The sequence below is a fragment of the Sitophilus oryzae genome, unplaced genomic scaffold (genome assembly GCF_002938485.1).
Source record: "Sitophilus oryzae breed Bouriz unplaced genomic scaffold, Soryzae_2.0 scaffold_863_pilon_pilon, whole genome shotgun sequence".
In the NCBI taxonomy this organism is placed as follows: domain Eukaryota; kingdom Metazoa; phylum Arthropoda; class Insecta; order Coleoptera; family Curculionidae; genus Sitophilus; species Sitophilus oryzae.
In genome coordinates this window covers 2,055,257-2,116,167 of record NW_022147487.1, presented here as the reverse complement: position 1 = coordinate 2,116,167, position 60,911 = coordinate 2,055,257, and the positions used below count along the sequence as shown (strand labels likewise).

At 32.8% G+C, this 60,911-nt stretch overlaps 1 protein-coding gene across 3 annotated transcripts; it reads left to right on the top strand.

Moving 5' to 3' along the window:
* Positions 1–16,216: 16,216 nt before the first annotated feature.
* On the top strand, positions 16,217–30,690 carry LOC115890356. 3 transcript variants are annotated; one of them, XM_030910559.1, is made up of 3 exons: positions 25,918–26,256; positions 29,238–29,244; positions 29,703–30,690. In XM_030910559.1, the coding sequence occupies exon 3, from the start codon at positions 29,709–29,711 to the stop codon at positions 30,141–30,143; it is 435 nt and encodes a 144-aa protein (XP_030766419.1). In that variant the 5' UTR covers positions 25,918–26,256; positions 29,238–29,244; positions 29,703–29,708; the 3' UTR covers positions 30,144–30,690. The 3 variants fall into 3 exon arrangements, with proteins under 3 accessions (XP_030766418.1, XP_030766420.1, XP_030766419.1); XM_030910558.1 differs by lacking the exons at positions 25,918–26,256; positions 29,238–29,244 and adding an exon at positions 16,217–16,368 and having other exon boundaries at positions 29,705–30,690; XM_030910560.1 differs by lacking the exons at positions 25,918–26,256; positions 29,238–29,244 and adding an exon at positions 21,010–21,146 and having other exon boundaries at positions 29,705–30,690.
* Positions 30,691–60,911: the final 30,221 nt, after the last annotated feature.

The following is a 60,911-nucleotide window of genomic DNA, read 5'->3' as shown; positions in this document are numbered from 1 at the left end:
TGCAAACGTTGGCACGTTGCCTCTGTTGCATATAGTAAGGTTATTAGAAAGTATAAAATCCATTATTGACTCACCTCTTTCATTGATATCCTTGCTTCCCCATTGGACGTGATGGCCGTTGGCGTCACATCCTATCACCAGCTGTTGGCCCATTCTTCTGGCTTCTCGAACCAGATTTCGGACCGCTTCCGGCGGGGGATTCTCTTCGTCGTATGGCATGTATGCTGAGACCAGTAGAAGTTTGAACCCCTTTTGGTCCTCGCACGTGGCCACGCTCAGATCGTTTGTGCTGTAATGGGATAGCAATGTAAGCTTTAGTGCTCTTCTTGCTACTATACACGCTCTCTTTTTACCTGTAATCTGTGGGTGAAGTAGAATGTATTCTTTTGACCTCAGTCCCTGGATTTTGTCTCTTGCGATCCATGGTTCCTGGACTAAGGCCACGTCCACCTTCTTTTCACTCATGAACAGCATCAAATCCTCCGTCGCGGCCTCACAGTGGTTCAGATTAATCTGAACCACCCGCAGCCCTGGTTGACTTGGTGCCATTCTTGTCGTTAGGAAGCCTCGCCTTTAGAGCCCCGAGACCAAATTTGATGCTTCCTTCCGATTTCCTCAAGCGATCTAGTGATGCCTCGTCAATGGCGATCACTATATCCCTTCCTTTTCCGTTTGGACTGGCGACTGATGAGACTACCCTCCAGTCCTGTGTCCATAGGTTCTTATTTTGTCTCGCCAAGATCTTCATCGTTGTCTCATCCTTCTCCGGTACTGGAGGAGGGATCCATAATGAGATCGTTTTTCTTAGGGGCAGTTGCGATCTGGGAATGACCTCTAGTCGGGCTCCTGGCCAGATGTCGTTGCAGTTGCGGATTACTTGCGTTAGGAAGTCTCGCGACAACCTGTTGCTGCAACCCACAACTTTGACACCTTTCTGCCATCCAGCCCCGTCGAAGATCACTTCCTCGTCGCTGCCTCCCTCCTTTTCGGCGATAGCCATCAGGATCCTCGACTCAACCGCCATCCACCTTTCGGGCGTCATTTTGCCATCTAGATCAGCTCGATCAATGACAGCGACCTGACATTCGTCCGGCGAATCGAAGCTAGTCGAGGGTTTAGCCCTTTTTGCTACGTTTCCTTCTCCCTCGCCAGACCGACCCCTTTTAACCGGTATCTTTTCAGATTTTGGTTTTTTGGGGTCTGCTGACTTTGGAGATTCCACAATAGCGTCGGACCTCTGAAGCCTTCTCACCGATTTGGAGGACGGCTTCTCCCCTTCCTCAGGAATCACCTCCATTTTCTTTGACTGTTGGTCAGCCTCGAATTTGGAGATTTTTCTCTCGTTGAGCTTGATGAGGTTTCTTTCCCGTTCGGTCAAGTCTTCCTTCTTCTTCAAGCTCATCTTTTTCAAAAAAGTCTGAGCGTTCCGGTAGACTTTTTTGGCCTTTTGGAACGCCGTTAGACTTTTCCTCTTGATGCTTTTCCCTTGGCCTGCGTCGGCTTCCGGATTGAGCAGCCCCTCCTCGGAGTCGGAGTCTATGGAGAGATCATCATCGGTTGTCCCTCCGATCTCCATATTCTCCAGTCGAGAGGAGATACTCCCGGCGCCTTTGCTGCCTTGGGTAGCATTCTCCTGTGCACTTGTGGCTTGGGAAGATCCAGCAGCCAAGTGTACCACTGCTGGATCACTGTCGTCGTGTGAAAATGAGCCCCCCCCAGAATCCGAATGGGGCTCGGCCACCTCAGTGGAGGTGGGAGGATTTCCCAAAGTTGGGCTACCTCCTGGGGTAAAATGTTCCTTTTCACACCCTTCCATATCGCCGGTTTGGTTGAGATGTTGTTGCACTCAGCTGCTCGAGTTCGGATCGCATGCCGCGAGCTCGATGATGATGCAGTATGAGCTCTATTACCCAGCAGGCCATCTCTCCTACCCGCTGGGCACCATTGCTGCCGTTAGCCTACTGAGACGCGTCTATGTGCAATGACGCCATTCAGCGTTTCCCATTCCACGCGAACGAGGACGCCGGCAGTTGGAATTTGTGGAACAAAATTTAAGTTAAGAAACAACCTAAATTCGGACAAATATTTTAGTGATTTTCCCGTCAAAAAAATATATTAATATGAAAAAAGAGTTGAGAGTTGCTACAGCTTTCCCATTGAAATGAAATTAATTTTAGATAGCACTGATCAAAATTTGTACAAAGGTAAAAAGTGACTGCTACACTAATTTGTGACTGCTATCCCTACTTGTTATAGTTTTATATGTTTTTATTAATATATTAATATTATTTAATTCAATATTTTTTTTAATATTAAATAATATACCTAGCTATTTCTAATTCTTGTTATATTTATTATATTTGTATTTTATTTGAGTGATCTATTATTACGACATATAGGGATGCTAATTTTGAACTTAAATATTATATTTTATTTCGTTTCTGTACTTTTAATTTTTGTTGAAGATCTACCGAGAATTTTGTTCTCGTATGGAATTATAATCTAACAAACCCGGCAACCCTGTTCGTCTACTCCTTATAAAGTTTTTTTCGGCCTAATTCCTTTGTCACAGCCGCGGCTTTGTGAAGCGCCGCCGCCGACCGACTGTGTCGGGGCGACTGTTAGGAAAGATCGTACAGTATTTGCCATTTGATAAATTGCACTGCTATTTTAGAAATGATATCAAAAGTTTTGCATGTTACTTTTTCGTTTTAGAAAGAAGTTATATGCCTAGAAAAACATTCGTAAAATTGTTTCGTACTTTATTTAATATTTCATTAAGTAGGCAAGATAATGGGATTAAAAGATTTAGGAGTTTTGACAAGCCAACATAATTTCGATTTAATTGAATGGCAACACTGTCCGTCCTGTTTCTATTTTTCGATTCTGTTCTATTATTAGTAGGCGGTAGCCCCCACACAAGCGTCTTAAAGACCCGCCCGGCGCCCCCTCTCGCAGGGGCTCTCTCGTCGTATCACTTCTATGATCACTTCCCCTATACGATGGTAGGGAAAAGACACTTTATCCGTCTCTGTTGCACGTTGTCCAGTCTTCTGGACGTATCAATTTCATTTTTTATTTGGTTTGGAATCCCGGGATCCCGAAATCCCTGGATTGAATCCCCTAGCCCCCATATATTTACTGTATAAAAAAATAAAACCACAATAATTATTACATCATCTCAATAAATGTCTTACAAAAAATAATGAATCCATTTGAACCGTGAATAACAGACTGCATTTATGTTCAATCACATTTATGGTTTATGTCCCAATTAGTCGAACAGAATCATAATAATAAAAGAGTGGATTTAAAGTAGATGCAGTGGGACGTCAACACGAAATTAATAAAAATGATGTTTTAATACGGCGTTTTATTTGGGGTCAGCGTGTGATGACCGACCGACAGCGATTATGTCCAGTGTGTAATCGTTTTTGTTGTTTATCATTAGTAAGTCGTTGCATTTAGAGTGACTTTGGAAGCCGTTATATTTCTTTCGTAATTTTTTTCTGAAAATATCCACTGTTTTATTTTAATTGTAAAGATTGATTCTAACTATACCTTTGAATAAGAAGACTAAGGAAGGAGCATAATGCTATCCATGATAGCATTATGCATGGTGGGCGGAAAAGCCACCATAAAAGCTCTCTAGGGTGGGGATCCTTGACAGTTCTGTTTGACGATTCATTTGACACATTTGAATTTGATTTGAAATTTTGTGGATTTGTCAGTCTTTATGGAGCTTATTTTATGTTATTTATTATTTATTCTACTACTGATAGTTGTATAAAGGTAGTAAATCTAGATGGAAATTGTTGGCAGAACTTAAATTAACAGTGACACTATCGCGCTGTTTATTTATATTATAGAGGCGGCACAAGCCAGACTCTAGGATGACTGGGTTAGGCAATCTTGCGACTAGTATTCTACCTGTTAAGGCCGAACTGCGACTTCATTAGTCCAGTATACGACTACTCGAACTATCTATCTTAATCTCCAAAACAACAAAGTGAAAAGCCGCCATGCTGTTAACAAGAAAATGTTTCGTTCCTAAAATAGCAATTCCTGCTTTTAACACATTAACTTGAAATATTTATCGAAAAAAGACTCTAAAATAGTTGGTTGTGTAGCGTGCGGTAGATCTCGGCAAAAATTGAGTGAAATAATGGAACAACTTTTCGCTAGTAAGTGACTATATAACATACATACGTACGTGTAGTAAACCAATCATTTATGAAATTCACTTAAATTAACTAAATTATATATTTTTCTTGCATTTTAGCTTTTATTTATTACTTGTCAAAGATTAGATGTCAAACAATTTAGATACGTTAATTTGACTTATCTGCTTCAGTAGCGTATAGGATGTTTGTGTTAATAAATACTTATTATAACTTATCTATTTTTATTAGAATTATAAATTTTTATAACAATTTTTAATAACTACCAACATTTATTCACAACGTAAAATAAAACAACAAATTATTGAGTCTACCCCACGTCTACCCAACATCATAGTTTTACATTTTTTAAATAAAATTAGAACGACACTGATAAACCGGAATTTAAGTCGGCCATATTTGAGGCCCATCGCGGTGTACCTAAGATTTTTGATATGCTCCTTCCTTAGTCTTCTTATTCAAAGAACTATACCTTCCGTTTCTATTCTATACCTTCCGATTGTATTCATGCACGCTATACGTATGCTTCCGTTCCATATCAGTTCCATACTTTTTATTATACAATTTATATCATTACGAAAGTTTCATTTTAAAAATTTATATCTTTTGAAAAAGGCAACAGATTTAATTAAGAGGTGAAAGAATAAATAAATATCAGCAAAATAGTCACAGAGCTGGTACAAATTAAGAACTTGGCAATGCTGTTTCTGATTGGCAATGCGATGAAACCTCTAAGAAGAGCTAGGACCTAGTCTCATACCTATGTAATCTTGACATTACTGTCATTACAACTCGCATACTCAATCTCTAGATGCGGCATCGTTTGCTTTTTCATTACCTTCTATTCTTTGGTGGGCTTTATATGCTCTATCAAAGTGGAAGGGCTTTATTTTCTTTACCTAATTTGTTCAGCTTCTCTCCCAATCTCCTTTATTTTTTTAACCAATATTTTTTTAAAGTAAATCAACTTGTAAAACCTATTTTTACACCGTTTTAATTTTCAAAAATATATTTAACTGATATGTTATTCGAGTAGCGACTCGACCAGACAGCGCGTCTCGCCTACAGATTAGCGCTTTACGATTTTTTTCGTGTGGTTTCTTGACAAAAGCGTTTCTGTGTGCGTAGTAGAATAATTTTCCCGCCTTAAGTGCAGGTAGAAATCCCTGACTTAGGTAGAAAACGTCGGTTTTATTTTTTTCTCTTTAACTCTGGGTGGATCTAATTTTGGTCCTATTTACTTGAGAGTCCATTTTTTACGTTTCACATAAAACTTAGGTTATCTAAAGGTATATAAAGGTTGTAAATGGACTTTTAAGGAGTTGTTAATGTCAAGATTCTGATAGAAGTACAAAATATTTTTTTATATTTATGTCCTTAGTATTTCTAGCTAATCTGGTATTAGAAAGTATCTGAAAGATCTTAAAATATGCTGTCAAATTTCAGAAATATTAATATCATCATTTGCAGCTTATTCGACCATTTCCAATTACGGTGTAGCCTCGCTTACATATTTAGATATACTCTGTTTTTTCTCAGGTAAGATTTCGACAGACGATGACAGAAGAAAAGCAGATGACGTCCCATACCAATCTATTTATTTTACTAAAAAAAGTTTCTAATAATTTTAAAGTTATCTATGGATGGGTTTAAATATAAATCCGTCATGCGTCGTGTCTTGTTGTTTTTAACCAGTTTTATTGGTTTATTTAAAAAATGACAGAATCTCAATATTTCAATTTTATTGGTTTGATGGAACGATGAACGACAAACGGACACCGATGCGTATGAACTCATAGATTTTGTCATTTTTGACGCTTGTCAAAGAATCTTGCCAAATTATGGAGTTATAATTTTGTGTCAACTTTTTGTTAAATACCCTGCGTTTTGGAAGATGATGCATTTTGATTCGTATTATTACGTGTGTTTTGTGTCTTTTGAAGTCAAATGGAGGAAAAATCAAGAGTGAAAATTAACTGTAGACCCAGAGCACAGTTTATGGTTAATACTCGCTGCCCAGGCAGAAAGTCTTATACACCAATGAAGTTGCCATCGATAAAGTTTGTATACCATTTCGTCGTAGATAAGTGCATCGTATATGGTAGAAGGATCAAACTAACCTCATACTAAAAACTGGAGTAGCTGTAAAATATCGACATCACACGATAGGTAAATAATGGATTTTAGTACTACAGAAAAATAATGTCAAAAGGTACTGGTTTAAAAAAATTAAGATTAAAGTTAATTAATCAACCTTTAAGGTATAAAATTTGGTAGGTGTTATTATTAATAAAATAGTTTGTTTTATTTACCTATGTTGTTTTATTTATTCCTGTGGAATATTAAGGTGCGTATTCATTATCCGAGCGAACGAACGAACGAACGAATGAAAGTGCGGTATATTTAGACGGGGACCGAACGCATGCGGCCGTTCGTTCGTTCGTTCGCTCGACCATCCGTTTCGAGTCGGTACATCAAAGGCTTTCACTAGCGAACATTCGTTCGTTCGTTCGTTCGTTCGTGCGGATAATGAATACGCACCTTTACAAATTTGTATTTGTACATAAGTTATATTGATAAATATAATCATAAATGTGGGTAGTTTCATAAAGCTTGAAAGTAAATAATAGTTCTTTTTTATATTTTTTTGGTATGTAGTGTCTTGTTCTTGTTTGTTTTGTATTAACACATACCGTTTTTATTAAATAAAATAACTCGATTACATTTTTTTCAGTTTTGTACAGTTTTTTCACAATATTTTGAAGTAATCACTTGTCATCTTGTCAATCAAATTTTAAATATATCCTGCTATGCGTTCCAGTTGTACCAACTTATTTCTTTGTAAAATAAAATAAACTACTTTGAAATTAAAATGACAGACACATCTATCACTGTCAAGGATCTTCTCGTTGGACAGACTATACTCTCTTTGTAGCTGGGCCCATTAGGGCCGTCATTAAACTGTTGGCCGCCTGGGGCAAGCCCGAAAAAATGCGCCCCCCCCTACAGATAATCGTTTTTTTATTAGTGCGAAGTTTGATCCGAAGAATCAGGTGTGAAAAAAAAATCCTAATGAATCACATCATAGTGTTGAACATAAAATGGCTAGTTTAAATTTCTTAGTTCATAGATTACTTAGTTTCCCACTTTCCAACGAAAGATATGAAATAGAAAGAGATTACATTAGGAATGTAGCTGAGTGTAATGGATATTCTCCTTCACTAGTTGATAAATTAATTAGAAAACGTAGGTATAGGTTAATGATTTCTGAAAATTCGACTTTTCAAGTGGAGAAAGATACGTCTAAATATGTTTCGATACCGTTTGATAGAAAGTTATCCGTGGTCTAAAGGAATTTTAAGAATGTCAATTATAAACTTGTGTATAGTGCTAATAATAAATTACAACAAGTATTAGGTAATTCAAAGGATAAAACACCTCCACTGGAAAGGTCCGGGTATTTATGAAATTTCTTGTAAAGATTGTAATCAGAAATATGTTGGGCAAACTAGAAGATCAATAACTAGATTTAAAGAACATTTAGCTTAGATAAGATATGGTAAACCGGATAAATCTTGCGTTGCCAAACATATTGTCGATGAAGAACATTGTATAGATCTTAATAATTTAAAATTAATTAAACAAGTCTCAAATTACAGGCAATTAGATGCTTATGAAAGCATCAGAATTAATAAATGTAAAGATAGTATGAACAGAGACAACGGTCCAATTCCTTCAAGTTCTTTGTTCCTACTACTCTAGTGGCGGAAATCTAAATGTTAAGGTTGTCGCCCACTAGACCGCGGCGCGACGCGGCGGGGCGCCATGTGGAAATTTCTTTTGTCTGCTTGCCATGTATTTAAATGGACCAACGCACATTAGAGCGCGCAGCGCAGAAGCGCGCCGCGGGATTTCCGTCAAGAAGTCGGAAGACTTCTCTAGCAACTTTTCCGTCTCCCGCGTTTTGACGCGTTACAGTGTCGCGTACTCACAAAGGGAAATAATTTTGCATTCGAGGTCTTTTCAGTTGGCTTTTTGACTAGGAACTAGTGATACGTATCACTGGTAAATTGTATTTTAAGAAGAAATTAAGGCAAATCGATTTTCATAAAGGAATATGATAATTTTTATTTATAGTCTTCCCCTCACTAGAGACAGATGGACAGAAATGCCTTTCTATCATAGATTTAATATAATTGAGCAGGGGTGTAGAGCCAAAACCGGCAATCTCACTTTTTAACAAAAGTGACAATCTCAATTTTAAATTCTAATTACCTAAATATATATAAAAGATCAGGGTTTTTTTTCACCACATAACTAATATACATCAGAATAAATAAAAATTATCAAAAGTATTAGTAATTTGTCTCTTCTGAAAAAATATGAAGAGTAGAATACTCAGTGTTTTTGCTTCTAAAACCCTCAATTAAGGACTGCGTAAAAATGTTTCCTTTATATTTTGTAATACTGAAAAAAAAATGATCTTGTCTTTTATTAAATCTGGAAAAAGATGGTAAAATTTTCAAACTTCTTTCCTTTTTGTTAATCATATGAGTCCAAACTTTTTCCTCACCCCCTCTTTCTCTTCCTCTGTTAGAAGAGCACAAAAAATACGCTTTCGTCCGTACTTGAACTCATTGCTTTAAAAACTAAACTACAGTAAGTAAAAAACACTTCGACTATAACTAAATAGCGTTGCCGCGTTTCAAAAGCGCGCTATAGTGGGCGCAGTTCCTTCGCAGCCGGAAAAAATTCTCTTCCCAGCGCCGCGCTGCGCAGCGGTCTAGTGGGCGACAACCTTTACGCTCGGTGGGCTCTGACTCGGTTGGCTAGATTTTGCCACGCCCACTCGGTGCCCACTGAGCGAGTATATAAACGCTCAACTTGTAGATGGTACTTTAGTTTATAATCATCTGCTGATGATGCTAACATGGTTAGCGAAACGCGCGTCCAGTGTAAAAGTGTTTTGGTGTATTGTGGTGATTTAGTGTTTTTATTTTGCTTTAAAAGGAGCATCACATGGTACCTAACAAGAACAAAAAAAACCTTATAAGGTACATTAGCCAAACCCTTGTTTAAATCAAGGGCCAAACTAACACTTAAAACTAGGTAATATAAATTATTAACAAAACAAAATTCGTAATAAATACATAGACATAATCCTGAGAAACAAAATTCCTAACATGGACATAACATTACAGTTGAGGGTTGGAACCTTTGGTGTTACACAGCAAAATAAAAACACTAAATCATGTGTAGAGAGAAACAAGGTGTATTGTGGTGATTTAGTGTTTTTATTTTGACTAAACTTTTTTCTTTCTATTTTTTTTAAAATCGTCGATGCTTAGACTGTTCGCTTAATCGTTCATGTGTCATACTTGATCTCAGGTAATCCGATTGCCACTGAAACCGGCAGCGTTAATAAGATTCTTATGGAGATGTAAATATTTGGAAAGTTTCCAATCAGATCGTGAATTTTTAAATATTTTAGTGTTTGTTTTGGACAACTGAAGTATTAGAGCAATTAGAGCTAATATCTCGTCCCAAAGCTCTAGGCCATTAATATCATGTTTGTCTCCGTCCGTTAAACAGAGATGAAGATCCATACAATGCTTTGTTATTTCCTCTCGTTGATATTCCTGAGAACTGTGAAGTCATATAAAAACGAAAAATAGCCCGAGTGAGCTTTTAACAACCTTTCCTGGAGAGCCTCATGGATTGTGTCCAGGACAACAAAGAAAAAATCGATTTTAAACTTTTCCTGTGGATCTAAAATTGGCTCATCCACTGATTCATACAAAAACTGTCTAGTTTTTTTTTCTGGGACGAGCTCTAATCTCATTAGTAAAAACTGCTTCAATTTCCAACTCTTCTGCCAGCTCTGTAGCATCCACTAAATTTTTTGACAAAATAGTCGTCGATAGCTTTTAGAGCTTTTGTGGACTCAATGATGTCGAGTTTCTCATTCTGAAACAGTTTACTAGTTGCATTTATACTGTTGGAAATTTCGTACCGAAAATGGCCATTTTTCCAAAATGTAGTAATGACGTACCGAATTTGGTCAAGATGTACCGAAATGGCCGCCCTCAAATTTGGCCGCCTGGAGCAACTGCTCCTCTGCTCCACCCCTCAGGACGGCCCTGGGCCCATTGTTGTCTATTGTTGGCTATGCGGATCCAAGTTATCTCTGCTATTTTTCTAATATCATGGTCCCATCTCAGGTTCGGCCCTCTTCTAGGTCTTTTAATTCCTCGGGAGTACCATGCTGTGGTCCATCTCTTGTCCGTCCTTTTTGCCAAGTGTCCTACCCATCGCCACTTGAGGGATTTGATTCTGTGGATGACATCTATGACCTGGGTCTTTTGTCGTATCCACTCTATTCTTTTTCGGTCTTTCTTGGGTATTTCCAGCACATTTCGTTCCATTAAGCGTTGTGCGACCTGAAGTTTCCTTATAATGTCCAGGCATAGATCATGACTTGTATAATATGATTGGTATAATAAATATGATTAATTTTCTTCCATATCGTTATTGAAATAAACTATATATTTTAAAATCCTTAGACTATTTTTTCCAGTTATTTTTTGGTATCAAACACTTCAAAGAAATGACGGCATGATACACAACAAGCAAAAAATTGTTAAAAAGAAGTCTTTAAAGGATTCTAAAGGTTAAAACCAGAATACGTCGTTGAGATTAGTGACGTGATAAGTGGTCGACTAGACTTACAGTCTTTGACCTTAAAGGCGTCAGAATAAAATCAAATTAAACAAACAACTAAGTCAAACTTGAAAATTTTGAAGCTTTTCTCCCTTTTTCGGTAGCCGATTTTCGAACAGTGTCAGACAATGAACGCCACAAAACCTTTCTATAAGTAGGTGTTCAAATATTAGTCGGTTTTAAAGTGGTTCAAGAACAGAACTGCCCTTTTTGAATAGACTGTTAACTGATGCTAATTGTGGTTCTAAGAAACAGAAAGTTTGTTTTTCTATTTGTGTACAAAAAAAACTTATTCGATTTTTTAGAAACCAGCATAAATAATTTATAAAATTCAATATTTTTATTATACCGGGTGCGTCTCGAAAGTGGCTCACCTCTATAACTTTTTTATTTTTCCAGATAAAAAACAAGATTTGGTATGTTAGTATATGACATAAATTAGGAGTGAATGATGTATTCAATTGTTTTTGATCACTTCCTGTTTCACCAGGAATGACTACAACTTTTGATTTATAAATGACCCCTCGGTATTTTTTTACTTAATTAGAAAATGACACTCTGAATAGAATGGCATATAATATGTCAACATTTGACATTTTCGCATACGGTTTATTTGAAATTCTAGCATGCGGTACATAACGACAATTTAACTCAAAATATCAAGTGTGTGGTACCAAATTATTCGTAAAAAAATGCTTTTTCCAAATATGCTAATGAGCCCCCTTGTTCCATTTGAAAAAACTGAGATATGATTAAAAAATCGACCAGGACATATAATAACAGACCAGCACAAGACACGAAAAACATTAAACTATCATCAAATCTATTTTTTCAATGCTCCTTGATTAAAAATTAGTGTTTTTAACACAGCCGATATCCTATGTTATAGGGCTTGTTTCTCTCTACAATTTTCTGTCTCACAATGTACCGTTTGTGTCCAGGAACAGTTCATAGTTTGATAGTTGTCGATTTTCGAAAGAAATCAGTACTTGCATATTATTTCGTATATTTTTCATTTTATTGATTTTATGGAAAGCACTGTTCATTAAAATGTTGTATCCTATGTTATAGAGCTTGTTTCTCTCTACAGAAAGCAGCTGATCTGGTACGGACATGTAGAGCGAATCAAGATGGTTTGTGTCCAGGAAGAGTTCATAGTTTCATAGTTGTCGATTTTCGAAAGAAATCAGTACATGCATATTATTTCGTATATTTTTCATTTTATTGATTTTATGGAAAGCACTGTTCATTAAAATGTTGTATCCTATTTTATAGGGCTTGTTTCTCTCTATAATTTTCTGTCTCACAATGTACCGTTTATGTCCAGGAAGCGTTCATAGTTTCATAGTTGTCGATATTCGAAAGAAATCAGTACATGCATATTATTTCGTATATTTTTCATTTTATGGAAAGCACTGTTCATTAAAATGTTGTATCCTATGTTATAGGGCTTATTTCTCTCTATAATTTTCTGTCTCACAATGTACCGTTTGTGTCCACGAAGAGTTCATAGTTTCATAGTTGTCGATTTTCGAAAGAAATCACTACATGCATATTATTTCGTATATTTTTCATTTTATTGATTTTATGGAAAGCACTGTTCATTAAAATGTTGTATCCTATGTTATAGGGCTTATTTCTCTCTATAATTTTCTGTCTCACAATGTACCGTTTGTGTGTCCAGGAAGAGTTCATAGTTTCATAGTTGTCAATTTTCGAAAGAAATCAGTACTTACATATTATTTCGTATATTTTTCATTTTATTGATTTTATGGAAAGCACTGTTCATTAAAATGTTGTATCCTATTTTATAGGGCTTGTTTCTCTCTATAATTTTCTGTCTCACAATGTACCGTTTATGTCCAGGAAGCGTTCATAGTTTCATAGTTGTCGATTTTCGAAAGAAATCAGTACATGCATATTATTTCGTATATTTTTCATTTTATTGATTTTATGGAAAGCACTGTTCATTAAAATGTTGTATCCTATGTTATAGGGCTTGTTTCTCTCTATAATTTTCTGTCTCACAATGTACCGTTTGTGTGCAGGAAGAGTTCATAGTTTCATAGTTAGTTCATAGCAAAAATGTCAAAATATGATATGTCATTCTATTCAAAGTGTCATTTTCTATCGGATAAAGTAAAAAAATACCAAGGGTGTCGTTAAAAAATCAAAAGTTGTAGTCATTTCCGGTGAAACAGAAACTGACCAGAAACAATTGAACACGTCAGTCAGTACTGATTTATGTCGTGTACTAACATACAAAATCTCGTTTTTTTATCTGAAAAAATAAAAAAGTTATATGGGTGAGCCACTTTTGAGACGCACCCGGTATAAGTACTGAATTATATTTTGTAAACTCTCCAGTTTAATCGACACCTGGTCCCATTTACAAACCAATTTTGTGTTCCAATAATTTATTTTATTTGAAAAACAGCTATTGCTAAACAATTAAAATTAAAATTTTTATTTAATTCTGCATTTTTTATATTAAACCCTCTGGCACGGCACTGCCCAAATAGCTTTGATGTCAACTGGTAACAATATTGTTCCTGGTTTTATTGTGATCCTTGTATTCTTAAGTTATTGATTGTTACCAATATCAACACAAACAATAAGAATGTATACATTTTCCCATAGTACTGTTGTATTGATTATTTACTTATTACTCAGAAGTTTCAATCTTTTCTGAAGGGAGAGTAAAAAATGAAAAAAAAATATTTAGAGTAAAGAAAATATATCAACGCTATTAACTTCTCATTAATCATTAATCATAGGAACATTGAGAACTAAAAACAACTTCACAAAAAATGTCATTTGTGCATTAGTTCTGGCATTATTTTTTTCTCCGCCAACACCCAGCTGTTCCAATTCCATCTCTGTGGATTTTGTTAAAAGGGGAACCTGACTGATGCTTCCTGCCCTTCTAAGGTGAACTGACATGTGACTTAAGTTCCGACGCGGATGGGAATTTCCTGCTCTGACGGATGTTTAGCCTTTTTTTCTCGTTCATTTCTTTCCCATTTCACTCAGACATAGGCAATTTTTAGAATACCTTCTTTGTATAAGGCGTTAGCTCTGTGTTAGTGGCTATATTTTTCTAATTTTACTGCTTTAAGGAGTTAGTATTATAGGGTTGTTAAAAATGTAGAGAAATATATTATGCTTGAAATTTACACAGTGTGTTTTCTAGTGCCTTTTTGGAGATTTTTTTTGCACTTAATTCTTCAGATATTGTTGCTCAAAGCTGTGTTAAGCCACACTCAAAAATCGAAACACGTGTGCTTTGATTAAGGCTTGATTAAGGTTTGCAGAGCTTCAGCATTTGCCATAAAATAGCGAGCAATTTGTTACAAAACCATATAAATTATACCGGGTGTTGCATCGTCGAGCGGGACATAGGAAATCCCATGTAAATTTTAATAGGGTCAATTATTGGCTTCCCTAATTATTTTAGAGAATAATTCTATTTAGGTTTATTGAAGAGCACTAAAACCCACATTCAAAAGAATAACTTTAGATATTTTTGATTAGCCCGTTTTCGAGTTATCGCCGATTTCTTTTTAAATATTTCTCCTTTCTTATGGCCCTGTATTTATTTATGAGCACCAGTCAAGGTAAAAGATAACTGTCAAATGAAGTTGTCATTTCAGAAATTTATCTATTTAGTGCTTTATTATTATTATTAAAAACTCATACCTACATCTAAAATATTAGCCATGAATTACACTACCGAAGAAAAAGTATTGATGATTAAATGTAATCAAGGAAATAGGTAGTTATCAAACGGTGTCGGACATGCTTGCTGCTCTGTATCCGAATAGACCGATACCTGGAAAATCTACAATCGCAAGGAATATCCAGAGATTTGAGACCAAAGGTATCCTAAAAAATAATTGCAGATGTGAAGCAAGGCAGGAACAAAGAGAAGATGCAAGAAATGATACCGACTTGGAAGTTTTATTGTGCGTGGAAGAGGACGATGGAAAGATCAGCACAAGGAAACTTGAGGATGAAATAGGAATAGATTACACTACAGCGTTTCGGATTTTGAAACGACATAAATACTATTCCTTCAAATATGAAAAGCACCAAGAGCTACGAGATGGGGACGATATGATGAAAAGAGCAAACACGGATAGGGAATTTTTAAAAAACATATGTTTCACTGACGAATGCACGTTTACCTTAAATAATGAACCCAATGTTCAAAATTATCGATATTGGAACAAAGAAAACCAACACAGGTTTGTCGAAACCAGGACGCAATATCCACAGAAAGTAAATGTTTGGGCAGGGATATTCGGACACAATATTATCGGGCCATTATTTCTTACGCGAAATTTAAATGCAGAATATTCTTTGGAACTACTCGAAAATCATATTTTACATGCTTTATATGATGCCGCTAGGGAAAATCAGGAAGTTTGGTACCAAATGGATGGCTGCCCGGCACATAGTACCCTGGCTGTTTGGGAATATTTAGACAATAGTTTTAACGGAAACGTTATTGGCATAAATCATACAGTAAATTGGCCAGCAAGGTCTTCTGATATTTCGCCAAATGATTTCTTTCTCTGGGGCCCTTTAAAAAACAGGATATACAAGGATAAAAAATACCCAAATCTAGACGAGCTAAAAAATGCTATTTCTGCCGAATGCAATAGAATTTCAGTTTACCAACTAGCGAATGTAAGAAGAGAATTTTATGATCGCCTGGGTTATTGTCTAGCAGTCGATGGAGGAATATTTGAACATCTTCTTAAATCCTAATATTTTGTTGATGATTGACCATCAAAATCTTAAAAATAAACAAGTTGCCTGAAAATCTACTACAATACGGATATAGTATAATCCTTTATTTTTAATTTCCTTCTTCATTTGTGTAAAATTACCTAGCCAGTTTTACATAAAACTTTTGGATTAGTGAAATGGACTCTAAGTCTTAACTCTGTAGTGCTACATGAAAACAGTAATCCAAGAAAAATAAATAATTTTCAAAAATGCACTTAAAATGGTCAAACATACTTTATTAACTGAAACAATTTAATTTAAAGTTTTTTATAAAATGGAACGAATAAATTATACGTAGTAACAGTCCGTTGCAAATTGCCATTATTTTAAATTGTTTAATTGAGAGAGAGAGAGAGAGTTCTATCGCAATTTTATGCTAAATGTAAATTTAACGCTAATTACATGCGACCTACATTTACTTTAAAAAACATCATTATTATGGTGAGCCTATTTATTTCAGTTTTTTTCACCATTTCACCTACACAATTTTAGGTGTCTTAGGTCATTAAATACGTCAATATTGTTGTTTATGTCACCAGCTGACAAAATTGTTTGACATTTTCTATTTACAAATTTTATTCAGTTGTTTACTTATATATTTACACCTTTTTACATTGTTTTTATATATTTCGAAGAAAATACAAACAGAAAAATTGGAGATATATTATTTTACGTAAGTAAAACCTACATCTTTATTTTTTTTTATTATTAATTTGGTTTTGGTTTTGAATATTTTACAAACTAGTGATGAATGAGCGAGGTCTTGATCTTAGACAAAAAACAAGACGAAGACTAAGACTGAAGTAGTGTAAGACTTCCGCAAGACCAAAATCAAGCATGCAAGACACTTGCGATTTTGCATTCTTTTCACCGTTTATATGATATAAGAAATTACTTATTTGTTCTAAATTATTGTTAAAAACAGTATTTACCCGAATATTGATCAAGACACTTCCAAGAGTCTTGTAGCAAGACTAACTGCAAGATACTCTTGCATTTACTCATAACTATTTATATACAGGGTAAGTCTGGAATAACTGCAAATATTTTAATAACAATCTCGATGAAAAGATACATATTTCCTCTTTACCATTTTTCACATAAGTCCAAAATAACAGAGATATTTTTTTGGTCCCTTTTCCTGTATTTTGTTTGTAGAGATATTTTACTTTGAAGATTTAAAAAAAAATGATTTCGTTTTCTTTCTTGTATATTTAATCTACTACCTATGTTGCCATATTATGAAGATATTGTTTTATTTATTTATAAATTAAAATAATAAAATAAATTTATTTTATTATTTTATTTATTTAAAATTTATTTATTATTAATATTTATTTTTTTAAAATTTAATAAATAAAATTTTCAAATATGTCAAAATATACCATCCCTAAAAATATGTGTACTTATTTAAAACACACCCTGTATATCAACAATAATTAAATTAAAACCTAGGTACTAAAATAAATTGAATTTATTTTTGATGTTCCTCCAAGACACATAAAAATCTTTCTTTTTTAGAAAATTTAATGAATAAAAATACTTGAGTATTGTATGTTTATACCGTATGATCGAATAAAAACGACGTCAACGATGGCTATGAAACGAAGATCGCTGTCATTTTATATGTAAAATTATATGGGAAATGTCATCGATCGTCCTTTCCAAGCCAACTGGACACCGTTTTTTTTCGATCATACCGTTTACCAACTAGCGAATGTAAGAAGAGAATTTTATGATCGCCTGGGTTATTGTCTAGCAGTCGATGGAGGAATATTTGAACATCTTCTTAAATCCTAAAAATCTAACAATTTAATAGTACCTAAATTAATAAGTTATTGAATATTGTAATAACACTATAATTAACCTTGTAATTGATTACTTTATTTTACTTTAATTCATATTAATTTGTATTGATATATACATCTTTAAGATTTCCGATGTAGGAATGAGTTTTCAATAATAATAAAGCACTAAATAGGTAAATTTCTGAAATGACAACTGGACACCGTTTTTTTTCGATCATACGGTACTATTAATTATTATACTTTTTGATTTTTAAATTGTTGTCTAAACGTCTATATAAGAATAGTATGAAATATATTATTTGCCATATTTTTTATTTGATAAAAAATTACATTAGAGTCTTGACAAAATGGTGAAGGAAAATATAAAAACTGAAGATTATTTTAAAATCTATTTCTTTCTCAATTTTTATTATTCTTTAAATGAATTCCAGTATTATCATTACGATTTTACAGAAATATTCCTTTAGAATATTTCTACTTTTTGAAACTTAGCAACAGAAAATAATAAAAAAATTGCAAAAACCACATTAGGTAACATTCCTGGTATTAGGAAACGCGAAAGAACATGTTGAAACAATAATTGCTCTTTGTTTCGTTTTATAACGTTTTTTAAACGGTTTATTGTCAGATTTAAAGGATACTGTAAATCTGTGTTTCCCTAGCATATACAGGGTGGTCCGAACTGTATTCCGGAAACTTCGGCAACATATTCTGCAGATAAAAATAAGTAGAAAAGTTCAAATTTAAATAAACATCTTAAAGATTGTGAGTTATTTGTCCCCTCACCCGCCTTCAGAGGTTTTACTTTGAGAAAAGTTCCTATAAATGTTTAGTCCAAAAATGCTTAGCTTTGGAGATACAGGGTGTAGAAGTTTCATTTTTATTTCGATTTTTTCCAAATAATTTCTGAAGTAACGTCAATATATGGATGAAAATTGGTGTCTGGAAGTTTTTTGACATGAGAAATTTGATTTTGATGTCATTATGACTCCTACTTGTAGAGGGCGCCACCTACATGTGTCTCAACTATTCTGAAGAATAATAACTTTTCGTCCGTGTCTGTATAAAACTACCGAGTGAAAAAATATACATTTACGTGATTTTTTACGTAAAAAATATCTCTTGGTAAAAATCGCTACGAGCAACCGTTCTAAAGATATTTAGAATGGAAATAGTCAATACAGGTCATTATTGACTAAAAATAAACATGTTGAGTAGATAGTTATTTGACTGAAAATACTGAAATAATAAATTTGGGAACATTTTATTTTTCTTCGAAAAAATACTTGTGTCTAGCCCTAGCAGGCAACTATTAAGCCCGACCAATCACGTTAGAGTTTTTGACAAACACAAATGAATTAACACACCCCAAATAACCACGCTAACCAACCTGATTGGTCAAACTTAATAGTGTTGACTGCTAGGGCTAGACACTTCTGAAAAAATGATGATAAAACAGTTTCTGTTGAACTTTTGGCACAAAAACATTTCAAATTTATGATTTCAGTCGAATAACTATTTAGTTAACGCGTTTAATTTATGTCAATGATGACAGGTATTGATAAATTCGATTCCAAATATCTCGAAAACCATTACTTGTAACGATTTTTACCAAGAGACTTTTTTTTACGTAAAAAACGTTGTAAATGTATATTTTTTTACTCAGTAGTTTTATACAGGTACGGACGAAAAGTTATTAGTCTTCAAACTAGTTAAAATATATGTACACTGAAAAAAAGGATCTCTCAGTCGAAATGAATATGACTTTGACCCAAAAAATTGGCGCTTTTCAATAATAGGGCCAAGAACGACGTTTCTTTGCCCAAAGCATTAACTATCTTTTCATAAGCTTTAAAAAATTACTTTAGAGAATAGAAGAATCTATCTGTCCAAAGTATTTCACTCTTGACCCAAAATGAATATGCAAAAAAGTTCTTGCTACAAGAACAATAGTCTCTTTGATTCATGCAAAAATTATTGTTCAAAAGGGACATTTCTTGATTAAAGAGACAAACCAAAAGCGAATACTATTGACTCAACAAAAATTTATTTTGATCTAAGAGAAGTCTATACATCATATACAGGCATATTACGAGGTAGGTATATTATTTTCTGATAAATTTAGGTTTTCCTGGTCTGTAGTAAGTAAAGTGATATTATTTTCCTCGAAAGTAGTTATTTCTGCTTCTTCACTCCTTGGTATTTTTTGGGGTGGTTCATCACTCTACAAATTACAAAGAAATGTTACCGCACGATTAATCAAAGTAAAGCAAATAAATTATTAAAATTATAAGCTTTGGTCACATTTTGAATTTTTTAATACGACGACTTGAAATTCTAAAATTTTTGTAATTATTTGCATAAAAAAATCGATACGTATATTCTTATTCTATCTATAGTCACGCATGCATTATCTAAACAGGTGCATTAGTTAAATGTCTCTTACCTTCAAATATAGCAAATAAATGCTCTAATTTCCATTTTTTCAGAAACTCCTTTAAAGAATCCATATATCCTAAAATTTGTCTATAAAAATGACAAATGCATGTTAATAACGATCACTAATTTGTTATACGATATGCGTTTAAAAAGCAAATTATGCAAAATTCCAAGTGGAAAATTCCAAGCAACAAAACCCGTGCGTACTATGATGTGCGACCTATGAAATGCGACGTACGACTGATCGGACTGCCGACTGATTGTATATACCGTCCTTCGTCATCGTCTTTGCGTCTCGTTATTATTTTTCATCAAAAGAGTATTTAGCTATTGGAAAAATGGCCATGTTTCTTGAATGAAGTACTTCCTAGCGTATTTTTCTTATTATCTTAAAACAAAGTAACTTGCACTTGGTTGAATGAAAATAGATTCAAGAGAAATTCTCGAATTTTTCAAGAGAACCAGTTTTCTTGAGTTAAGAGTGTTTTTTTTTCAGGCAAAATATTTTCTTTTACGCTAAAATAAATTCTCTTGCCACTAAATTTTTTTTTTCAAGAACGATGACAACTTTAGTTCAAGTCTATCTTTTTTATCAGTGTTGTTGGCGCCCTCTACAAGTAGGAGTCCTACTAACATCAAAATCAATTTCTCATATCAAAAAACTCCTTGATACCAATTTTCAACCAAATATTGACGTTATTTGGGAAAAAATCGAAATAAAAATAAAACTTCTACACCCTGTATTTCCGAAACTAAGCCTTTTAGGACATACATTTATACGAACTTTTTTACTTATTTTTATCTGCAGAATATGCTGCCGAAGTTTCCGGAATACAATTCGGACCACCCTGTATGTATATTTTTTTCGCTGTCTCTCTCTATCGCCCAAACTTACCAGACCATATAGCGGAAATAGCGTATAATTATAAAGAATAATAGACGGAAATGGGGGGCACAGGGGGCAAAGGGGACGTATGGGAATCCAGCTCCTCATTGGGCGAAAGATTGGAACCGTTGCGATTGTTTCGCAGTCGGTAAAATGTGTATCGAAACGACAATAGGGTACGGTTTGAGTTGGATTTTTTCCAGCAGGAGATTCTCGAAAAAAATACGTATAAGTACATCGGTAAAGTTGTGAAAATGTAACAAGTGATATGGTTATTTGTGAAGGATTGTAAAATCTGGTGACTAAATATGGAAGATGGTAAGTTATAAAGAAATTTTAAATCGGTGTTATTACAAATATTACCTAAATGTTTGTTAACTATTATTATAGTGTGTTTCATAAAACATTTGACTGATTTTGATGTTTGACAAATTTTGTTGCAAATATTATTCCTAATTTTAAATTGAAAACCGCGTTTCGCTAGCTACTGTAATTTTGGAGTTACGATTGTTTTAAAATTTTTAACCCCCTCCCATACCCCCTTACCAACCCCCCACCCCCACCAAAAACTAATGGCCAGATTCTCGGGTGCCACAGTATTTTTGTGCCAAATTTGGGTTATAACTGGAATATCAAAATTGTATAAGGAATATCAAAATTGTATAAGCCGTTTAATGCCAATTAAAAATTATCTTTTGATATTTTGTCGAATTCGGCCTCCTTGATGAGATAAACGCAATTTTATCAATCACAATTAATAAAATTAAAATAAAAATAAAATTAATAAATCATATATTTTACCTAATTTATTATTAAATATTATTACTATTAGTTATTATCACTATTAGTCCAACCTATAGCAATTTCAAATAAAAAATAATGGTATTTAAGATAATTAGGTACAGAAAATCTAATTTTAAAGTTTTAACATCCTGTACGAATTTTAAGCGAAAATGTTAAAAGTTGAATTATGATATGTCTTTCTATTCAGAGTGTCATTTTCTATCGAATAAAGTAGAAATATACCGAGTGTGCCATTTAAAAATCAAAAGTTGTAGTCATTTCCGGTGAAACAGGAAGTGACCAAAAACAATTGAATACGTCAATAAATCATAATTTATGTCATATACTAACGTACCAAATCTCGTTTTTTTTTATAGGAAAAAATTAAAAAGTTATAAAGGTGGGCCACTTTCGAGACGCACCCTATAGATGTAACGCCATGTTTCTAGTGGGGTTTGGATTTCTAACATAATATCATTAAATATTTTCAGTTAATATTATTGTAAAATTATCAAGTCTCCTTATCAGATTTTTATTTATAATTAATAAGTATTTATATAAAATTCATAAAAGTATAATTGAACCAAAATATATCATATAGAAATGATAAGAAGAACCGCATTTCCGCGATGTACATATATTTGTAAAAAATAATATAATTATCAATGAAAAAAAATTGTGAATAATAACCTGTTATCTCTTCCACTCATCTAGTGGCATACATTCAGTGGCGTGTATATAATGTAGGCAAAAAGGCGTTGCCTACCCCAGACAAAATCATAACATCTTTTTTTATATCATTACATTATAACTCTAGACTTAAAGTCTATAGTCTGTCGATTTAAGTCTATAGTCTGTCCAACAAAATGCTTGACAGTGATAGATGTGTCTGTCATTTTAATTTCAAATTCAAAAATTCAAATAGTTTATTGGTGCTAAATATCAAATACATACACAATACACAAGTCAATAAGTGTTACACAAAATTGTCATAAATTATTCAATTAAAAAAAAGCGCTTCCCTGAAAGACTAACCGTTTTTTAAATAACAAATATTGTAATATTTGAGGGGCGTTTTCACCCTCTTGGAATTTGAGATTCGAGAAACACCACCTTATTGAACCTCTACACCCCACAGTCGATCCTTTTGCCAAAAATGAGCTTTAAACGTCAAGCAGTTTAAGCAGAATCGTGATTACTCAATGGTCATATTTTATAAAACGCCCTGTATAAATTTTTAAAAAATCTTAAAATAGGTAAAACAACAAAATAAAATATACATGTTTAAGAGTTTTTCCGAAAAACTCACCGGTTTTTAAATAAAAAAATATTCTAATATTTGAGGGGTGGTTTCACCCCCTTAGAATTCACGTTTCGAAAAATCCCTTCTTATCGAACCTCTACACCCTAAAGTCAATCCGTTTTCCAAAAATCAGCTTTTTACGTCAAGAGCTTTAAGCAGGATCGTGATTAATCAATGACCAGATTTTTCGAAACACTCTGTATACATTTTTAAAAAATCTTAAAATATGTAAAAAAACAAAATAAAAAATACGTGTTTAAGCGTTTTTTTTTTCGGAAACTTGACCGTTTTTTAAATAAAAAATATTGTAATATTTGAGGGGTGGTTTCACCCCCTTGGAACTGGAATTTCGAAAAATCCCTTCTTATCGAACCTCTACAACCTAGAATCAACCTGTATGCCAAAATTGAGCTTCTTACGTTGAGTGGTTTGAGCAGGATCGTGATTAATCAGTGTGTCAGTCACTTAAGGATTTTATATATTAGTACAGATATTTCCTTCGGCCACACACCCGTTTTACCCGACCCCTCAGAGCGACTCGATAGTACCACAAATTACCTATAACAGATGCGAAAGAACACCGAATTACGCGTTCAGGTTTCTGTGACCTTCAGAAAGAGTTCATAGACAATCCGCATCAATGTATAGTTTGGGTTATTATTTGTTTGGGTGAAAATAATCTGCACCAATATGTTATCGAGGCATACAAAAAGGTTCACAGACTTCGAGACATACGAAAAATCAAGTCCATTTAGCGTGTATCGCAATTTTCACACCTTAAAAATTAGTTTTTTATAGCTATAGCAACTGTAGCGACTATGAAAAAAAGCTGTGTGATTTTCATAGAAAATAAGGGCACCTGTAATTCATTTGAGAATGTTATAAATCGCTAAAAGAGGTTTCAAATCTCTTGGATTTCTATTAATATTAAATAAATTTTATTAAAAATTGAACTAAAATTGTTAGTATCATTAAAAACAATTCAAATTCAAAAATTGTTTCAGTCAAATTCCCTCATTTAAAGTGAATATTAAAGTAAATATAAATACAGCTCATTCTAAGCTCTACTTATCTTTAAGAAAAATTTAAATCATTGTTGCAATTGGGCCTTAATACCATTTCGAATGAACAATAGTATTAATAATGTACATTATAATAATAATAAATTTTATATCATAGTGTGTATTAAAACTACTAAAACACTTTTAAATTGGTATTATATTAACAACTTTTCTTTTTTAATCCAAAAAAAGTTACCAATTTTCTCAATCAAAATATTTGTGGTCCTGAAAAGGACCTTCGTTTTCCCATGTTTGTCAAGGTAGGTAATGGGTAAACGGTAAAAAAACAGGATAATGAAATTTAAAAAGTTACAAAAATTGTTCAAAAGTGCCTCCCTCTTGCATTAAACAATAACCCGAACGATCATAAAATCCCCTCCTCACATTGGATAACATATCAGAGGTGACAGTGTCAAAGACATTAAATATTTTCTGCCTTAACTGCTCCAAGTTTTTAACTTCTTCATGGCCGTAAATTTTAGATTTTATGTACCCCCATAACAAGAAATCATTCACCGAGAAGTCAGGTGAAATTAAACGTCGCGTCAGTCTAAACAAAACTGTCATTTTTGAAAACTTGTCAAAATTTGGACACACGCTAAATGGACTTGATTTTCCTATGTCTCGAAGTCTGTGGACTTTTCTGTATAATCTCACAGTAATTTAATAGATTGCTCGTCATATTATATCAGCTCGTCGGAGATTAGGAAAAAAAAGATATTTATAGTATAAAAAATTAATTTATTTAACAAAATTTAATTAAAGATGTGACAAAATAGTTACATTTCTATTGGTTCTATCGGACTTTTTTCGACTGTATAAATCTTTATTTTTTGTACTAACTTTAATGCATAAAATATTTTCAATCAATAAATAATTTAATGATGTAAATAAGAGGAAATTTCTCACATGGGTGGTCAAATTCTATAGTTTTCATTATATCAAACAGCCTCTGAATGTTTTCTTCAGTGCAAAACTCATCAAAATTTAATATAAATAATTTTTCCAGCCTGCAAATAAAATGAACAAATTTTTCCACTTTCATGATCAAAGGCTTTTAAATGGGTAAATAATTTCGAGTTATCCAGAGATTCGGATTCTTTTGCAAATTTTAGACAAATATCACATTGATGTATTTGAAGACCCTTTTTAATGATGTAGTCAAACATAATTAAAGGCATTTTGAATTGAAAACATTTCTCAGAGGCTGTTTGATATAATGAAAACTATAAAATTTGACCACCCATGTGAGAAATTTCCTCTTATTTACATCATTAAATGATTTATTAAATTAAAAATATTTGATGTATTAAAGTTTACAAATAAAGATTTATATAGTCGAAAAAAGTCCGATAGAACCAATAGAAAGGTAACTATTTTGTCACATTTTTAATTAAATTTTGTTAAATAAATTAATTTTTTATACTATAAATATCTTTTTTTTCCTTATAAATAAACACATCCCATTTTAAAAAAGATATACAAATTACCAAAACTTAGAAATAACAGTTTAAAAGTTCAACAAAAATCCTACACGCGTTTTTAAAAAGAAACATATAACCACGCACTATGTCATTCCAGCAAGCGAATACGACACAGCATAGGTTTCCGGACTAAACGACTGGTGTATTTACACCACTCAATAGGCGTGTCGGGTTTGCCGAGCGATTTCCGATGCAGTCGCTTTCTTTCGCATCTGTTATAGGTAATTTGTGATAGTACAGCGTAGTAGTTGCTTATTAATGCTCTTATTTTGCCAGTTTTTGCCTACCCTGCTTTGATTCGTACACTGAACGCCACTGATCCCTAGCGACTTTATAAACTAAAACCTTCTAAAATACCTTGCACGTCACTGATCCCTGTATTGATTCAACCGACGCCCTCGACGCCTGCGTCCGTCGTTTCCCCTCCGTCCCCCCCGGCACTGGGGGAGATGCATTTTAGACGCGCGATGCATTCGCCGAGGACACGCGCCGCGCCGTTCGAAAATAGAACAAAAACCGAACAAAACGCACTAAGCAAAGGAAAAACATCGACGGAAAAAGAGTCTAAACGGTGCAGTGAAGCGTTTTGGTGAAAAGAACCCGGCAATTGATAGTTTTAGTGAAAAAAATATCGATAGAAATAGTGGTGAAAAAGTTACAAGTGATTTTAGGTGAAACGCACCCGCCAAATTGTTGAATTTTATGAGAAAAAAGTCGATAAAAATAGTGGTCCAAAAGTGAGCAACAAGAACTACCTGTAAAAGTCACAATTCTTCAAGGTTTAACTGATTCATTCAGTTCAGCTGACCCAATCCTCTGTGAAATACATTACTTTTAGCTTTTCGGGTATATACTTTCTTACACATTGTAAAAAGAAATCCTATCTTTTCTGCTACAGCAGCAACCTCCTCGTGTACACGTGCTTTTAACTGAATGAACCGCGGTCGCCATTAAAACTGCAGCATTTTTTAGGTTATTATATAGTTGATATGCCATGACTCAAACGAAAAAAACCTATGCACTACCTAGGCAGTGGATATATGTATATGTGTTCTGATGTAATGCTATGTTACAGTCCATAATAAGAATATTTGGATTTTCGAGACATATTAATATTTTATTATCTAATCTAAACTGCCCGTCAAATTAAATACCACCGCGATTTTTTTACTCATTTTCAATGAGTTGTAACTTTGAAAAACATGGACCAATTTTGTTGATTTTTTCAGCCCATAAGGTTAATATAAAAGCTCGACACGTATTTGATATTTTTGTAAAAACTCTTTTTGTGTCTAAAAATCTGTAGTTTAGCTGCAACTTAGTAGTTTTTTTTTAAATATTATTATTACGGTATTTTGTAAATATCTCGAAAACTATGCGTTTTTCGCAAAAATTTATTTGAAAAGAGCAAAATTAAAGAGACTAAAATTTCCTATAAAAAAGGTTATATGAAAATTTTCGCTAAAGTCAACTGTTTTAGGCACAAAATCCCTGGAATTTTTACAATTTTGCGTAAAGTATGATATATGTATACAGAGTTGTGTTCACCACATACGACACGGAGTATTGTAGCTAAACGATGAGATTTTTACAAATTGTAAGTTTTGGGTTCGATGAAGGACTATTAGAGGTACAATTTAAAAATAATTTTACAAGATACAGAGTGTCCCAAATAAGTAAAAAATATTAAAGTTGTATTTTTTTAAATGGAACACCCTGTATATTATTACATTTTTAGTTTCTACGATTAAAATAAAGGTAAATTTGATTAAGATTTATTATACTTAAACCTTACCGTTTTGAAATATTTTCAATTTTGTGAAATTGCAATAAAAATTTTAAGGCTTCATTTCTCCAAAGGGTATCAAAGTTTTTAATACTAAATATTTACTGATAGTTTATTTATTGATCAGTTATTGTATTGCAATAATAAAAATAATACTACCTTATACAGAGTATCTAAAAATTTATTTTAAATAATTATTAGCTTCAAACGGCAATAACTTGTTTAATTTAAATGGAACACCCTGTATATTTTACGAGAATCAGATGCACAATTTAATTGTCTATCAAATTATATTATACCATTTTTTACCTATCTCTTTAAGTTTCCGTAGAAAATGCATTTTCTTGTAATTTAGAACTTATTTATCAATATACCCATGGACTATTGACATTTTAGATTATTTTTAAAGATGTACCAAATTTTTAAAGAGTACAGATACTAATATTGTCGATATAATTCGTTTATTTTATTAAAAAATAAACACAATTAAGTATGTCATTAATTAGTATATGGGCGGAAATAATGGTGTTATATTTAATTAATGGTATACTCTTTTATAAATATTTAAATAGTTTTCTTTTTGCATACAAATGGGCTAGTAATATTATCGTTTTGCTAAAAAACGATAATATTACTTAAAAATGATATTTCATTTTGTACATTTGTCGCTTTAAAACAATCAAAAATGTCAATATGATAACTTATTATTATATTGATTTCTGACTCAAAAATCCACATTTATTTATAATAATTTATTAACGAACACAATTAAGTATGTCATTAATTAGTATATGGAGCTGAAATAATGGTGTTATATTTAATTAATGGTATATCCATGGATATATTGATAAATGAGGTCTAAATTATAAGAAAATGCATTTTCTACGAAAACTTGAAGGATAGGTAAAAAATGGTATAATACAATTTGATAGACAATTAAATTGTGCATCTGATTCTCATAAAATATACAGGGTGTTCTATTTAAATTAAACAAGTTATTGCCGTTTAAAGCTAGTAATTATTTAAAATAAAATTTTAGACACTCTGTATAAGGTAGTATAATTTTTATTATTGCAACACAATAACTGATCAATAAATAAACTTCAGTAAATATTTAGTATTAAAAACTTTGATACCCTTGGAGAAATGAAGCCTTAAAATTTTTACTGCAATTTCACAAAATTGAAAATATTTCAAAAACGGTAAGGTTTAAGTGTGATAAACTTTAATAAAATTTACCTTTATTTCAATCGTAAAATCTAAAAATGTAATAATATACAGGGTGTTCCATTTAAAAAAATACAACTATAGCATTTTTTACTTATTTGGGACACTCTGTATCTTGTAAAATTATTTCTAAATTGTAGCTCTAATAGTCCTTCAACGAACCCAAAACTTAAAATTTGTAAAAATCTAATCGTTTAGCTATAATACTCCGTGTCGTATGTGGTGAACAACCCTGTATAATATAGTCGATTTTCCGAAATCAAATGCCGATTAGTCTTCACTAAAACTAGTTTTAGTTTAGTTTCTTCAATTTTGTCATGGAAACAGTGGCGTATCATTAATTCGGTCGTTAATTTATGAATAATTAATTGTCGTGCTGTTGGAATTTGGTTGGAAGAAAACAATAACAGGCATTACTCCAGTCACAACTTTGAAAGATCCAGCTCCAAAATCCCTATTGGCATTTTTATCATGTAAATGCAAAACCAACAACTATGGTAAAGCCTGCGGATGCAGAAAAGCAGGATTAAAATGTTCAATGATTTGTGCATACTGCAATGAGAAATCCTGTGACAACGTCACTGAAGTGTCACTGGACGATTCCGATGAAGAGGAATTGGATTTGCCTGTAGATATCCCTCTGGCGGCTGAAGATGAAGAGTTGGACGTATAGAGAGACCACCCTGATGAGCCCAGCACAGCAGACACGATCGACTTTGACATCAATGAGCCAGATCTGTCGGGCTTGTGCAGATAAGTTAAAGTTTTGAATTTGTCTAGTGGAGTAACTAAACTAAAACTAGTTTTAGTGAACCCTAATCGACATTTGATTTCGGAAAATCGACTATACATAATATATCATATTTTATGCAAAATTGTAAAATTTCCAGGGATTTTGTGCCTAAACGGTTGACTTTAGCGAAAATTTTCATAAAACCTTTTTTATAGAAAATTTTATTCTCTTTAATTTTGCTCTCCTCAAATTTTTGCGGAAAACGCATAGTTTTCGAGATATTTACAAAATACCGATTTTAAGCGCCATCTTGACAAGATGGCGGCGCCGGCGGCAAGTCTGGAAATGTGCATTTTATGGATTTTAGTTAGGGACCCCAAAACCTATAAACCTGCAAAGTTGCAAAACTTCCGGACATTTTTCCAAGCAAAAATCCCCAATGACTGAACTATATACCCTTTAGAAGGTTAAGATATTTACAAGAGGTTTCTTGTTTCAGAAATATGTCCAACTTCACGCCGAATCAACGGAAGAGGGAACAAGTCAGACGGAAACTGATATTCGACGATGAACCGGACATACAACCGTCAGAACCACACAACTCATCGGAAGCTGACGCTGGAAGTTCAGAAAACACAAAAACTCCTGCTTCGAAACCCCGAAACCAACCGAAAGTTGATAATGATACACAACCAGCAGAAAACTTTGAATCCGCCAGTACTGAATGCACGTTCAAAATCACCGATCTCTCTCAAATGACTGAAGAGCATAGGTTGGAACAGATGGCCAGATGGAATTTTGATTTCGAAAATGAAATACCCTTGACAGGTGACTGGGAATGGGAGAGGGTTACGCCAGTAGCTCCCTCTGTTAATCACAAAGAGAAAATTTGTGCCTTGGATAAAAAAGAAACAAATAGTTCAGATAGAAACGTTTAATATTTGAAGGATACATGGGAAAACACATGCATTATTAAAGTTTACCAATTACAATCGGAAGTATAAGTAATTCTTAATATGTGGGATTTTTATGTAAAGGTAAAGTGGTCAACGACAAAAGAACACCAAATTGCTTTTCGCAGGCCTTTGAGTAAAACCAAAAAAATTACTAATGACTATTCTTCTTCTTCTTCTGATGCCTCTATGTCAAACAATCACCTCAATCCTCAGAAAGGTCATTGGAGGTTAGTTTTTGAGTATAACACTTTTGTCTCTTGGTTTCCCAGGAATTTCGTGTGATGCAGTATGTCTCTGTATTTTGCAGAATTTAAAGGCACTGTTTCATTGTAAGAATTCTGCTCTCCTGGTAGAAGTTAAAACTAACCCCCCCTCCTCTGCCTAACCCTCATCCCCCTCAATCTGACCCCCCTCTGATGAATTAGTAATCTAACTTTTGAATGCAATGATGGATTTTTCCTCAAATTAAGATCATATTTGGATTCTGCACCTTCAAAGGTATTGATTGGCTTGTGCCATTTATTTTCGTTCGGAAGTATAAGTAATTCTTAATATGTGGGATTTTTATGTAAAGGTAAAGTGGTCAACGACAAAAGAACACCAAATTGCTTTTCGCAGACCTTTCCAGTAAAAACCAAAAATTACTAATGACTATTCTTCTTCTTCTTCTTCTGATGCTTCTATGTCAAGCAATCACCTCAATCCTCAGAAAGGTCTTTGGAGGTTAGTTTTTGAGTATAACGCTTTTGTCTCTTGGTTTCCGAGGAATTTCGTGTGATGCAGTATGTCTCTGTATTTTGCAGAATTTAAAGACACTGTTTCATCGTAAGAATTCTATACTCCTGGTAGAGTTAAAACTAACCTCCCTCTGCCTAACCCTCATCCCCCCTCAATCCTAACCCCCCTCTGATGAATTAATAATCTAACTTTTGAATGCAATGATGGATTTTTCCTCAAATTAAGATCATATTTGGATTCTGCACCTTCAAAGGTATTGATTGGCTTGTGCCATTTATTTTCGTTCGGAAATATAAGTAATTCTTAATATGTGGGATTTTTATGTAAAGGTAAAGTGGTCAACGACAAAAGAACACCAAATTGCTTTTCGCAGGCCTTTCATTAAAACCAAAAAAAATACTAATGACTATTCTTCTTCTTCTTCTGATGCCTCTATGTCAAGCAACCACCTCAATCCTCAGAAAGGTTATTGGAGTGTTGGTTTTAGTATAACTTGCTGTCTCTTGGTTTCCGAGGAATTTCATGGCGATGCAGTATGTCTCTGTATTTTGCAGAATTTCTAAAGGCACTGTTTCATCGTAAGAATTCTGCTCTCCTGGTAGAAGTTAAAACTAACCCCCTCCCTCTGCCTAACCCTCATCCCCTTCCAATCCCTGACCCCCTCTGATGAATTAATAATCTAACTTTTTTGAATGCAATGATGGATTTTTTCCTCAAATTAAGATCATATTTGGATTCTGCACCTTCAAAGGTATTGATTGGCTTGTGCCATTTATTTTCGTTCGGAAGTATAAGTAATTACTTAATATGTGGGATTTTTTTATGTAAAAGGTAAAGTGGTCAACGACAAAAGAACACTAAATTGTTACTTTCGCAGGCCTTTCAGTAAAACCAAAATTACTAATGACTATTCTTCTTCTTCTTCTGATGCCTCTATGTCAAACAATCACCTCAATCCTCAGAAGGTCATTGGAGGTTAGTTTTTGAGTATAACGCTTTTTGTCTCTTGGTTTCCCAGAATTTCGTGTGATGCAAGTATGTCTCTGTATTTTTGCCAGAATTTAAAGGCACTGTTACATTGTAAGAATTCTGCTCTCCCTGGTGAAGTTAAAACTAACCCTCTGCCCTAACCCTCATCCCCCTCAATCTGACCCCCCTCTGATGAATTAATAATCTAACTTTTTGAATGCAATGATGGATTTTTCCCTCAAATTAAGATCATATTTGGATTCTGCACCTTCAAAGATATTGATTGGCTTGTGCCATTTATTTTTCGTTCGGAAGTATAAGTAATTCTTAATATGTGGGATTTTTTTATGTAAAGGTAAAGTGGTCAACGACAAAGAACACCAAATTGTTTTCAGGCCTTTCAGTAAAACCAAAAAATTTACTAATGACTATTCTTCTTCTTCTTTCTTCTGATGCCTCTGTCAAGCAATCACCTCAATCCTCAGAAGGGTCATTTGGAGGTTAGTTTTTGAGTATAACGCTTTTGTCTCTTGGTTTCCGAGGAATTTCATGTGATGCAGTATGTCTCTGTATTTTGCAGAATTTAAAGGCACTGTTTCATTGTAAGAATTCTGCTCTCCTGGTAGAAGTTAAAACTAACCCCCCCTCTGCCTAACCCTCATCCCCCTCAATCTAACCCCCCCTCTGATGAATTAATAATCTAACTTTTGAATGCAATGATGGATTTTTCCTCAAATTAAGATCATATTTGGATTCTGCACCTTCAAAGGTATTGATTGGCTTGTGCCATTTATTTTCGTTCGGAAGTATAAGTAATTCTTAATATGTGGGATTTTTATGTAAAGGTAAAGTGGTCAACGACAAAAGAACACCAAATTGCTTTTCGCAGGCCTTTCAGTAAAACCAAAAAAATTACTAATGACTATTCTTCTTCTTCTTCTGATGCCTCTATGTCAAGCAATCACCTCAATCCTCAGAAAGGTCATTGGAGGTTAGTTTTTGAGTATAACGCTTTTGTCTCTTGGTTTCCGAGGAATTTCATGTGATGCAGTATGTCTCTGTGTATTTTGCAGAATTTAAAGGCACTGTTACATTGTAAGAATTCTGCTCTCCCTTCCTGGTAGAAGTTAAAACTAACCCCCTCTGCCTAACCCTCATCCCCTCAATCTGACCCCCCCTCTGATGAATTAATAATCTAACTTTTGAATGCAATGATGGATTTTTTCCTCAAATTAAGATCATATTTGGATTCTGCACCTTCAAAAGATATTGATTGGCTTGTGCCATTTATTTTCGTTCGGAAGTATAAGTAATTCCTAATAATATGGCGGGATTTTTATGTAAAGGTAAAGTGGTCAACGACAAAAGAACACCAAATTGCTTTTCGCAGGCCTTTCAGTAAAACCAAAAAAATTACTAATGACTATTCTTCTTCTTCTTCTGATGCCTCTATGTCAAGCAATCACCTCAATCCTCAGAAAGGTCATTGGAGGTTAGTTTTTGAGTATAACGCTTTTGTCTCTTGGTTTCCCAGGAATTTCGTGTGATGCAGTATGTCTCTGTATTTTGCAGAATTTAAAGGCACTGTTTCATTGTAAGAATTCTGCTCTCCTGGTAGAAGTTAAAACTAACCCCCCCTCTGCCTAACCCTCATCCCCCTCAATCTGACCACCCCTCTGATGAATTAATAATCTAACTTTTGAATGCAATGATGGATTTTTCCTCAAATTAAGATCATATTTGGATTCTGCACCTTCAAAGATATTGATTGGCTTGTGCCATTTATTTTCGTTCGGAAGTATAAGTAATTCTTAATATGTGGGATTTTTATGTAAAGGTAAAGTGGTCAACGACAAAGAACACCAAATTGCTTTTTCGCAGGCCTTTCAGTAAAAACCAAAAAAAATTACTAATGACTATTCTTATTCTTCTTCTGATGCCTCTATGTCAAACCAATCACCTCAATCCTCAGAAAGGTCATCATTGGAGGTTAGTTTTTTAGAGTATAACGCTTTTGTCTCTTGGTTTCCCAGAATTTCGTGTGATGCAGTATGTCTCTGTATTTTGCAGAATTTAAAGGCACTGTTTCATTGTAAAATTCTGCTCTCCTGGTAGAAGTTAAACTAGCCCCCCTCTGCCTAACCCTCATCCCCCTCAATCTAACCCCCCTCTGATGAATTAATAATCTAACTTTTGAATGCAATGATGGATTTTTCCTCAAATTAAGATCATATTTGGATTCTGCACCTTCAAAGGTATTGATTGGCTTGTGCCATTTATTTTCGTTCGGAAGTATAAGTAATTCTTAATATGTGGGATTTTTATGTAAAGGTAAAGTGGTCAACGACAAAAGAACACCAAATTGCTTTTCGCAGGCCTTTCATTAAAACCAAAAAAAAATACTAATGACTATTCTTCTTCTTCTTCTGATGCCTCTATGTCAAGCAATCACCTCAATCCTCAGAAAGGTTATTGGAGGTTAGTTTTTGAGTATAACGCTTTCGTCTCTTGGTTTCCGAGGAATTTCATGTGATGCAGTATGTCTCTGTATTTTGCAGAATTTAAAGGCACTGTTTCATCGTAAGAATTCTGCTCTCCTGGTAGAAGTTAAAACTAACCCCCCCCTCTGCCTAACCTTCATCCCCTCAATCTGACCCCCCCTCTGATGAATTAATAATCTAACTTTTGAATGCAATGATGGATTTTTCCTCAAATTAAGATCATATTTGGATTCTGCACCTTCAAAGGTATTGATTGGCTTGTGCCATTTATTTTCGTTCGGAAGTATAAGTAATTCTTAATATGTGGGATTTTTATGTAAAGGTAAAGTGGTCAACGACAAAAGAACACCAAATTGCTTTTCGCAGGCCTTTCATTAAAACCAAAAAAATGACTAATGACTATTCTTCTTCTTCTTCTGATGCCTCTATGTCAAGCAATCACCTCAATCCTCAGAAAGGTTATTGGAGGTTAGTTTTTTAGTATAACGCTTTTGTCTCTTGGTTTCCGAGGAATTTCATGTGATGCAGTATGTCTCTGTATTTTGCAGAATTTAAAGGCACTGTTTCATTGTAAGAATTCTGCTCTCCTGGTAGAAGTTAAAACTAACCCCCCTCCCTCTGCCTAACCCTCATCCCCCTCAATCTGACCCCCCCTCTGATGAATTAATAATCTAACTTTTGAATGCAATGATGGATTTTTCCTCAAATTAAGATCATATTTGGATTCTGCACCTTCAAAGGTATTGATTGGCTTGTGCCATTTATTTTCGTCAAAAAATTTAATGGCGGTGTTTTCCCCTGTACCTCACAAATCAAATATCTATTTTTCAACGATAAAAAAAGCCATGTTGTTTATTATCAATTAAAAAAATGCAAATTCGACAATACTCCCAAATAATGTCATAGACTACTAAATATAGAGATTAATGATTTAAAAAAAATATATATTTTAAGTCATCACAATTTTACTAATGCCTAATTATTTGTATTATTTATTTGATTATTTTTTTATATACTTATATAATTAATGTGCAATAATAATATATAGCTTTTGTAGACCAGAGATTAAGGAGACTCACTTTTTCTTATGAATTTATTCATATTTATACTAAGTCAATTTATTACAAACGATGTTGTATCTGTAGTATCATTTTTTTTTGACACTAAAAACAATTGAATTACTTTAAAAATATCATGCTATCGAAAAAAAAAGCGTCACAATACCTATTAAAATTACAGTCGATCATAATTTCCGTTGGGCTGATCTCTATAATATATTTATAAGAACGTGATAAAAAAATATTTGGTCATTATAATTTTAAAGGTTACTGGTGATGCCGTTTTAGAAACTTAGACTCTATCTTGGTTTTTCCATTCCATTTTTCGCGAATTTATCTGTTGTCTTCTCTTATCTTATCATTTTCAAATATTTACGTAATTGCAAGTGTAGAAAGTATGGTTGTTTGTTCATACACCCAAATACACTTTTCTTTCAACTGATTTTTTTTAAATATATGTATGTACTTCATGTACTTGTTTTATGCACATTATATTCCTCAGATTTTAGGTAAAATTTGTTAATATTTGGAGTGCTTCTTTTATACAGGGTAGTTTGAATTGTATTGGGGACACTTTGGATAACTTTTTGCTTATTTTTATCTGCAGAATATGCTAGCGAAATTTCCCGAATACAATTCGGACTACCCTGTATATTAAAAAAGGGACGGAAGTATTAATAAATATGTGTCATAGATTTTTACCTCACTCTGTATGCCAGAACCACATTGAGTCTCCGAATTTTTGAAACCTAACGCTAACATTATAGAGCTAGTCTTGAGAAATGGCTGTAAATTATTTATTTTCATTAATAGCAATACTAATATATAGTTAACTATAAATTACTAGCTAATTAGTTATAGGTTTATATTACATAGGGTTCGATTTATTGAAAGAAATGTATAAAAAATATTTCGAACCCCCATACAGCTAAAATTACCAAAAGTATGTATATATACGTATAGTTCTAATTTATATTTTATATTATAACAAAAGAGATTATATATAAATTGATATTGTAATATATTTATTTATTCGTCAAAATATAAAAGTATATTATATGTATTTTTTTAATCCTATTTTATTGTAATTGTGGTTAAAATACTGTGAAAATTTGAAAAATAGTCTGAAATAAAGAAAAAAAAATAAGGAAATTTTTGATATCAAATTATTATCAAAAAATTGCTTACGTTGCTGCACATCTAACTTTTAAACGCAAAATGCTCATTACCTCAATTTGTAGCACCCTGTATAAGCGAAGAGCACTTTTTACGTAAAAAGTTAAAAGAACGTAAAAGAACCCTTTGTTGCGCGAGGTCCGACTCGCAATTCAGACCAATTTTTATATGTAGAATTTAGGGATCGAAGTTAGATATGTACACTATTTTGACATCCATGTATATTTTAGTTTTTCAATGCAGCCCATAGATTCTGTTCCAGCTTTTTCAACAAAAACACTGCAGCAAACGAAAGCTGTAAATAAATTTAATTGTTTTATCGGAAAAAGTAATTTAGTGCCTTCGGCATTGCGTTTAATTGAACTAATTAACTAATTGGCTAATTGAATTGACCTTTTTCAGCTCAACAGCGGCTGTGAATTAATTACTATTCCGTGTTTTTATACTATTTCCGTTTAAAAACGTTTGTCAAAAATTATTTAAATTGTAAAAATAAGTGGAATTGAGTTAGTGTTCGACAGTGATTGCGCTATTAGAACTCAGAATTCAAAAACCAATATCTCGAAATCTATTAGAAATAATTGATTGTAGTTTTTTTTCAAAAACTTTCTTAACATTTCTGCTATATTTTTTTCGCAGACAGTATTTGAAAATCTTTATAAATAAAAAAGTTACGCGATATACATTAAAGTAAATGGATGGGTTATTTAAAATGGGAAATTAAAAAATGTGTGTTGTAGAAGATCCGACCTTCAAAATAAAAAAAAGTTTCTAAAGTGGTTCTTAAGTTATGGCGTGTTATGTGTTAACAAGTTGAATTTTTAAATTATCGCGATTACTGACGTTTTCTCGTTATAAAAAAAATGGATACCCTAACGATATCCTTATAATCCCTTTTCAGATGCTCAGAAACACATCTAATGATTTTATCTAGTCATCTTTTCGAAAAAAAAGTCTTCTAAAAATAAGCGGTTTATGAAAGGCATACCGGCAACGCCGCAACAGCACACCGTCGCATTTCTCTCACTCCCACTGAATAAGATCCCTATGCGATTTACTTCCACACATGTAAATACCGACCCAAAAGTAACAGTTGCCAGCACGGTATACGAGTATACAGCAATGCTAATGGATCCATCGCTTCTACTCACAAGAACATCCAGAAACGGCAGAGATATGTTTGTTTCTCAATCGTGAATTTGATTGACTTATTTCGTGAATTAAGATGATTAAATAAAGAATCTAACTGTTACTGTCTATCGGTTCCGTTCCAGATTATAAAGGTATCATCAACATATCGATGATGTATAAATTCTCTACATCGAAACTAACAAACTTGTCTGAAGGACCCAGTACTTCGTTCGGTTACGTATTGCTCTAACTTTTGAATGCAATGATGGATTTTTCCTCAAATTAAGATCATATTTGGATTCTGCACCTTCAATGGTATTGATTGGCTTGTGCCATTTATTTTCGTCAAAAAATTTAATGGCGGTGTTTTCCCCTGTACCTCACAAATCAAATATCTATTTTTCAACGATAAAAAGCCATGTTGTTTATTATCAATTAAAAAAAATGCAAATTCGACAATACTCCCAAATAATGTCATAGACTACTAAATATAGAGATTAATGATTTAAAAAAAATATACATTTTAAGTCATCACAATTTTACTAATGCCTAATTATTTGTATTATTTATTTGATTATTTTTTTATATACTTATATAATTAATGTGCAATAATAATATATAGCTTTTGTAGACCAGAGATTAAGGAGACTCACTTTTTCTTATGAATTTATTCATATTTATACTAAGTCAATTTATTACAAAGGATGTTGTATCTGTAGTATCATTTTTTTGACACTAAAAACAATTGAAGTACTTTAAAAATATCATGCCATCGAAAAAAAAAGCGTCACAATACCCATCAAAATTACAGTCGATCATAATTTCCGTTGGGCTGATCTCTATAATATATTTATAAGAACGTGATAAAAAAATATTTGGTCATTATAATTTTAAAGGTTACTGTGATGCCGTTTTATAAACTTAGACTCTATCTTGGTTTTTCCATTGCATTTTTCGCGAATTTATCTGTTGTCTTCTCTTATCTTATCATTTTCAAATATTTACGTAATTGCAAGTGTAGAAAGTATGGTTGTTTGTTCATACACCCAAATACATTTTTCTTTCAACTGATTTTTTTTTAAATATATGTATGTACTTCATGTACTTGTTTTATGCACATTGTATTCCTCAGGTTTTAGGTAAAATTTGTTAATATTTAGAGTGCTTCTTTTATACAGAGTAGTTTGAATTGTATTGGGGACACTTTGGATAACTTTTTGCTTATTTTTATCTGCAGAATATGCTTGTGGTAGCGAAATTTCCCGAATACAATTCGGACTACCCTGTATATTAAAAAAGGGACGGAAGTATTAATAAATATGTGTCATAGATTTTTTACCTCACTCTGTATACCAGAACCACATTGAGTCTCCGAATTTTTTGAAACCTAACGCTAACATTATAGAGCTAGTCTTGAGAAATGGCTGTAAATTATTTATTTTCATTAATAGCAATACTAATATATAGTTAACTATAAATTACTAGCTAATTAGTTATAGGTTTATATTACATAGGGTTCGATTTATTGAAAGAAATGTATAAAAAATATTTCGAACCCCCATACAGCTAAAGTACCAAAAAAGTATGTATATATACGTATAGTTCTAATTTATATTTTATATTATAACAAAAGAGATTATATATAAATTGATATTGTAATATATTTATTTATTCGTCAAAATATAAAAGTATATTATATGTATTTTTTTAATCCTATTTTATTGTAATTGGTTAAAATACTGTGAAAATTTGAAAAATAGTCTGAAATAAAGAAAAAAATAAGGAAATTTTTGATATCAAATTATTATCAAAAAATTGCTTACGTTGCTAACATCTAACTTTTAAACGCAAAATGCTCGTACCTCGAATTTGTAGCACCCTGTATAAGCGAAGAGCACTTTTTTACGTAAAAAAGTTAAAAGAACGTAAAAAAGAACCCTTTGTGCGCGAGTCCGACTCGCACTTGACCAATTTTTATATGTAGAATTTAGGATCGAAGTTAGATATGTACACTATTTTTTGACATCCTGTATATTTTAGTTTTCAATGCAGCCCATAGATTCTGTTCCAGCTTTTTCAACAAAAACACTGCAGCAAACGAAAGCTGTAAATAAATTTAATTGTTTTATCGGAAAAAGTAATTTAGTGCCTTCGGCATTGCGTTTAATTGAACTAATTAACTAATTGGCTAATTGAATTGACCTTTTTCAGCTCAACAGCGGCTGTGAATTAATTACTATTCCGTGTTTTTATACTATTTCCGTTTAAAAACGTTTGTCAAAAATTATCTAAATTGTAAAAATAAGTGGAATTGAGTTAGTGTTCGACAGTGATTGCGCTATTAGAACTCAGAATTCAAAAATTAATATCTCGAAATCTATTACAAATAATTGATGTATATTTTTTTCGCAGACAGTATGTGAAAATCTTTATAAATAAAAAAGTTACGCGATATACATTAAAGTAAATGGATGGGTTATTTAAAATGGGAAAGTAAAAAATGTGTGTTGTAAAAGATCCGACCTTCAAAATAAAAAAAAAAGTTTCTAAAGTGGTTCTTAAGTTATGGCGTGTTATGTGTTAACAAGTTGAGTTTTTAAATTATCGCGATTACTGACGTTTTCTCGTTATAAAAAATTGGACACCCTAACGATATCCTTATAATCCAATTTCAGATGCTCAGAAACACATCTAATGATTTTATCTAGTCATCTTTTCGAAAAAAAAGTCTTCTAAAAATAAGCGGTTTATGAAAGGCATACCGGCAACGCCGCAACAGCACACCGTCGCATTTCTCTCACTCTCACTGAATAAGGTCCCTATGCGATTTACTTCCACACATGTAAATACCGACCCAAAAGTAACAGTTGCCAGCACGGTATACGAGTATACAGCAATGCTAATGGATCCATCGCTTCTACTCACAAGAATATCCAGAAACGGCAGAGATAAGTTTGTTTCTCAATCGTGAATTTGATTGACTTATTTCGTGAATTAAGATGATTAAAAAAAGAATCTAACTGTTACTGTCTATCGGTTCCGTTCCAGATTATAAAGGTATCATCAACATATCGATGATGTATAAATTCTCTACATCAAAACTAACAAACTTGTCTGAAGGACCTAATTCTACGTTCTTAAGATAATCTACAAAATGTTTAGAGTTCTTAACAAATGAAGATGTTTTTCCTACCAATGGTTGGACAATTTGAAGGAAAAATATATTTAAGTTGCTAGTTGCTGAGTCTCTTGAACTAGTAATAGGTCTAGTGTACAGGGTGGGTCAAATTCGACGCTTTTAAATGGAAACACCCTTTTCTATAGGAGATAGACGAAAACTAATATCGGTGTCTGGAGCTCAATTTTCATCAAAAACATGATGGTAAAAACCGCACATCAATATCTGTTACCGTTTCGGTGTTACGGGGTGTTTTTCAAAAATGTGCATTTTTAACAAATCGCTGTAACTTTTTTGCTATGAAAAATTTTGTATATCTATGAAAACATTTCCAAAGCACCTTTTTACGTAGAATTTAATGGTTTAAGTATAATTTTTTTCAAATTAATAATTTAAGAGTTATCAACGGAAAAATTGATTTTTTATTTGGGACACCCTCTATATTTTTAATTAACTGAAAAGAATTTAAAATTACCTTTCCAAAAATATAGCACACTTGATATTTTGTTATAATCCCCTTCGAAATACAGAATTTTTACTTTGGACCCCTTATTGATGATATGCCCTTAATGGAACTCGGAAACATATTTTTCCAGCAAGACGACGCACCGCCTCTGAACGCTGAAGTTATCAGCAAATCTTTGCAGCCAATTTCAAAAATAATTGAATAGCTAACCAAGATCCCAGCCATTGGCCGTCGAGGCCGCCTGACTTAGTGCCCATGGATCTAATCCTATAGATATATTTGCAAAAAGGTTCCTTATTCTTCCTTATAATCTAGACAAGAATTAGAAATACTTCGCAGTTATGAGGGGGTATTCACCCCCACTGAGTTAATGAATTCCGCGAGAAATTTTCAAAAACTGCCCCGTATGTCCATAACAGAAGACATATCGACCACCTGTAACAAAATCTCATGTCTTGGTTTGCTATTTATTTTTATTGTTATTAGATATAGTTTAAATGTGTTGATGTTGGTTAAATATATTTTAAATTGTTATAAAATTCTGCATCTCTCATAGCAAATATTATTTTCGTTTTAATTGATGCTCACAGCTAGAATTTTTTTGCATTACAGCTGGTGCCGTTCAAAGCCTACTTATTTAAAGCGGGCGAATTTTTATATACTCTATATCTCGAAGAGAAATCGAGCAAAATATCAAGTGTGTTATATTTTTGGAAAGGTAATTTTAAATTCTTTTCAATAGATTAAAAATATACAGGGTGTCCTATATAAAAATCAAATTTTCTGTTGATAAATCTTAAATTATACTTAAACCATTAAATTCTACGTAAAAAGGTGCTTTGGAAATGTTTTCATAAAATTACAAAATTTTCCATAGCAAAAAAGTTACAGCGATTTGTTAAAAATGCTTATTCTTGGAAAACACCCCCGTAGCTCCGAAACGGTAACAGATATCGATATGCGGTTTTCACCATCATGTTTTTGACAAAAATTGAGCTCCAGACACCGATATTAGTTTTTGTCTATCTCCTATAGAAAAGGGTGTTCCCATTTAAAAGCGTCGAATTTGACCCACCCTGTACATATAAAAATTTTTGTTTCTACATCTTTCCGTTTTCGTATAATCAACCGAGGTGAATGAGGTGCGCCACCCTGTATAATATGTATTTATATTTTTGTGACATTATTATTTAAGTCGCGTCTTAAAAAAAATCGACGCAATATTTTTAGATATTGACCTCCCTACAATAATAACCATGTTATAGAGCTTGTTTCTCTCTACAATTTCCTGTCTCACAATGTACCGTTTGTGTCCAGGAAGGGATCATAGTTTCATAGTTGTGGATTTTCGAAAGAAATCAGTATCGGGGAAGGGATCATAGTTTCATAGTTGTCGATCTTCGAAAGAAATCAGTACATGTATATTATTTCGTATATTTTTCATTTTATTGATTTTACGGAAAGCACTGTTCATTAAAATGTTGTATCCTATGTTATAGGGCTAGTTTCTCTCTACAATTTCCTGTCTCACAATGTACCGTTTGTGTCGGGGAAGGGATAATAGTAATTATATTAATATGTGACATTAATGATGTAAATAAATTATTAAGATAGTTAGATGAGTGTCCGTTTTCATTTCATATTATTACTCAAAATCTCTATTTTATTTCATGGTTGTTACCTATAAAATGTAGAGGGAATTATGGCATCTTAATTCGCTTTAATAATGTTCCAAGGCAGTTATGATCCTATATGGTTAGCGTCACCAAGACGATATAATCTTATATTAATTCAGTAAGAAATAAAGGTATTTTAAACACTCTTTTCATTAAACAAACATTTAAAAGTCGCTCTGGAGGTCTTGCCATGTGCCCTTAAACGCCGAAGCCCTACAAAACTGTGAGTTAATATTTCGTTTAATAATGATTTTCCACTCCATTAGAAGTTATTCCATTTTTTCGACCATATGGCTTATACGGCGGATGACACAACGAGACCGATATTTGGTCGTGGTGCCCCTGCGGGTACCTTTCCTGGTACATTGTGTAGATAGAATGTCTCGAAAATGACAGGTGTGTGACGGGGATAAACGATACTGCTTGTGGCCAAATTGTAATTTGAATAATATTGTAAGGTTTCCACGCGGACTCATCTTTTTCTGTTGGGTGTAAAATTATCTGCGTTAAATTTATTCAGAGGTTGCATTTTTAATGAAGGGAACGAAAAACTAGCTTTTTTAATGTTTTAAATATATTTTATTATTTTATTTGTTAGTATTTTTCTCATACACAGGGTGGCGCCTCTCATATACGACGCGGAGGCTCCAAGGAGCACGTTTGAAGTTTCGATTGAACGAACGAGTTTGGATTGAAGTAGTAGTGGGAACTATCGAATGAATACTATCGAAATATTCGATAGTTGCAATTCATTCGAATAATTCGATAGTTAGTAAGAAAACATTCGTTGAAAACTATTCGAATAAAAATTATCGAATAGATCCGTCATCTGCCTTGGAATATTGTATTCTAGTAATTCGGCAGCAAAAACCATTCATTTATAAAATTCATTCATTTATTCGTCAGGATCGATTATAATAAAATATTAACTGAATTTTAGTTGTCGCCCGGCGACGTAGGTTTCTTTCCGAGAAACCCGACAGCGGTCGGTGGCAATGCTATGAAAGAAGCCGGCATCTTTGATTTTTTGCGGAGTCAGATATAGATAAGGACACATTATTTTTTTTATTGAGGTGCTAGTATTTACACAGAAAATACATTATGAAGGGCGCTGTTGCCATATTTTGGCATTAGTTGATATTAGCAAAGAATATTATTGTTTGGCTTTAGTTAGTTAGGGATAGTATGTCTATATATTCTGCATTTTTTTTTATTAATATTCTGTTGTTACACTGCAATAATACTTGTTATTTTGGATGTAAGAACATGAAAGTGATTTTTAATGTTTTTAAGCAAAGACTGGTTTAATAAATAATAATAACAGTAATAATTTGTTATACCTATTAACAACAAAATTTAAAATGATTTAATATCAATATTTTTTTAAGTAGTAGCAAAATATAAACAACAAATTAGATGTCAAAATTATTTATATTAGATCCTATTTAAAAATAATATAGTCTTTAAATTTTTTGGCAACGTTGGTTTGTTAAATAATAATAATTACAGAACTAATTTGTTATATTAACAACAAATTTTAAAATCATGAAATATAAACATTTATTAATTTTCTAAGCATGCAGTGTAATGGAACGAAAATATAAATAAAAAATTAGAAATCAAAATTATTTATATTAGGTGCTTTATATCTCTATTTAAAAATTATATTAATTAATTATATTACTTTTACTGGCATTTACTTTAAAAAATAAATGAAATATTTCTTCGCAAAAAACTACATGTAAGAGAATTAGCATAAACAAAATACAAACATCGTTAACTTTTTTTTTAAATTGGCACGTGTAAAACTTTCATTTTAATTTTCTCACCCCATAGTTTGAGTTCGATAACCATTTACTTAACCACATTACTTTAATATGATTATTAAGTTCAACTAATTCATATTATTAAAACATCTAAAATACAAATATGTACTTTTAAAATTAATTTAAGTTCATCTCATCTCTCTTAAAAATTGCTACTTCTCAAAATTTCCCATTAAAAAATAGACCATATACTATATAAAATTAAATAATTGAAAGATCGGACTACGGAAAACCACACAAATTTTCGGAAAAATTTTGACCACCTGCACATGCACACAATCGTCAATAAATAAAATTAAAAAATAACTACTATTTTAGTATTTTAACTGTTTTAATAAACGCAAAAATAGCACAGTATTTATACGGCGAAGTTATAAAAATTTGGAAGAACTAATAATGCACTGACGCATACAAAAATCAAACGAATACTAAATTTCATTTATCAAGCACGGCGAGGTTGTCACATATACTTTAGTATACAAATGAATGAATGATTTTATTCGAATAAAATCATTCGATAGTTGAAATCATTCATTCATTAACCATTCGATAGTCTAATTTATTCGATAGTTCCCATCGCTAGATTGAAGTGAAATTTTGTGAGAATATGTAGGTTGATTTAGAGCATTTTTTAAAAATATAGGTGTCCCCCAAAAAATTTACACATCAAAGTTGTTTTTTTTTTGTAATGGAACACCTTCTATACAGGGTGGTGCACCTCATTCGCCTCGGTTGACTATACAAAAACGGAAAGATGTAGAAGCAAAATATTTTATGGGTATATGTGGGAAGATCATGTGCATAATTTAAAAGTATTCTCAAAAGTACAAGGTGTGTCAGAACTAAGATCTATACCAAAGTTATACATTTTCTTATGGAACAGTCGATATTTTATTTTATTTTTGGATTCTTGGGCATAAAATAAGGCATTTATTATAAAGGTTATATATGTTTAAAACCTTTGGTTTTTGAGATATTTAAAGATGTTACCATTTTTTGACCATTAAAAATTGTGCAAAATTTTTAATGGTCAAAAGGTTGAGATACACTAAATAAAAAATTCTTATTTTTTAATTCTCCATCTATTGAAAAAATAATATACCTACAGGGTGTTCCGTTTAAAAAAACGAAGATAAATTATTTTCTGTTTCAGAAAATTTGGCGTAGAATTTTGAACATACTGTATGATTTACGATTACCATAATCATAGCAATACCTTGTATTTCCGAAACTAAGCGTTTAAGGACATTTATACGAACTTTTTTTACTTAATTTTATCTGCAGAATATGCTGCCGAAATTACCTGAATACAGTGGCGGATAGAGAGGGGGGCCATGGGGCCCGCCTCCCTCCCCTAAAATCTATAAATGAGGCAAATGCATGTTTTTAAATAATGGTTTTAAAGAATAGTTCATATAATTACAAATTAAACAAAAAGAAAATCGTTGATATCGGTTAAGAAATGCCTCTAATATAAAATAATTAAATATTGTTAATTTAAATGGCCGGGCAAACGCTCTCTACCGCGCCTTGCCGCTGTGACGTCACCCGCCGTTCTTCTGGTTGAGTGGAGCCAGACGCGTGTTTATTTTACACAGTTTGCTTTTAAACGCTGTTGAATCCGAGTCAAAATTTTAGTTATTTGTGTTAATTAATACATAATTAGTAATTAGTGATATTTATAAATAGTAATGGATGAGCGAAAACAGAAAAAAATGGTCCAAGGCCATGAGAAGAGATGAAAAGAAAAACGTTAAATTATCCTCTATTTTTACGATTACGTGAAGATCATTTTGATGTAAGTTCATATATTTATGTATATTGCCTTACATAGGTATATGAAGTTTGAATGTACAGGGTTATTCATTATATTTTGACACCCACATACAGCCTTAACTGCAAGTTTTAGAAAAAAAACGTTAAATAAAAAAAGTTGCATGGTTTTTCATATACTCTCTTTTAAAATTAATTCTAGTTAAACAAAAAAGGTGGTGCAGAAAATTGTAGCTATTTTTCGCTTTTCAACTGTGAATATTTCGTAAACATTTGAAGATAGGTATAGGATATTATACATGAAATATATCTAGAATATCTAGAAATTTCCGAAGAATCCAAAAATATATAGGGTGTTTCCCTTAAAAAAGTAACTTAATTTTGGCGTTTGTTTATGGGACACCTTGTATAATATTTTCATTACTGATAAACAATTTATTTCCTATAATTTCGTAAAAAAAACAACATTTGAAAATAACAAGGGTAAGGGGGTGTCAATATATAAAAAAAACTTTCTTTTTCACCCTATGCTCTGGAGTTATTTTTCCACGTACTAAACAAATATTTTTGTCTCTTTTCACTTCTACATAACCTACAGCATTATCTCCATAGTGTCTCCCTACCTGATCTGAAAAATAAGTTTATAACATTAATTTATAACTATATAAAAGTTCGTAACAGTACGTAACCTACTTATACTTAAATATGCCTCAGTACTACAAAGAATAAATGTTACATACCTCTCTGTTTTTTTTCCTCGTAATTCAGCACCAATAAATTGGGAATTTGTATTTATAAAAGCAGCCAACATAAAACGACTTTTGGCAAGTTATCTGATTGTGCTTTTACAAACCCGGAATCTGCCAATACTTAAAAAATTCTCAGAACACACAACACATACAAATAATAACTGCACAAAAAAGCATAAAAAGCTCCTCCAATCAACGCTAAAAGATAAATAAACGGAACCCGTCTGGCTGCTGCTGGCCATCGCGCGTCGACGAGAACGGCGGGTGACGTCAGACCAATAGAATATCGTTTCAATTCGCGAGGCGTCGTTTGCGTTATCCATAGTATTTTAATGGCCCGTTTTATAAAATTGTCGTACTGCTTTCAAGAAAAAAGTTTTTTTTGCATTTACACATATTTATTCTAATAAATTGAACAGTTTCTGGCGAAAAATAAAATATATGCATCTTCCTCATTGGGTTAAATATTAGCCTTTTGAGTTAAAAATGGCACTCTAAACAGCATTATTCTACATTACTTTTTATTTGGTACATATTAAAATTAGAAAAGCTATGCTTTTTAAAAAAACAAATCAGCAAGGGCAATTTTTTGAACTGTTATTTATGTATAACGGTTGATTTCAGTTTCTTTTGTTCCTAGAGACATGCCAGACATCGTACGTGTCCAACTCTATATTAAAAAAACACAACTGTACATCGTGATAAGCTTTATATGAAATAATAGTAATAACAATGGCTCGAAAACCGCTACCGATGCGGGTACCTCGTTGAAGGGCACGCAGCGACAACCCTTTATAAACTTTTTATCAGATGATTTTATTGAAACATCTGGTGGATTAGCTCTTTAGTTTTATCACGCTGATAGAGGGTGAAGTTGCATAAGTCGATATTAAGTCACGTGTGATAATTACAGTGACCACCCACCGGAGTGAGATAAGAGATATGGGCAGTTTAGTACAAGGGGGCGAGTACTACAAGTACAGAACAATGTAAGGGACGAAGAGGTTATGTAAATATATAAGTACTGGATGGGTTGAATTATGTAGAATTAATACTTCAATTATTTTCCGTCTATTGACTTCAAATAACTAACTACGGTTATATGGATATGTCTCGGGCATATTGAATAACTCAGAATTTTACAAAAAAAAACTATAGGCATATTGTAAAACGCCGGCATTTTTAACAAAGAGCCTATCCGTTTTCAGTCGTTTTGCAAAATACCTAATGAAGACTAGTCAGATTGCACAAAACATTTTACGCGGGATTTGTATAATAACTTCTCTTTCAAAATTTGGAAATAAATTGTAAAAGGAAGCAAAGTTTCCCACACAGAATCGAATTACAGAGTAGGGGAAGCCGGGGGAATTCCGCGCACTTAAGCAAAATAGCTCCTAGATTGATGGTAATTCTTTTTTATGAGGTAATTTTTTGTATGAGGAGTATTGATACAATATACAAACTATTGCAACATCAAAAATTAAACATATTTGTTTTGTTCTACCTATATATTAATCGGTTTAAAACGTTCTGCGTCTTCCGATGCCATCTCTCCATGCCTGTCTGTCTCTCCATGCACCGTCTCCGAGAGATCTTTCCTCCATAAACGTGTCAATCCCTTCCTGCCAACGTCTTCTCGGTCTACCCGGTTTTCTTCTTCCTGCAGGTTTCCAGTTTATAATTTGCTTTGGGATTCTTATTTCTGCCATTCTTTGGACATGCCCGTACCATATGAGTTGACTGTTCTTTATGTCGTCCACTATCGTATGTTTAACTTCCATAATCTCTCTTATGCGTTTATTACTTATTCGCTCGAGTCTTGATTTGCCTGCTGATCTTCTCCGAAAATCCATCTCTGTAGCTTCCAGCATTCGTTTTGTTCTTTCCTTAATTGGCCAGACTTCACAGCTGTACGTGGTTATACTCTTTATGATGGTATTGTATATTAGAGTTTTGTTCTTGTTGTTTATGCTTCTGTCCCACAGTATCCCATTCAATACCGTGATAGCATTCCTTCCAAGTTGGTTTCGTTCTTTAATTGCTGTATCCAACAGTCCATCATTTGTGATTTGCATACCCAAATATTTGTATTTTGTGCAGCACTTAATTTTCTTCCCTTCTTCTAGTATTAGATCTTGTTGTTCTCCTCCGATACACATATATTCTGTTTTGTTAGTATTGATCTCGAGTCCCCATTTCTGATATTCTTCTATAAGCTTACGTGTCATATGCAAGTGTGTAGAACATGTTATCCCCTATGAATACTCCCATATTTCTACATTTTTGCTTCCAACCTTTGAGAACTTGTTCGAGATATATCATGAACAGTGTTGGTGAAATACAGCACCCTTGTTTCAGACCTTTGGTTCCATTAAATCCTGTTGTTAACTTTTTGCCGACTTTTATTCTAGTTTTTGTTTTTTATATAATGATTTCACTGCTTTTATTAGCTCTACATTTATATTGGTTTTTTCCATAGCTTCCCAAAGTCTCACAAGGGGAACGCTGTCGTATGCCTTCTGCAGGTCCACGAACACAAGATGTAGCTCTTGGTTTATATTGCTCTTTTTACTTATTACTTGAGTGACTGTAAATAAGTGGTCCACCGTCGATCTTCCGGCTCTAAATCCTGCTTGTTCTTCGGCTTCTATTTCTTGGTATTCGTTTTCGATCCTATTTCTCAAAATTTTTCCATATATTCTACTCACGGTGGCTGTTACTTCCCCTGTAGTTTTCGCACTTAGTACGATCTCCCTTTTTGTATATAGTTGAGAGGTAAGCCTCATTCCATTCTTGTGGTACATCCGTTCCGCTTATGCAGTCCTGGAATATTTTCCTTAAGTGTTCGTACAGTTTTTTCGGTCCTGATTTAATTAACTCTGCCGGTATATTTCCCGGTCCGGGTGCTTTACGATTTTTTAGCGAGGTACATGCCTTAATTACTTCGTCCATTGATATTCTAATCGGGGATCCCATTGTTCTTATATTTATCGTCACGTCAGGGCAGTCCATAAATTCGACTCTATTTTCCGTCATAAGATTTTCCATGTATTCTTCCCATTTTTGTGGTGTAATCGGGGAGATGATTTCTTTTTCGTTTTGTTGTACCTATTAACACAAAAAAATTAAAATGTGTGACTGCGCGGTATTACCCGGGCTTTTGGGTAATACGGCGCATGGTCTGGGGGAATGGCACGCATTGAGGTATTTTAAAGCAGTTTAACTAAGACTTTATTGTACATAAAATACAGGTATATAAATAACACAAATAATAAAAAAGATGATAGTGAGAACAAAAGTAAAGATACATTATTGTATATTAACATAAAAAACACATTCTAACACAGATATTTATATAAAAAATAAACTGTTACCTAGCAACAGTAGTCACAAAGGTAGATTTTTCTTTTCTTCTTTCCACTACAAGCAGCATGGGCCCACTTTGAGCAGGAATTACAGCGATACCAGACCTTCAGAACGATACCAGACCTTTCGCTTTCAGAATAACTCTCAGGTTCAGTATCATCGTCATCAAACTTAATATAGCGAATGTGCTTTGGCTTCTTGTTGTTTTTTTTTACTTTCTAAAGTTGTTGAGAGTTTTCTTTTTTTCAATACAATATTTGCTTCTCTTTTCTGCCTTTTGTCTCTTCTCTTTTCCTTCATATTTAAATTACTTGCTTCTTTTTTCTCTTCTTTTTTCTTCCATAGTTTCCAATTCTGATTTAAGTGCATCCGCTGACCATTTGCCTTTCTCTGATGCCCTTTGGTATGTTCTGGGCATCATAAACTAAAAGAAACAAGCTATAAAAAAAATAAACAAGAAGAGTGTACATTTGGGGTAATACCGCGCAGCGCATTATTGTTTGTTTTGTTTTTGGTATTTCCCCGGGAGCCGTTTTTTTACCTAAAAATTTATTTTAGCAAGAGTACTCACATTTTATTGGTGATCACTTGCGATAACACTTATAGGTGCACTGGTAAGTGGAAATAAAATACTACTAATTATCAACCGATTAAATTGCCGAAAAGATAGATGAAAAACCCATCTAGCACTAAACTGTTCGTTATTGGTTAACGACTGCCGGCAATTATTGTATTATAATTTATTATTCCAAAAAAACTTTTTAGATGAGTTTAACTACGGTAGCGAGGTGACATTAATGATGATAAGTGTCCATTTTCATTTTATATTATTACTCAGAATTTCTATTGTCGAAATTTCATGGTTGTTACCTATAAAAGGTAGAGGGAATTACGGCATCTTCATTCCCGTTAATAATAATAATATATATAATCCTAACGTGTGTAACTAAGATGATATAAGCTTATATTAATTCAATAAGAAATAAAAGAATTTTTACGCTAGTATAGTAAAAGCGTTATAAAGAGGTAACCGACTTTACGCCCATCAACTTTTTGGATCGTTCCATTTCTTGCAATCGTCCCACCCATCCTGTTAAGCCTTTGTTGGCGATTGAGCCATTAGCATATTGTTTTAGGTTGGTGATTTTATTTTTTCCGCTTCCACGATCAGCGACGGGACGGACGCCTATATCGAATCTGGTCGGATTTGAATAATGCGGTTTCCGTCAGAGATACCAACCGAAAAGCTCATTTTCCTGCGGACGCGTCGCATCACTAATTAACAGAAAGACAAAGAAAATTTAGGCCGTAAAAGGCTGAAAAGAATAAAATTGGCAAAAATGGAATAATTTTATTTAGAAATGCAAATACGCTTTGTTGAGTTTCTGTTTATACAGGATGAGGATTAAATAAGTGCAAATATTTTCAGGGCTGGTAGATCTCGATAAAAGAAACATATTTTCTCTTTACCATTTTTCAGATAAGTTCAAAATAACCTAGTTATTTAAGTTTGAAAATTAAAAAAAAATTGATTTTTTTTGAAAAAATTTTGAGACATTTTTTCTGTAATTGCATCTCTTTTAGTGCCGTAACCATAGAGTAAAGCCGTAACTATGGTAACGTCAGAGATTAAGAAATTATACCGTGGGAAAATTTGCGGTGAACAGGCAGTTCTAAAAAGTTTTCGAAAAATATACAGGGAAATTTAAAAGAAAATGCACGATTTTCAACATCTTTAAAAACCTCATAGGTACCTCCTATATACTACTATGAACTGCCCATCGTGTTCGACGTTTGGAAAATTATTGGCAGGAGGGTTAGAGGTCGCGAAGCGGTACCAACTTCATTAAATGAACTTCGCTTGGTTCTAAAGAAGAATGGAAAAGCATAACGCCATATGATAGATGCATAGATTTAGGAAGAACAGATATCACATTATGCATTTTAACCCGATCAAACATTCGGAGGTTGACTACGTACTGTAAAAATCAACTGAGATAGAGAAGGCGACATTGCCACATATCAAATTTGCGCCTATCTACTTAGTTTGATTTGCAGAAAAGGTGACTTTAAAACCTTCACCGGATATCAATAAATCTCAATTTCTTAATTAAATTAATAGTTTATTTTTAAAGAAGCATGCGTAATAATATGGTTATTAACCAGAGGATATATGCGTTACTATTAAAAGACATGTTTACTGTTTAATGTGCTGAAACGTCTAGAACTACTGGCAACGTCGCTGTTAGTCTTCCAGAATGAAATGAGCCGTCCGTCCCACCACCCCTCGCGATGCCCTATGGTCCGTTACAGCGTACTACGTTTAGCTTACGGTGTGTTTGAAGTCGGAATCAAGTCCGAAGTGAACTTTTCAGTGTTTTTCAGTAGTTTTTGTTTTTGTTTAATGTACTTTTGAATCTGCGAATTTTCAATATGGTACGACAGTGCCAAATGTGTGGACAAATAAGCTCAAATTACCCGAATTTGTTTTTCATAGGTAGGTATTGTTTCCGCCGCGCCGTAATCGTACATAGGCGTCCCACAAGGGAGCCTCTCACAATTAAAATAATTTCTAATTATATTTGTTGAATTTTGATCTCTTAAAAAAAGAACGTAGTAGCCGGTAATTGGATTATAATTCGTCTCAATTACTACCTAACTGATGTAGATCATAACAAATTTGAATATAAACGTTACATTTGAAACTTTATTATAAGCCAGAAAGTGACATTTTTTTCTTAAAATTGCGTCGTATTTTAGTCATTATATACGATATTCTAAAGGAATTTTGCTCAACAAATAAACAAAGGTGTTTACCCGACCTTTTTTACATTTTATTGCTTTATTATATCTGCCCCTTCGGCCTTGTTTAGACAATTTTTACCACCGTACAAATACATCTTCCTAGAGTTATTTGTACGGTGTGTTTAACTTTTTTTAGAATGGGACGAACTGTAAATAATTCTTAGGCTACTAGTTTTATACATACCTATATAGAGAGTGACCCAGGCCTCCAAAAAAGCTTTTTACCTATTACGTTTTTGGTTTTTGATTTTTATTTCTTTTTTTTACATAAGATGGGGGCCATTGTAACGCACATTTTCAAAATATTTTTGTCAACATACAGGGTGATTCAAACCGCAATACATATGCTTAATACAGTTCATGAAGATTAGGACATTTAACTAAAATTTGATTATCTGATGAAGCTACCTTTAAAAGTAAAGGATTTGTAAATAAACGTAATAGGTACTTATTATTATGCGACAGAAATCCCATACTGTAGCACACAGATTTGATACTTTTAATGATAAATGCCTTCTATTGCGAGACTAAAAGGCAATTGCCTCGTATCAGAGCCATCATAATATAAGAAGAAGACCGAAAGTCAAATCTTGTCTTATTTTTCAAAAAAAAACACAATTTTCTCATTAAATATTGATTTTAGGTATAGGAAGTTATTAATAATACAAGATTAAACAACTATTACACAGTACTTCACAGGAAGCTATCGATTGCGAACTAACTAAATCGTTACTAATTAGTACTAATTTTGAAAAGTTCTTTTAAGATAAAAAAGGTAAAACTAAAACCTAAACGATCATTTGAGATTAAACGGGAAGTTCTAAATAATGTTGCCTATTCTAAACAAGAAAAATTTATTTATAAGTTAAGTTTTATAACATTCCTAATTAAATTTGGGCGAAAAAAATATTTCTGTTTGCTGTTGGTAATTTTCTCAGGAAAATACGTAAATAAAAATGACTTTTTAAGTTAAAAAAAGTCAAAAGGATAAGTTATTCCAAAAAAGGACTGTCCTTTTCAAAAAAGGACAAGTGGCAACCCTAGGTATTTCTGGAATGGAAATTTAATGGCAAATCTACAACTTTGGTTTGAAAATATGTTCCGGCCACCTATGTTTACAAAAATGTCTAAAATGTGCCTAAATGCCTCCATATTCTGAAAAAAAATTCAAAGAAAAGTCACCAACCACAAACCTAATATAGAACTGTTTCGGAAGCCTGAGTCACCCTGTAAATATTCAAAAGTAACTGAAAGTTTAAATTGAAAATCGACGTTGGAGTGATTTTCGAAAACTACTAACGTTTCAACATAAGTATATGTGGGATATTAATTGTATTATTATATTAGACCTTATAACAAAACTCATCTGACGAAAAAGTGTTAATGTAGTATATTAATATGGAGTAAAAATTTTACTAATTACTTTACTTTTACTTTACTAATTAAATTCGTTCCAAAAAACGATACGGCACTGGCGATTGGGGCCGGGGTTGGAAATTTTAGACTTCTCTGTCTCTTCTGTCCTTGTTTGACACATTGGAATGTTTGATACACTACCAACGAGTATTTATGAATGAGATGTTCGGTCTATCTTTATAATGTCTTTGGATAGATGCAGCCTCAATGACAGTAAGAATGGACGTATACAGGCAGTTATAGCAGCCAGGGGAGGCAATACAAAGTATTAGGGTAATTTTTACAATTTTTTTTTCCGCTTGTATACTTCAGTATTACAGATGTTTTCCTTAATATCGTTAGTTCTGTTATCGTTATTAATGTTTATTGAAACAAGGACTGTATCATTTGTCTTTAACGTTTTTTTTTTTAATTTAGTATACCGGGTGCGTCTCAAAAGTGACTCACCCCCTATAACTTTTTTATTTTTTCAGATAAAAAAACGAGAATTGGTATGTTAGTATATGACATAAATTAGGATTGATTGACGTATTCAATTGTTTTTGGTCACTTCCTGTTTCACCGGAAATGACTACAACTTTTGATTTTTAAATGGTAACCTCGGTATTTTTTTACTTTATTCGACAGAGAATGACATTCTAAATAGAATGACATATCATATGTCAACTTTTGACATTCTCGCTTAATAAAAAATTGTATTTTAAAATTCAATCTAGAGTGCCATGGCTATGTTAAAAACGTTATTAGTGTCTTCTCCTGGCCAGTTAAAAGTTGCCCAAATCGTATTTTTAATCATATCTCAATTTTTTCAAATGGTACGAGGATGGCTCATTAGCATATTTGGAAAAAGCACATTTTTTTACGAATAATTTGATACCACACACTTGGTATTTCTAGTCAAATTTTCGTTACGAACTGCAAGTTATAATTTCAAATAAACCATATGCGAAAATGTCAAAAGTTGACATACGATATGTCATTCAATTCAGAGTGTTATTTTCTATCGACTATGGTAAAAAATCAAAAGTTGTAGTCATTTCCGGGAAAACAGGAAGTGACCGAAAACAATTGAATACGTCAATCAATCCTAATTTATATCATATACTAACATACCAAATCTCGTTTTTTTAAATAAAAAAATAAAAAAGTTATAGGGATGAGCCACTTTTGAGACGCACCCGGTAGAGTATCCGATGCAGCGTAATATGACGTTATGACAATAGTCACCAAAACCATCTCGTCATATTAAGAAATAACACCAAAAGTAATGAATAATAAATAAATTAATTTTTCTTCGTTTTTTTAAATGGAATACCCTATATATTATTTTTTCAATAGACGGAGAATTAAAAAATGAACATTTTTTGTATTTAGAATATTTCAGAATTTTTAACGGTTTCGCAGATATTTGCGGTTTTCAAAGACATTATAAAGATAGACCGAACATCTCATTCATTAATACTCGTTGGTAGTGTATCAAACATTCCAATGTGTCAAACAAGGACAGAAGAGACAGAGAAGTTTAAAATTTCCGAACCCGGCAACTAGGCGCATTTGGGATTGTTCTAATGGCCAGTGGCGTATCGTTTTTTGGAACGAATTTAATTAGTACAATAAAAGTAAAGTAATTAGTAAAATTTTTACTCCATATTAATATACGACTAATATAATAATACAATTAATATCCCACATATACTTATGTTGAAACGTTAGTAGTTTTCGAAAATCACTCCAACGTCGATTTTCAATTTAAACTTTCAGTTACTTCTATATAAACTTTCAGTTACTTTTGAATATTTACAGGGTGACTCAGGCTTCCGAAACAGTTCTATATTAGGTTTGTGGTTGGTGACTTTTCTTTCAATTTTGACATTTTAGACATTTTTGTAAACATAGGTGGCCGGAACATATTTTCAAACCAAAGTTGTAGATTTGCCATTAAATTTCCATTCCAGAAATACCTAGAGTTGCCACTAGTCCTTTTTTGAAAAGGACAGTCTTTTTTTGGAATAACTTGTCCTTTTGACTCTTTTTGACTTAAAATGTCATTTTTATTTACGTATTTTCCCTGAGAAAATTACCTACAACAAACAGAAATATTCTTTTCGCCCAAATTTAATTAGGAATGTTATAAAACTTAGAATAGGCAACATTATTTAGAACTTCCCGTTTAATCTCAAATGATAGTTTAGGTTTTAGTTTTACCTTTTTTTTATCTTAAAAAGAACTTTTCAAAATTAGTACCTAATTAGTACCGTAAAATGGGGTGAATAGAAACAGTTTCGTAGGCTATTAGCGATATACCGGTTGATAAAAATGTGGTATTATTTTCCCGAATATTTTAAAACATGGGTCTTTGTTTGTTCTTTGCGTATACATATAATTTGATTTTTGAAAAATATGCATATAAATATTAAATAAAAATAACATTTGTGTTTCTATTCACCTGCTATTGGGGAGAATAGAAACACACATTGATGTTTAGGTTTTTATCTATTCTACTTCCAACAAGGTGATTAGAAACAGTAAATTATTACATATTTAAGTAGGTTTAACAATAAATAACAATACATATAATATGACAACTTACATGTACCAGCTTATGTATTACTTTTAAAAATAAATATTTTATTTATAAAGTTTTCGCGCCATACAAAATAGGTGATAAATCGATCTCACATTTATTGATCAGCTGATTGACAGAAACAGTGCTGCCACAGATAAAAATATAGTTTTTACATTTTATTGTGTATTACCAATGATAGAAAAATTAGATATGTCGACACTTTTTACTTTGAATATTTTTAATCGTGATTTGATTTTTTTCAGAAATTTTGTTTCTATTCACCACTATGTTTCTATTCACCCCATTTTACGGTAACGATTTAGTTAGTTCGCAATCGATAGCTTCCTGTGAAGTACTGTGTAATAGTTGTTTAATCTTGTATTATTAATAACTTCCTATACCTAAAATCAATATTTAATGAGAAAATTGTGTTTTTTTTGAAAATATAAGACAAGATTTGACTTTCGGTCTTCTTCTTGTATTATGATGGCTCTGATACGAGGCAATTGCCGTTTAGTCTCGCAATAGAAGGCATTTATCATTAAAAGTATAAAATCTGTGTGCTACAGTATGGGATTTCTGTCGCATAATAATGAATACCTATTACGTTTATTTACAAATCCATTACTTTTAAAGGTAGCTTCATCAGATAATCAAATTTTAGTTAAATGTCCTAATCTTCATGAACTGTATTAAGCATATGTATTGCGGTTTGAATGCACCCTGTATGTTGCAACATTACACCCTGTATGTTGACAAAAAAAAAATGAAAATGTGCGTTACAATGACCGCCATCTTATGTAAAAAAATTGAAATAAAAATCACAAACCAAAAACGTAATAGGTAAAAAGCTTTTTTGGAGGCCTGGGTCGCTCTCTTATATAGGTATGTATAAAACTAGTAGCCTAAGAATTATTTACAGTTCGTCCCATTCTAAAAAAAGTTAAACACACCGTACAAATAACTCTAGGAAGATGTATTTGTACGGTGGTAAAAAATTCTCTAAACAAGGCCGAAGGGGCAGATATAATAAAGCAATAAAATGTAAAAAAGGTCGGTTCAACCTTTGTTTATTTGTTGAGCAAAATTCCTTTCGAATATCGTATATAATGACCAAAATAGGACGCAATTTTAAGAAAAAAATGTCACTTTCTGGCTTATAATAAAATTTCAAATGTAACGTTTATATATAAAATTTGTTATGATCTACAACAGTTAGGTAGTAATTGAGACGAATTATAATTCAATTACCGGCTACTACGTTCTTGTTTTAATAGATCAAAATTCAACAAATATAATTAGAAATGATTTTAATTGTGAGAGGCTCCCTTGTGGGACGCCTATGTACGATTACGGCGCGGCGGAAACAATACCTACCTGTGAAAAGACAAATTCGGGTAATTTGAGCTTATTTGCCTACACATTTGACACTGTCGTACCATGTTGAAAATTCGCAGATTCAAATGTACATTAAACAAAAACAAAAACTACTGAAAAACACTGAAAAGTTCACTTCGGACTTGATTCCGACTTCAAACACACCGTAAGCAAAACGTAATACGCTATAACGGACCTTGGGCCGTCGCGAGGGGTGGTGGGACGGACGGCTCATTTCATTCTGGAAGACTAGGAGCGACGTTGCCAATAGTTCTAGATGTTTCAGCACATTAAACAGTAAACATGTCCTTTAATAGTAACGCATATATCCTCTGGTTAATAACATATTATTACGCATGCTTCTTTAAAAATAAACTATTCATTTAATTAAGAAATTGAGATTTATTGATATCCGGTGAAGGTTTTAAAGTCACCTTTTCTGCAAATCAAACTAAGTAGATAGGCGCAAATTTGATATGTGGCAATGTCGCCTTCTCTATCTCAGTTGATTTTTACAGTACGTAGTCAACCTCCGAATGTTTGATCGGGTTAAAATACATCATGTGATATCTGTTCTTCCTAAATCTATGGCGGTTTTATATTTCATATGGCATTTTCCACAGTAAATTTTTATCAAAGCCACCCAATAATTTTTCTCTCGTATTTTACCATTGAAAGCGCCATATGAAATAATACTGCGTGTATCTGCGAAACCGTTAAAAATTTTGAAATACTCTAAATACAAAAAATGTTCATTTTAACTCTCGATCTAATAAAAAAATAATATACAGGGTGTTCCATTTAAAAAAACAAAGAAAAAATATTTTATATTTTAGAAAGTTTGGCGTAGAATATTGAACATCCTGTATGATTTACGATTACCATATTTATAGCAATGTAAGAACAGACCATCTAAAGTAAATACCTAATATCGTTTTGATTTCAGAACAGTTCTTGTAATTTTAATAAATTTTTTAAGAAGGGTTGAAAAATATATATTTTTGATTTATTTTTTAGTATCTCTGAAACTAAATCGAAATATATTTATTCATATCTTAGAGTTATGTAAAGTGATCTGAAAGGAAGCCAAAAATGCAATAATATACAGGGTGTTCCATTTAAAAAAAAGCATCCAGGTACACTCACACTTTTTTGAGCCACCCTATAGAAGTTAAAATATTTTCCTGAAATACATCCTGGTACATACTTTAGGTCTGCACTTAAACAAAATTCTCAAGTTTTTTATTCTAGGAGCTACAGATGCCCGACGCACTATTGCCGGACCCTGTATACAATATCGCCAGTAATTTGTTTAGGCCGTTATAACAATCTAATCTCGATTCCTATCTTTAATCCACACTGTACTTTACATATTCACTGCTCGTCAGCAAGATAACAAATAGGCGTCCCCCAAACCCATCAATGGGCACGTTCTGCCCTCATGCGGGCCGATATATACAAGGTGCAAAAAAAAACTGAATCGTTTAAGGGTGACAAATAATAAGGGAAAGGATGTCAGACCTTTGGCATAAATTTTACTGACGCGTGTTTGCAGAGAGAGAACCATCTGCCACAGAACATTGAATAGTAAGTATAGAGAAAATCGAATGAAAAAGAGGTGATGTAGGCAGTTTTTGTATCTGACAGACCGTGCTGGTGTATCTACCTATAGTTTGCAGATGCGAAATCTATATTATAGTTTTCGGAAATAGGTTTGGGTATAGATGTGTAGTGTAGAACATCTGTTTTTGATTGAGGTGATGTGTTTCAAATTAGAGAACATATGTTTTAAGTAGGGTGGAAAAATATTATTTAAGAAGAGGTAATATTCAGAACTAGTTCAATATTTGTTTGAAATTTGAGAAATAGTTTCTTATTGTACTATACAGGATGAGTCTGAAATAAGTGCAAATATTTTCAGGGCTGGTAGATCTCGATAAAATAAACATATTTTCTCTTTACCGTTTTTCAAATAAGTC

Coding starts and splice junctions, on each gene's coding strand:
- LOC115890356 (XM_030910558.1), top strand. CDS start 29,709: ATGTCCAACTTCACGCCGAATCAACGGAAGAGGGAACAAGTCAGACGG.